The sequence below is a fragment of the Anastrepha ludens genome, chromosome 4 (assembly GCF_028408465.1).
Source record: "Anastrepha ludens isolate Willacy chromosome 4, idAnaLude1.1, whole genome shotgun sequence".
Lineage (NCBI taxonomy): Eukaryota > Metazoa > Arthropoda > Insecta > Diptera > Tephritidae > Anastrepha > Anastrepha ludens.
Genome location: NC_071500.1, coordinates 16,062,136 through 16,132,961, shown reverse-complemented (window position 1 = coordinate 16,132,961; position 70,826 = coordinate 16,062,136). Strand labels below are relative to the sequence as shown.

The 70,826-nt window shown below is 36.5% G+C and overlaps 8 protein-coding genes across 12 annotated transcripts; 5 read left to right on the top strand and 3 right to left on the bottom strand.

Moving 5' to 3' along the window:
* Positions 1-18,572: 18,572 nt before the first annotated feature.
* Positions 18,573-20,885, top strand: LOC128862356 (uncharacterized). Its single transcript, XM_054100928.1, has one exon. The coding sequence runs from the start codon at positions 18,665-18,667 to the stop codon at positions 19,409-19,411; it is 747 nt and encodes a 248-aa protein (XP_053956903.1). The 5' UTR covers positions 18,573-18,664; the 3' UTR covers positions 19,412-20,885.
* A 1,842-nt stretch (positions 20,886-22,727) lies between these two features.
* LOC128862355 (vacuolar protein sorting-associated protein VTA1 homolog) lies at positions 22,728-24,023 on the top strand. The gene is made up of 3 exons (XM_054100927.1): positions 22,728-22,978; positions 23,061-23,211; positions 23,272-24,023. The coding sequence occupies exons 1-3, from the start codon at positions 22,807-22,809 to the stop codon at positions 23,885-23,887; spliced, it is 939 nt and encodes a 312-aa protein (XP_053956902.1). The 5' UTR covers positions 22,728-22,806; the 3' UTR covers positions 23,888-24,023.
* Positions 24,024-26,666: 2,643 nt separating this feature from the next.
* Positions 26,667-46,685, bottom strand: LOC128862358 (novel acetylcholine receptor chaperone). 2 transcript variants are annotated; one of them, XM_054100933.1, is made up of 5 exons: positions 46,374-46,685; positions 46,027-46,250; positions 31,624-31,762; positions 31,403-31,554; positions 26,667-27,345 (listed from the first exon to the last, which is right to left on the bottom strand). In XM_054100933.1, the coding sequence occupies exons 2-5, from the start codon at positions 46,144-46,146 to the stop codon at positions 27,277-27,279; spliced, it is 480 nt and encodes a 159-aa protein (XP_053956908.1). In that variant the 5' UTR covers positions 46,147-46,250; positions 46,374-46,685; the 3' UTR covers positions 26,667-27,276. The 2 variants fall into 2 exon arrangements, with proteins under 2 accessions (XP_053956908.1, XP_053956907.1); XM_054100932.1 differs by having other exon boundaries at positions 46,027-46,685.
* Positions 46,686-49,454: 2,769 nt separating this feature from the next.
* On the top strand, positions 49,455-50,989 carry LOC128862354 (uncharacterized). The gene has a single exon (XM_054100926.1). It carries the CDS (start codon positions 49,599-49,601, stop codon positions 50,916-50,918), a length of 1,320 nt encoding a protein of 439 aa, XP_053956901.1. The 5' UTR covers positions 49,455-49,598; the 3' UTR covers positions 50,919-50,989.
* Positions 50,986-51,551, bottom strand: LOC128862360 (transmembrane protein 60). Its single transcript, XM_054100934.1, has one exon. The coding sequence runs from the start codon at positions 51,415-51,417 to the stop codon at positions 51,025-51,027; it is 393 nt and encodes a 130-aa protein (XP_053956909.1). The 5' UTR covers positions 51,418-51,551; the 3' UTR covers positions 50,986-51,024.
* Positions 51,552-52,949: 1,398 nt separating this feature from the next.
* On the top strand, positions 52,950-57,367 carry LOC128862352 (coatomer subunit alpha). Of its 2 annotated transcripts, none has more exons than XM_054100923.1 (4): positions 52,950-53,063; positions 53,125-54,251; positions 54,314-55,419; positions 55,486-57,367. In XM_054100923.1, exons 2-4 carry the CDS (start codon positions 53,306-53,308, stop codon positions 57,136-57,138), a joined length of 3,705 nt encoding a protein of 1,234 aa, XP_053956898.1. In that variant the 5' UTR covers positions 52,950-53,063; positions 53,125-53,305; the 3' UTR covers positions 57,139-57,367. The 2 variants fall into 2 exon arrangements, with proteins under 2 accessions (XP_053956898.1, XP_053956897.1); XM_054100922.1 differs by having other exon boundaries at positions 53,122-54,251.
* A 1,201-nt stretch (positions 57,368-58,568) lies between these two features.
* LOC128862357 (protein big brother) lies at positions 58,569-67,814 on the bottom strand. Of its 3 annotated transcripts, none has more exons than XM_054100930.1 (2): positions 67,575-67,814; positions 58,569-59,468 (listed from the first exon to the last, which is right to left on the bottom strand). In XM_054100930.1, the coding sequence occupies exons 1-2, from the start codon at positions 67,601-67,603 to the stop codon at positions 58,892-58,894; spliced, it is 606 nt and encodes a 201-aa protein (XP_053956905.1). In that variant the 5' UTR covers positions 67,604-67,814; the 3' UTR covers positions 58,569-58,891. The 3 variants fall into 3 exon arrangements, with proteins under 3 accessions (XP_053956905.1, XP_053956906.1, XP_053956904.1); XM_054100931.1 differs by having other exon boundaries at positions 67,571-67,810; XM_054100929.1 differs by lacking the exon at positions 67,575-67,814 and adding an exon at positions 59,528-59,807.
* Positions 60,465-64,440, top strand: LOC128862353 (uncharacterized protein F23B12.7). Its single transcript, XM_054100924.1, has 6 exons — positions 60,465-60,871; positions 60,983-61,097; positions 61,169-61,522; positions 61,587-62,903; positions 62,958-63,788; positions 63,856-64,440. Exons 1-6 carry the CDS (start codon positions 60,581-60,583, stop codon positions 64,077-64,079), a joined length of 3,132 nt encoding a protein of 1,043 aa, XP_053956899.1. The 5' UTR covers positions 60,465-60,580; the 3' UTR covers positions 64,080-64,440.
* Positions 67,815-70,826: the final 3,012 nt, after the last annotated feature.

Below are 70,826 nucleotides of genomic sequence, written 5' to 3'. Positions count from 1 at the left end.
TTTAAGTCTTTATATATTTTTGCAAGCACGCTTTTCCTTTCATTATTTTGGACAACTTCATCTTTGTACTTATTTATATTTATTTTGTGCTAGCCAAATGCCAAATGCCATAGATTTCACATTATGATAATTTCATTTCTGCACGTTTCATTTGAGAAAAATCTCCTTCAAAATTGTAGCAACATCTATGAATTAGCTGAAGATGAAATCAGCTGCATAACGACCGCCAAATCATTTGTCATTGCTTTGAACGCAAGTTATATTGACGGATGAAGTTGGTAGATAGTATGTAGACATACATACACATATACATACATACACATATACATACATATACCTACGTTCATTCATATATAACTAGTGCAAAATAAAGAAATGAAGCAAAGCAAAATCAGATAATATTTTTAAATTTTGTACGATTTGGTTGATTTTCTATATTAAACATTTAAATTATGCAACACATGGGCTGAAAAGTCCAGGGCCCAACAAAAAAAAAAACACTTTTTGTTTTGTTCAAAATTAGTTTTATTCCTCAACGTAACTCCCATCAAGAACAACGCAATCATTCCTGCGCTGCTCTAACATTTCAATACCACTTTTGTGGAACGATTTATCTTTTGCCTCAAAATAGGCCACGATTTCAGCGATAACCTCTTCATTTGAGCGAAAGTATTTCATACTGATAAGAATTTTTTTTAGATCTGCGAACACCCCGTAGTCGCTGAGAGAAAAATCTGGCGAATACGGTAGATGTGGGAGCAATTCGAAGTTCAAATCATATAGTTGTGCCTTTGTTTTGATTGACTTGTGACTGACTTATATTTGACCAACAGTGAGCAAACGCAGCACCCACTTTGAACAGAGCTTTCTCATAGTCAAATGCTTGGCCATATAAAGCCACCACTTCTTTTGATATCATTACGTTGTCAGCTAACTCACGCAATCTCGCGTTTCGGTCACTCAAAACGATTTTATAGATTTATTTGATGCTTTCTAGTGTTACGGCCTCATTTGGACGTCCATTGCGTTGTGTATCATCGTCGTCTTTTCGACCACGTTTGAAGTCAGCAAACCACCGTTGTATTGTTATTTCTGTTGGAGCGCAATCCCCATAACAATTTTCAAGGCATTGCCTCGTTTGAACGTTATATTTCCCCATCAAGAAGCAGTGTAAAACAGTGAAGCACGAAATTCTTTTTAATCCTTTGCTTTGAAAATAACAAACGTAGCTTCACTTTTAGCACAACTACTCACGAACTAATAAATGGAATACCATGACATTTTAACAGTTTTGCTTTTAAGGTCAATCAATTTAGAGACTTGTATGTAGGTACTTTTATATGGAAATGTTGGAGAAGATATGTTAGAATAGAGGTCAACAGGTAGTGCTCTATTTCCTTATACGCTCCAAATAAAAAGATGCACTGCATAAGTTGCAATTGCTGCTAGGATAGGACACATGATGAAGTAGCAAAACTTTTCACTGATCGGATTCACTCATTCATGGTGAACTTGAATTCCTTGGGTTTCATTTAGAAAATGTGTGCATATATTTTTCCAGAACGAAACAGTAACAAAAATGTATTACTGATACAAAATAGAGTCATAACGTGCGTGATCGTATTGTCTATGACGTAAACGTAAAAGTAAAGTTTCCAAATTGTAATATGAGTGAACGTATGCTTCACATCATAGCTCGGTGTGGTCACATTGGTGAACGATTAACAAGTGATGTCATTCGCACTTAACCTATCGAACGAGCACCAACGAATTCAAATACATAAATAAAATAATATGTGAGAAAATTTTCTTTAATATTAGGGTAATTTCACACTAGTTATGACTCAAACGGATGCAAAGAGGTAGTAGAAAATAAATTGAACAAATTCATAATTATATTCCCAAAATCTAAAAATTAGTCTAGCATATCTGAATACTCTAAGGCTTCAATAAATTCCGACCGACCACTCCTTCTATTTTTATATGGAGCCGGAGCTCTGTGCGTCGTAGCCGACCATTACTGTGACCAGCCGTTACCATTCGTGCCAAATACACAGGTTCGAAATCCCGGGCCCGAAACACCAATTGATAGAAAAAATATATATCTGCCAAAAGCTTCTCATAACAAATCATCTGGCGTAAAAATATACCTCCCTCCGTTTGTGGAAAATATCCAGACGCACACAATAAATAGGGAGTGGAGCTCGGCCAAATGCCCTAAAAGAGTGTAAGCTCCAATTATAAAGTGTACAGGTATACATGCAATTTTTCTAAGGAATATGCGGAAGATTTTCGGACCTTCATGAATAAAGTTCCAGCGACATCGTTGGCTGGGACATGTCGTTCGAAAAACGCCTCCTCTGCGTTTTAAAGATCAGGTGAAAAAGGACTTGGTCTCACCTAGAGTTCCCAATTGGCGCCGGTTAGCACGAGAAAAAAACGACTGGCGCGAATTGTTAAACTCGACCAAAATCGCTCAATCAGTTATCACGCCAATCGAGAAGTAGAAGAATTGTACCATATAATTTAGAGTATTTTAAAATTTCAAGTTAGCTACAAAATTTTTTTATACGAAAACCTAAACGAAGATGCAATGAAAAATGTATGCGGTTCAAATGCACAAAATCTAACGAGACTATTAAGAGCGCGACTTTTATGACAACACTTTCCGAATTGCTAACTTAAGTTCAAGCAATGACGCTCAAAACAAAATGCACAAGTTGGTTCAGTAGTTCCAACCTTGCTTTTTCTGTTTATATAAGATTTATAGCACTTTTTTGAAATCGCTGTGAAATAAAAAGTAGTTCTTCTAAGAGGTCATTCGAGGGGATCAAGAAGCTATCAACGCTTCAGTTTTGCATTAGGGTTTCAACATTCAAGATAGCTAAGTCGCGATATGCAGTGACACAGAAGAATATCCAAAATACCCTTAGAATTCGTTAAATGCCGTCACGCTATGTTTTTCACATTAGGTGATGTATAGAACTCACCCGTTGGTATCGCAACTCCTAATCTTAAATACCACTTTAAGAGCGCTGGAAATCTATTGGCGCTTGTTAAGTTGTCTGAGCGAGATATGATTTTGAGAGTTCCGTAACTAGTGGAGCATCCTGAAAAAGATTTGGATATGTGCTCCGTTGACCTTTGATAGGCTTGCACCGCGGTCAGCACATCGGCCCTCGAGTTGCTTATTTCCGTCTATTCCTTTGTGTTCAGGCAACCATTAAATAGTGACGCATCTTTTAGCGTGTACCAACAACAGCTTGAACAGCCATTTGTGAAGAAGTTGAAGTCATGGTAATGAAACCAAAGTGTCAATGGAAATCTCACATGCTTTCTTGGACGTTTCACTGTAAGCGAATAAAAAATTTTCTTAATAAAGGGTTTTCCAATAACAGGTGTTAGGTGTCAAACAGGAGAGATGATTAACGATTTTTAAAGCCGGAATTGGATGGTATTTATCTAAACACCGTTTATTTTCAACAAGACGGCTTTACGTGCCACGAAACCAGTGATCTTTTACGGGAAAAGTTTCCGGACCGTGTTATCTCTTGAAGAGATGATCACAATTCGACACCGAGATCTCGTGATTTAACTTTTGTGACTTTTTTTTGGAGCAACGTAAAAGAGAAGGTCTACGCCAACAGCCCAGGGTCGATTCAAAACCTCAAGATGTAATTCGTGAAGCTATCGAGGACATAGGGCAGCCACTTTTCAAATCGGTTATGGAAAATTTCATGAAAAGGATATTGTCCTTAAAAAATACCATTTTTCTGTGAATATCAAAATAACACCTCTTATTGGGAAACCTTTTACTTTTCTCCTCATTGAACTCTTACTGTCTATAATAATGATTAATATTTTTGTTTTGTGATACTTTTAAGGTGAGCCCGGTATTCCCAACATTCGGAAGAAACCAATCCAATATAGTGCATATTTATGTAGGGTACAAGGTACTCGTGTTTGGATTCACATTCAGTTCCACTTTTTTGCCTAGTTGAAGATTTCATTTAGTGTATCTCGAGTATTTCGCTCATCAATTTTAGACATCCTCCTGAAATGGTGACGATCTGATCGCCCGCAAAGGCAATTTATTAGGGCAAAATATTATTGATCACTTCAACAATGTAAGGAAACACCTCCTTGAGAGGTGTACCCCTATTTACCTACCTTATGATGTGCGTCGTAGGCACTCCCGTCCGCACAATCAAAAATTTTTATATATAGCCAATCCAGTTTGGTATGGCAGAGCTTATGTCGATTGAATTAGTAATATTTTCTGTGTCAGCTAAATCACTATTATGCGTAGTAGTAGTTTAGTATTTAAGTCAAATTGTGTGATCCAATCCAAAAACAGTGAATTTGAGAGTGTGATGCTGAGTGAATGAAAATGAGGTTTGCACTTCGATATCACGGTCTCTTGTGTTCTCTACTCATCACAGTACCTCATCCGAGCGATGACGCTGCAGACACGTTTTTTAGTTGTGGCAGATGGCTCGCAGAAAGAGATGCTCTGAGGAAGCAGATTGGCGACATCACGCCGAGCAACATAATCAGCAAAATGATCGAACGCAAGGACAGCTGGAACGCGGTAAAGAAGTGCATAGAGGACGTACTACGAAAAAAAAGATAGACCTCGACGCAGTATAACAAAGCGTAGCTGCACAGATAAAGACACAAGAAGACGAGCCTATTGCATGAAAGCTGGCTACAAATATGGTGGGCACAGACGTGATTGAATAGAATTGGTCCTTATGGATGTCGTTCTTGGCCCTCCGGAAGTAAGACAAAAAGTAGTTCCGTGAAGGGAGTATCCCCAGAAGGAAAGGGATTGTTTTAGTGACCTCACCACTCGATGCTGTAGACGACGACGGTCGCTGTAAGTGCGAAGGCATTTAGAACCCTACCTCACCCACCAAAAAAACAGCAACCCAAAAAAAAAACAACAACACCTCATCCAAATCCAGCTCTCTTAATAAACCTAAGATTGAAATGGCAAAAAAAATATATCGAATGGGTTTACTCATTTCTTGATTTGCACAAATTTTGAACCGAAAAAGGTGCGTAAAATAATTAAAATATTAATTTAATTACATGCACATGTGGAGGCAACACTAATATCCATTACGAAAAGCATCAAAGTGCGATAATTACCACGTTAGATATGCCAACTCTTGTGACAATAACTTAATTTCAATAATTACTCATAAATAAGCCGACAAACGTAATGTAAAACAAAATCGAAAACGAAAAATTAGATGTTCATTGAAGCATAATTCTGTAATTATATGTGTAGATTATCTCACTCACACCACTATAAGCTTAAAATTAAGATTAGAAGACGCCGTTTATTTGATTACTTCATTTTGTAAATGTGCGTATGGATGTTTTGTGATTAGTAAATGCATACCCTGCTGAGAAAACTCCAAATAGTGAAACAAATTTCTGTCTCCGCCCTCAAATGCTTTTGCGGTAATCAGTCAGCTACTCTTGTCCTGAATGACGACATCTCTCTTCAGAGTGTAACGGTGTCAAAGCCTTGCGAATATTTGCCAACACCTTTTTTCTAAAGACCACCATGAAAGTGATTAGCTAATAAAAAAAGTGTAAAACAAATTGAAGGCGCTTATTGAAAACATTAATAACACATGGACTGAAAAGTCCCGGCCTTAGCAACGAAAACATTTTTGTTTTGGTTCAAAATTATCAATCAACGTAATTTCCATCAACAACGTCGGAATAATCCCAGCGCTGCTCTAACATTTCAATAACACTTTTGTGGAACGATTTATCTTTTGCCTCAAAACAATTCCTCAGTTTCAGCGATAACCTCTTCATTCGAGCGAAAGCATTTCATACTGATGAGCATTTTTTTTAGGTCTGCGCACAGCCAGTAGTCGCTGGGAGCTAAATCTGGCAAATACGGCGGATGTGGAGAAATTCGAAGTTCCATTAATTTATTGGGTTGTTCGGAAAGTAATTTCGTTTTTTTGTAAATATATCGAGCTTCGAGGTTAAGCTAAGGCTTTTCAGGTGGTCATAAACAGTTGAATTCGATAAATTTAACCGCTCACCGATCTCACATGCTGTTATTCACTGGTTTGCATCAACTAATGCCTTTATCGCGTCTTTATCAGCTTCCACCGGCCTTCCAGAACGTGCTGCATCTTCGACATCAAAGTTGTTGGATCGAAATTTTGCAAGCCAGTTCTGGCACTGGCGTATTGTCAACACCAACTTGAACAGCATTTTTACTTTTTCTATAGTAAAAAAGTAAAATATGACGGAAAATCTACTTATTGCTCTCCATATTTAAAAGGATACCGACCAAAAACTACTGTGTAAAATCAATTGAACTTATTCACACACAAACCTTGCTATTTCAGCGGTCAAAATATATAATGACAATGCGACTTAAGTGTAAAGCTAGCTGTGATAAAATACAATTAAATCCTCTGTCGGGAAAAAACGAAACAACCCAATAGTTTTGCCGTTGTTTTGATTGATTTATGAACGCATCGTTGTCTTCCTGAAACACATTTTTTCTTTGCCATATGCGAACATTTCTTTACAATCTCGGCCTTCAAATGCTTCAGAATACCGTGACCATAACCTTTCCAGCCGATTGTTGTGCTTTCGACCGCTTTGGGCGAGGTTCACCAGTTGCTGTCCACTCGGATGACAATAATTTTGTGAAGTGATGTGATGGATGTTTCATGTTTCATCCATTGTCACATATCGACGCAAAAATTTCGTTTTATTACGTTTAAACATGGCCAAATACTGATCAAAATCATCAACACGTTCTTGTTTTTGGTCAACAGTGAGCAAACGCGGCAGCCACTTTGAATAGAGCTTTCACATAGTCAAATGATCGTGCAATATAAAGCCGCCACTTCTTTTGGTATCTTTACAATGTCGGCTAACTCACGCAACTTCTCTTTTTAATCATTCAAAAAGATTTTGTGGATTTGTTTGGTGGGTTCTAGTGTTACCGACTCATTTATACGTCCACTGGGGTGTGCATCATCGGTGTCTCTTCGACCAAGTTTGAAGTCAGCAAACCATCGTTTTATTGTTGGTTCTAATGGATCGGAGTTTTTACTTAGCTTGAACGGTACTTTCCCATCAAGAAGCAGTGTAAAATTAAAACGAAACTTTTTTTGATTCATTGTTTCGAAAATAAAAAAAGTAGCGTTACTCTTAGCACAACAACAAAGAAATGCAACAAAACTAGTGCCATATAGGTACGTGTTAGTGTTTCAGCCCATACGCTAGAATAGATAGAAAATATTGATAAAATAATTGTGGGTTCCAATTATTTGCGGAGAATTGAGCCCAAGAAGGTCTTTTGTGCTTATCACATTTTGTCTCTTGATCACAACATACATAACCTGAGAATTTATAATTATTTATCATTAATTTATTAAAAAATGTTGAGAAACATTTTTTCAATGATTTTGCAACATGAAAATGAAGCTCAATAAAAAAAACTCATTTGTAAAATCACATAAAACCAAAATTGCATTGAAAAACTAATTTTTTTTCTTGGCGATTTTGCGAATTTGTGCCAAAATATAGACTGTTCTAATTTTTTATTAAAACAAGTAAAGAATTCATGCAAACAAAATCTCAAAACTCAAGGCAATGGGCATAGCTAAAAGTTCTCTAAAGATTCCGATTAAAGGTTGAAAATTTGATGATAATTTTTTGAAATTTACAAAATTTCGCGGTAAAAAAAATGTAGTTCAAACGAGGAAGTCAAGCCGAAACAAAGGCGTATTTTGGAGAGTTTGAGAAATTCATGGTAAATGCGAAATATTATCGGGAAAGTATTCTGGAGATTGCTTTGAAGCCGTGGGCAGACAAACATTTCAGTGGCAGACCATGGACGTTCCAACAGGACTCGGCACCATCTCACAAAGCTCAAGTCAACCAAAAATGGCTAAAAAATAACGTTCCGAACTTTATAACGTCCACACAATGGCTCTCAAATTCACCAGACGCAAATCCGATAGATAATTCTCTTTGGACCATTTTAAAAAGCGACGTCCGAACTAAAAGATTCACCAGCCTGGACGTGCTGAAAAAAGTCATTGTCTGCGAGTGAGCCCAAATACCTGCAAGTCACATTCGAGCAACTTGCGACTCATTTCTGGACCGTCTCAAGGGCAAGGTCAGGGCAAAAGGTGGTCATATCGAGCAAAAGTAAATTTATTCTTAGTTTTGTATTATTTTCACACCTTTTTTACTTTGAACTTAATAAAAGTAATTTTCAAAACTCCTTTTTAATTGGTTACACTTCAAGTGCCGGACCCTGTATATCATTTCAGCTGTGGCGTGAGTTCTCTGTATGTTTTTTGAATTCCAATGAAATGAGTGGACTTTTTTATTTCATATTTAGAAATGAAATAAAACAAAATAAATATAATATCTGCATACTCTATTTTTCCATTTCCGCAAAATATTATGAAATATACAACACTTTACAAAAAAATCGTATCTGTATGAAATAGGGAGTGAGTGACTGTATTTATACATATGTAGCCAGATACATATCTATCATAGATGATCGAAATAAAAGGAAGTCTGAAATGCAGAATTTCCATGACCTTTAAAGTATGGAGTTCAATGCCCAGAAATTGCAAAGAGGGTCATTCACATCAGCTCATGACTTTGCTTTCTCTTCTTTTCAGCATTCTATCCTTTATCCCACTCTTGCTAGAACCATATTTAGTTCGATCTTGGTGGCTAATAAAATGTGTACCGAAAACTACTGAACATTCTATTTGAATTTAAATCAAATAAAAATTTACATAGTAACTTGTTTCAAGCCTATTTATACAAAAGTTGAAAGCGAGTGTATTATTTTACTTAGCACTTTGATGGAACAGGTAGACTAAATAAAACAAAACATTAGAAACTATTTCAAATGCCGAAAAGATGGTCAACCTATACTGCTGTGAGTGGGATTCAAGTTTTAGTAATTTATTTTAGGTCACACTGTGGTTTACCCTGATATCCATGTTTGAGTAAGTGCGGCTATACAAATATATACAAAAATACAGTATATCTTCTTATGTGGCACTTAAGAAGCTTCTAGATTATGGGATTTAACAAAAGATTAGCAATACCCATGTAGCGTGTGTGTACGAGTACAATAATAAATATTATATGTTTGTGTATCAGGTTTGTCAAAATATTTCCAATACCCAAAAACAAGCCATCGAATTCAGAAATATAGACAGGTTGAGTAAACAAGATGGACCATGCCGTTCATCTGAATGTCACTAAAACCTTAAATATACAGTTTGTCAAGAATGTATTTTGACATAGAAAATAAATCAGATTTTTCCATTTCATTAGCAAAAAAAAAGCACTCTTTTTTAATCTTTGCCTTTGTACTGATTCATATTTAGGCACAGCATTGAAGGGAATTGATAAAAAAAAATTTAAATTATTTTGTATGTCACAACTCATTCTTGACAAACTGTAGCTCGTTTAAACAAAGCTAAAATTTCAAAGAATACATTAGTTTGGTGAAAAATTAATGCGTTATATTTGTGTAAAATTGTTTAGCAAATGATTCAAAACTGTTTTATGGTTGATCTTTAGCTCCTCGGCGATGTTACGACTACTAGTCCGGGAGCCAGGGGTCGATTTGGGACTGCGTTTTTATACCGTTAAATTCTTGACTATACTTGTAACTGGCGCACCCGCGGTGGGTGTGAAACATGTCGAAAAAAAACTTCTACCAACTCATTTTATACCGGCTGAAATTTTTTTCATGTATTGTTGACATTTAGTATAATAAAAAAATAGTCAGCTGCGCCGTAGAGGGGGATAAATACGTCAGGTGACCGCAGTGATACATTCTTGCTTCGGCTGACGGTCTTCCCACCGCTATAAACGCAGCTGACCATCGTTAGTATATTTTCATATGTGTTCAAAATTATGTAAAAAAATTTCAATCGGCATAAGTAGTTTTACTTTTTAATTTATTTTACAAGTTCGCCTGTTCAGCTGACGTATTTTCCCCCCTCTACAGCGCAGATGTCTTTAGTAAGCACAATCTCACAATGAATCCGATATTACAATACAGCGGTTCAAAGAATGCAAGGCACTTCAAAAAAAGTTGTTGGACAGTTTTGTGTTTGGTGCACCCAGTTGTATGTATGTTACTACATCCTAAGATGCGTAACCAGCAGAGGACGTAAATTCATGAATTCAATGACAGTCAGTCAAACTCATACCACTGGTGCCTGCCACAAAAGAGGAAGAAGAAGAGTGTTTTTACTTGTAATATATTTTTGTACTGGTTACAGAGAATTTGGAGCTTTTTGAATTCATGAATTTAGAATTCAAAAAGCTCCAAATCGTTTTATGTTCGGAATTAATTTATTCCGCCAATTCATACACACGTAGCAAATGTTCCGAAGGGCTGCTTCGGCAGCTTTTTGGCCTCGATGAAAAGCAAAGAAGAGCAGGTGTCGAAAATGTTGATTTTTGCTTCCTGGGTATTCCATTTCTAAGTCTCACAACTAATAAAAAATTAAATAATTCAAAAATACAATGAACATAGTTTTGTAGAGCAGAAAGAGTTCTATCGAATTAATGTTTATCCTTTGCCAAATAGCAAAAAAAACGTTGAAAAATAAAAGAAAAAATATAAAAACGCTATGAATTTATTCTCCAACCCAATAGTAAAAAAACATCGATAAAAATTTCCGAGATACAAAATTTTTCTTCTTTAAACAATTGTCATTTTTGCTGGACTTGCCGTACGGCAAAAGTAGAAAGTTGCCAGTTTTTGTGCATTTCAGTATGAAATACGGTAGATATGTGGCGCCTTCGTCTCAAATACACATAATCTATTTTGCTATCTGTCAAATTTGTTGCCCTAATGAACTCAACGGATCCATTTGAATTAGGGACCATTTCTTTCCAAGCTCGAAATCGCTCAAGCAAAAATTTCTAGAAGATTGATCCTAACTGGATCGGGCCGAAACTTGACGGTTACAAATAATATGAATGCGCATATTCTTGATAGTATTTTACCCGACCTAAAACGAAGAGTGGGTGAACTATTTATCGCCACTATAGTACACATGTAGTGTCCGTTACTCTCCCCATGGTTGACTAAGTTATACCTATCAGAAACCATATTTAGAACGATATTTGCAATTTTCTGTGACTGACGAATTTTTATTAATTATGAAATGATGATCAGCATTGAAAATGCTAAAATGCTACATTGATTGTCAGCATTGAAAATGCTCAAATTAAGCTGTTAGTTTCAAAGCAACGTTTTTTAGGGCCAATACTTTATCGCACAAATAGCGCCAAATTCGAACCTTGCGCGAATTTTAGGGTTTCTTTTGTGCTACAAAAAAACTTCTCATCTTAAAATAGCCATATGCGATAGAGCGTATGAAGAAGCTCAGTAAAGGCGTGAAGCGCCACACTACATTATTAATATTGAAATACGAAAATTTATGTACATACATACACTCGTATAATTTGAACCGTGCCATTAATCAAAGTCATCTTAAGTTTTTAATTGTCTGATGTTCAATGCGGACTTTGACAAATATCTAATACGCTGCGTAAATATTGGATATATTGGATAGAACAGGTGTAGAGAACATAAATTTCATAATCCGCTTAAGTACTAAAAAAGGTGTGTTTTGCGAACAGATTACGCTTAATAAATGTCTGACAAGCATGCCACCCGCAACTGCGGATCAACGCACACAATGGGCTATCGACAGTGCGGTAGGCAGCCTTGTGAGACGTGACAGCGATGATACGCGTTAGGAGCAAAACAAGATCATCCATCAGCTGCAAACTCGATAGTTTAGTATGCAATACATGGCAAAAATTCAAAATCCGTCACAGTTGCGCTATTTTTGTTTCCAATATTTCTAAGTTGTAAATATTTACGAGTTGAAATGAAGCGCAATATTTGAAGTGAATTGTTCCAACTGTGCGAGTAGACTTTAGTATGCAATTGATTAGCTTCCGATTAAGTTGTTCGTATCAACATCTGCTTATACATATATAAATATAGATAGAGACATAAAAATGTGAGATAGAGACATAAAAATGTGTGAAGAAAGGCCTCGATTTAGCCTTTCCATCCACCCGATAATCCGCCCAAAAATCAATATACATATGCCTTTCAATCAAATTTGGTACACATATAGTAACTCCTCATCCGAGTTGATTGGTTGGTTGCTTCAACTGGTGATTCATCCAGAATCCAACTAGCACTTCCGCAGACCTTTTTTTTAACAAAAAACAATAAGTTAAACAATTACATATATATTCGCCGTTCCTGTTTACAACCTCTTCCCACCACTCGAGCAATTTGTTGATGCCGTTCCGCCTAAAATCGCCTGGTTTGACACCAGACCAGAAGTTTTTGAGCCAGGAGGAAGACCTCTTTGTAATCGAAGGTAACGCCATTCATATGGGTTGATAGGGGGCGGAAAATATGGTAATGGGTCGGTGCAAGCCCCCATTCGAACTCTTGGAGTGCGGCTTTGACGACTTGTGCAACATGTGGTCTGGCATTGTCATGAAGGAGTTTGGCTTTCAGCTGAATACCCTCATTCACGCAGTGTAGCTGGGCAATGTAGACCTCCTTGTTGACCGCGACATTCTTTTCGAGCATTTCCTAGTGCATAATGCCCTCCTAGTCCCACCAAGCACAAGAAATGATCTTCTTTGGAGGAAGATTCGGCTTGACGGTCGGCTTTGACGTGTCTCCTGGAGCCACCCACTCTTTTCTTTACTTCATATTGATGTAGAGGCACCATTTCTTATCTCCCGTGACGATTCGATACAAAAAGCGCTGTTTATAACCGCGCCTTGTTCGATGACGGGCGAGATACTGAGAAGGAATTTGAAGGCGACTTCCTTTTTTGTTTTCTTCGCTGAGCTCGTGAGGCACCTAGGCTCCCAATTTTTCGGTAAATCCCTTTAAATGAAGGTGATTTAGAATCGTTTTATGATCGCAGCTCATTTTTTCCGCCAATTAACGACTGGTTTGGCGACCGTTCTCCTTCAAATATGATTTGAAATGTTCTTTATCAAATTCAGAAGGCCTTCCGCTGCGAGACGTGTCATCGACGTCGAAGTTGCCATTTTTGAACTTTGCAAACCATTTCCGTGCCTATGAAACCTTCTCCATACACGTCGCTAATATCCCGGGCAGCTTCGGCATCTTTTTAACCTCGATGGAACGCAAAGAAGAGCAGATGCCTCAAGAAATAGAATACTTCAAAAATACAATTAACATAGTTTTGTAGAGCAGAAAGAGTTCTATCGAATGAATACTTACCCTTTTCCAAACACCAAAAAAATCATTGTAAAATAAATGAAAATATAAAAACGCTATGAACTTATCCACCAATTTGTTATTCCTTTCAAGAGTTTTCCACCAAACTATCGATCCGTACGATAAAATTGGTCGATTTACCGCCTTATAAAGCGATAAAGTATGCTTAGGTCGAAGACCCCATCTTCTACCAAGCATACGTTTTGCTTTCCTTACCCGTTCTTCAATACTCAGTTTCCAACTATATTTGGAGTCAAAGATTAGTCCTAAGTACTTTGCGCTGGATGAAATTGGGAGAGGTTCTTCGTTAATTAGTGGTAGGGTAAATTTGGGAATTATTACAGGCTAAACTATCGTACCAAGTGGGAAATCCTGAAACTTGCTATTTTCTATGTTTTTTGGCCTGATGCCATTTTCTATGTTATTTGACCTGATCTTAGGTGTTACACTTTTTGAAGATTCAATTACAATGAAGCGATTTACTTACACAACTGCGTATGCTGATACATTTCATCGGCAGTTTGAAAATACCCAGTAATGACAAATTTGTGAAAGTACGTCTGTTACGTGGCAGACAGAAACAGGAATGGTCGTCTACGCGTGGTTCGAACCAGTGCAGTAATAAAAGCCGTTCGAGAAATAATTCGCAGAAGTCCCCTTAGAAAGCAGAAAATCATGTCCCGGGGAATTAAAGTATCGACCAGATCCATGTGAAGACTAAATAGACATGATCTCCACATAAAAGCCGTCCCCCGCTCAACTGGTCAACGCGCTTGGAGAAAACTAGAGTCGACAGATGCAGGCAGCTTCTACGGTGGCACGCGGTCAACGGCCGTAAAAATATTATTTTCACAGATGAGACAAATTTCACTGTTGAAGAAGTTTTTAATAAGTAAAACGACAAAATCTATGAAGACGCAAAAAATGTTGTCCCAAGGGCTCAGCGTGGCCACCATGCAGCCTCCGTAATGGTTTGGTGTGGAGTGTCTTGTAAAGGCATTACATCTCTTTAATTCTGCGAAAAGGAGTTTAAGAGCGGGGCAAGAGCGTACCAGGAGGATGTTTTAGAAGGTTTGATAAAGAAGGTGAGCAGCACTTTCTTCAATGGACAGTGTTGGATCTATCAGTAAGATTCCGCTCCAACCCATAAGGCAAATACCATCCATCAGTGGCTAAAAAATAATATTCCAGGATTCATAGCCGCAGAAGATTGGGGGTCTGGAAGTCGAAATCTGAACTCATTGGACTACAGTTTGGGATCAGAATTGGAGAGCAAAGCCTGTCGAAGACCTCACAGAAGTTTGGAGAGTCTGAAACAATGTTTGGTTCGAGCAGCGACGTCAATATCCATGGAAGCCGTGCGTGCTGCAACAGCTGAATGGCCCAAGCGTTTGAAGGCTTGTATAAAAGCAAATGGTGACCATTTCGAATGAAAATTAAATTTTTTTTTAATATAATAACGGACTTAACTTGTAACAAAACTTATAGCAGGACTAAATATTTATTTATAATAAATAAATAAATAAATAAAAACCAAAAAGAAATGTGTTGCCCTAAAACTCGAAAATTCTTGAAGAAAAGGTTAAAATATAAGGTGAAACCAAAACAGAAATGCATGTAAAATTCCGTTAGTTGAAGTTGTAAAATGTGAATCAGATTTACTCTAGACACAAACCACCTGCGCGGTGAGCTTTGATTAAATTGATACAACAATGGCGGAATTCTCGTTCGATTCAAACTATATATAACTACATATTTGTATATTACGACCATGGGTGAACATAGGCTGATAGCAGCTGGAACAAAATCGTACTCTGAGCGATAAGGAACCAACTACTGAAAGAATGATAAACGTTATAGTTAACTTTTTAGGTAAATAGATTTAATTTTTTCAATAAATTTTTATTTTTCTTCTCAATGTTTTAGCCAGCACTGTTTGAAACATAGCAGCAAAAGCTATATATATATTGCTTAAGGCTCGTCTACATAGAACTTTCGTTTTGCGTGGGAGATCAATTTGCTTTGATGCAACGCAAGAAATGTGAGTCCTTACTAGATTGAAAGTTTGGCAGCAAAAGCTTTAAGCTGAAAAATTAGTCAATTATGCCTAATAAAGGTAGTAACTTTATTACTGACAGTAACAACTGTTTTTACAAAATGTATACTTGTTTAAGTTTACTCGAGTTCAAAATTTTTGGAATACATTTATTTATGTTGAAGTCTTCATATATAGTGGCTCAAACGCGTAATCGTGCATACTTACTGACTAACCCTAAAACAGAATTTCTGGACCGTAAATAAATTAATTTTCGAAAAAAAAGAATTATATATGTCATTTATTTAGAGTCATTTATTCACATAAATAAATTATATTTGCATTCAATATTTTTATACTGGGAAATAAATATAAACAAAACTTCTTAAAATATTAGTTTGGGGAAAAAGAAATACATTTTTTTCTCGGTAGATGGCTTAGTGATCCATATGTCGTACACATAGGTGGGCACTTTGCAGTAACAGTAAGAATGCAGTAAATATAATATTTTACTGATATTGCAATTTAATTTTCATTACCAGTAAACTTTTACTGATTACTGAAAAAAATTTGCATTACCAGTACACTTTTACTGATTACTGAAAAAAATTGCAGTAAAAATATTTTTTTACTGATTACTGAAAAAAAATTGCAGTAAAAATATTTTTTTACTGATTACTGAAAAAAATTTCAGTAAAAATATTTTTTTACTGATTACTGAAAAAAAATTGCAGTAAAAATATTTTTTTACTGATTACTGAAAAAAATTGCAGTAAAAATATTTTTTTACTGATTACTGAAAAAATGCAGTAAAAATACTGTTGATTTGCTATTAGCTATTAGCCTTTCTTAACACAAGCATTTCAAAATTTGCATCGCTGAGTTTTTGCCTTCTAGACTGATTTACAATTCCAGCGAATGAAAACAACCGTTCTACAGGTGCAGATGACGGTAACGGGGTATTATATTTTAAAAATACGTTTTTAATAGCCTGATATTTATTTAGGCAACTTGTTGTTTCTTCTCGTTCGGCCAGGTATAAGAGCGTTTCTTGAAGATAATTTTCCGAGTCAGTGGAACCACATTGTATGCTTATATCTATTTAAGTAAATATATGCATAAAACAAATATTTAATTGAAAACCAAGTGTAAAAAGTTTACCATTACTTTCATCCCCGAAGTCAAAAAATGTTTTTTGAGGGGGTTGAGGTAGAATACGAGTTTTGGCACAGGCTACTTTTCCATACTTGACCACATACATGTTGAACATTTTTTTAACTTCCTCTTCTGTTTGCGTTTTAGCTGTTTCTAAAAGAGCTTTCACAAATCGCAACTTAATATCAGGGACAGAAATAGCGGCATCCCAAGCGTCAGGCTGAATCAGGAAGTAATTTTCAAATCTTTTAAGCAAAGCTTCATGAATTTTTTTGCTACTTTCGGTTAAATACTTAAAACTTTTATGCTCCAAACGACGCATTTTTATTCTTAAGGACACTATAGTGGGTATGAAATAACCAAAATACATGGTCTTTTCACCCTGAAGGAAGTCGATTGCTTCTGCAATAGGTCTCATAAGCTTTACGTATTCCTCTAAGTACTCAAGCTCACCACTGAGAATGGTAGGAATTTTTAAACGGAAACACAATTCCGCTAAATTGGTTTTGTGCTCCAATAACTTATTTACGGAATCATAAAGCGAGTTCCACCTTGTTATGCATGGAGTTATTAAATTCGCATTCATCACTCCATTAACTATTTCTGCAGATTTCGGTCTATTGCATTTATTCCAAAGTTGTGTGCATCTGTGCAGTAAGAAAATATGTAAATATAAAAAATTTCAATTAAATTGAAGGATTTTTTGCCTTTGGAAAGATCTTTTGTGAATATCTTTTATATCCTGACTTGAAGAATTCATAATTTTGTTGAAATCGGTTGAAGCCAAAAGATTTAGAGTGTGGCTCGCACAAGGAAAATGTTTCGACAGACGTGGAGTTACAGATCGAAATTGAGGACCTGAAACAATTGTCGAGTCATCTGAATCGGAGTCAGTGTAAGTTTCCTCATCACTGTCATGTTCATTTATAGATCCTAAATCATTGTAAATCATTAATTCAATATATTGACTGGGAATAAATACGTGTATCTGATATATATATTTTACATAAATGATTGAATTTCGTGATGAGAGTGTATTACATTTTGACTTCCCATAAACAGTAAATATTATACTGATAATGCAAATCAAATTATATTAATATATCAGTATTTTTACTGCAATTTTTTCAGTAATCAGTAAAAAAATATTTTTACTGCAATTTTTTTCAGTAATCAGTAAAAAAATATTTTTACTGTAATTTTTTTCAGTAATCAGTAAAAAAATATTTTTACTGCAATTTTTTTCAGTAATGAGTAAAAAAATATTTTTACTGCAATTTTTTTTCAGTAATCAGTAAAAAAATATTTTTACTGCAATTTTTTTTCAGTAATCAGTAAAAAAATATTTTTACTGCAATTTTTTTCAGTAATCAGTAAAAGTGTACTGGTAATGCAAATTTTTTTCAGTAATCAATAAAAGTTTACTGCTTACTGCTATTTGTAATGCAGTAAATTTATAATGCAGTGTGCCCACCTATGGTCGTACAGTATCGATACATTAAAGTTTATGCTCGTTGTCCAGGTGACATATCTTTGCGGTTTTTTGTTTATTCCATTCAGTTGTGACAGGGTGTTAACAATCGAAGTCAACAAAAAGAAAATTCGGTACATTTTCCAATTCTTTGATAAAGACAAAATGCAAGCCAGGCGGCTGAAATTGTGATGGGGTTTATGATGCCGGCACTGTATTAGCTAATTACGTGCAATTTTGGTTTCATCGATTCCGTTCAGGTATTTTTGATGTTAAAGATGCCCCTCGCACTGGTAGGTCCCTCGTCGAAAATGTTGATAAAATCAAAGAAATAATCGAAGTTGACCGGCATGTTAATAGTCATAGCATCATCCAGAGCTAAAGAGAACGGATATTTAAAAACCAGATATCAAGGGATATGCGAATATAGTTGTATTAGCACTTTTAAAGGCCTGATTTTAATTCATGAATATTAATTCAATGTAAATGAAATATTGAGTTGTGCAAAAACTCTTTCAAACGAGATGGCATCACCGTCACGAATGCAACCATACAAACGCGGTGTGACAGGTGTCAGTGTATAGCAACAATCCACCACTCCCAATAAAAAAATACCAACAGTGCTTGTACCAAAACAATTCTCTCGTTCGCAATCAAAAGTATGCAAAAATCCTCACATATAGTGCGCCAGGATTCGGAAGAAAGATTGCCAACTACTCATTACAAAGTAATTGTTCCAACAATGAAGCGACGTACATTGGCTGGGACCTTTGGTGTTGGTGTGTTTGTGATCGCGTTCGCTGCAATTGTCATCTCGTTCGCCACACCCAATTGGTTGGCAAGTGATGACCGTATAACGGGTGCAAAATTGGAACGTCTGGGGCTGTGGGTGCACTGTTTTCGGTCTTTACCTGATGTAAATGACGATAGCCAACGTCGGTTCTTCGTGGGATGTCGATGGGTTTATGATCCCTTCACAACGGGCTATGACGAGATTCGAGGCTTTCTACTGCCCGCATTCATGATTGCAACACAATTCTTCTATACACTCGCATTTATTGGAGCGCTAGTATCGTGCGTAGGAGTTTTGGTCTTCTTCCTCTGCGCTGGACCGGACCAGAAATACTTTGTAACACTTATCAAATTAATAGGGTATGTAATGTTGGGTACAGGGGTGTGCGCCGCTATAGCAGTCATCGTTTTTGCATGCTTTGGTAACCGTAACGGCTGGATGCCGGAGCATGCCAACAATTGGTTCAGTTGGTCATTCGTACTAGCTTGCGTTGGAGCGATATTCTCTTTGGTTACAGCAATACTCTTTTTGACCGAGCAGAATGTACAAGCGAAAAAACGCATGCAATTTAAGGAATCCCAAACGCGTTTTGAGTTGATGCAAGGTAAAGCCTAGTTATGGCGTGACCTTTCGACGGAAGAGCTCACACTGCTGGAACGTAAATATAATCGCAAGAGAAAATATTTGGGGTTAGAAGCGCAGCGGTGCAAAAGTGGCGCTGCCCTATAAATAGCAAGTGTGTTCAAGCATAAAGCGTAAATAGACATAGAATTAAAAAGAACTACTTTTCGTTTAGTTTGCCTATTCGAAGTTAAAGTAAACGACCAGTTTTAGAGTTAAATCGGGAAAAATAGTCTTAAGTTTATGCAATTTCGTAAAAGGGTTAAATCACATGCATATACATTGTACATACATAATGAATTCACATAATTCAGCACAAAAAATGCCAAGAAACGCAGTTGGTACTTATGACATGCATTTACATATTTATATACATACAGCATTTTTGTAGTCATTTAAGACTGTCTTAAAGCAAAACCATTGCATTTGTGTCCAACAACGAATTTTCATTAGAATCTCAAGCTTTACGCATATATTAGATACTTGAGCACGTATTTTTGAAAAGTAATACTAAGCGTAAAAACTGCAAAAAATTAATTACAAATATTGCTGCTATTTTGGTATTTTCTAAGCATCACACAGCTGCTTGTGTTGGTTTGTGAATCGTTAGCACTATGTGCACTTTGAAAGGTTACTTCTTAAATTGATGTATGCATAAATTATTTAAAGAATCTCAAACTACTTAGTTTACACCACTTTGTCTCTAAAGCTAACTCCGTCCATTTAATCTTTTGTGAAAAATATTCAATTAAAATGTGCCTTAAGTAAAATCGTTAGCTATAGTATATATGCATAAGTAAACCTCGAACTAAAGGCATTTAATTATGAACTACACGCAAATTGAATGCATATTTTCTGCTACAAAAATTGCATAAACTTTCGCTTTGTATTCACACCACCTATTCATAAGTAAATACAAACATACATATGTATAAGGAAATAATACTAAAACAAAACAGTTGAATGAGCACAAGATTTGCATGTTTATTGTAAAAAAGATTTACAACACAAAGATTGTTGAAACATTGAAGACGCACATTAACGGTACATTATATAATTGTTAAATATTTTTTTTTATTACCTTGTGCATCTAAGTAGTAGTGCCTTAGGAAGACAATATTGTACAAATCTACAAAAATATTCAAAGCATTAGTATGTAAACAATACAACAATGTTAAACGATTTACATTTAATATAATAATAATTAACATTCCATTAGATATTTTCAAAAATACAAACACATGTTTTGCAAAGTATTATTCAAATATATATCCGTCCATTTACACAAATTACAATTGCTGCTAAAATTTACCTTGTGTCGTCTCGTAATCACACGAAATTTTACCATTATATTTTATACATAGTTATATGAGCTCATACAAATACGAGTATATACGCATACGATATCTTTACACCGTTGTTTGTATATTTCACTATCATTCGAAAATTAATAAAAATCTCAACACAACTTTTTTTTATTTCTAATAGAACCGTAACATATTCAAATTTCCCACACTAAAAATAAGTGCTTCTGAGTTTTGGGAGTTATTTCTCAAGCTTTATGCCAGCTGTGTTAGTTGTTTGTGGGAATTTTTCAAACTGCTTGGGATAATAACGGCTTTATAGAAAATTATTCTCATTGCGCGCATATGGTATGTACATACATACGGGGGAAATCGTATGAATATTTATATAAATACAAACAGTCATTTGGCTACTTGGGGGACTATCGAATTACTTTACACGGCCAAACAAATTATCATCTAAACACAGGGAATGATGTTAAGCATGGAGTTTGATGAATCCAGCCGTTAATCATCCGGAGAGCCTATGTATGCATTCCTACGACAGTCGGTTCTACGTAACCGGAACGACCCGGATTTATATCCGGCCAATGACTCACTTCAGCAACATTCCCAGTATATGTATGGGGATAGTTTATGCTGCTACAGCAACAACAACTATGTATCTACTCGTTCCCACGACAGTCGGTTCTACGTAACCGGAACGACCCGGATTTATATCCGGCTAAGGACTGTCACTTCAGCAGTATTCCTCGTATATGCACGGGGAATGTTTATGCTGCTACAACAACAACAACATGTATCTACTATCTCCTCTAGCTATAAGCAGCAAACACCAAGCTATCTGGAGGAAATGAACAATACATCTTCCAAAGCGATTTCGCCCCCCATCAACAACCCCGCTATTTATATGCGACTACCATTCAGGAGTGTGTAGGTTCAAATCTCCATGCATGAACATCAAATAACAGAAAAAGTTGTTTTCTAACAGCGGTCGCCCCTCGGCAGGCAATGGCAAACCTGAGAGTGTGTTTCTATTATGAAAAAACTCCTCATAAAAACCATTTTCCGCTCGGAGTCGGCTTAAAACTGTGGGTCCCTCCATTTGTGGAACAAGATGAAGACGCACACCACAAATAAGAAGAGGAGCTCGACTAAGCACCTAACAGAAGTGTTTGCGCCAATATTTATATATACATATGTATATTGGGACCGATGTAATAAGACTGGCATGACATACCCTAGCCAAATTCTAATCATGATTAGATTCTTACTCTAGTCACATAACACCTCTCTTCTTTACCCGAGCTACGATATTAGGACGAGAATCGCATGCAACATGATTTGCATACAATAGCGTAAATGTAGACCATTCATCGCAGTCCTCATGCAATAAATCGTAGAGTTTATACGATAAATCTCAGACTTTATCGCATGCAATTAAACGCAACTTTAATGTTTAGGCAGCTATATTGCCATTTATACGTAATCTTTGTAGTGACAAGATTATAAAATCTAAAGAGAAATTTAAATACGAAGTTTTGACAGTTTTAGCGCTTAAACGCTGTAACAGATTGATATACCGTCATGCTTTAATATTTCGTTTAATACACTTTTGCATGTGCTCAAAAATACAGTGAGTGTTTTATAGATTCCTTTTTTTAAATATAAGTTATGGCATGGAATGTCCACATAAAAAATATATCTAGAATAATTGTTTCGTATGCCATGAAATTGATAGTTCGCATGAGATAGCTCATTGTACGAGTAAATGAAGATGATTAGATATTCGACTTAATTAAGCACGTGTTGATTCAAACTTGGGCTAGAGAAAATACCTTTAAGTTGACATAATTGTAACTCTATGTATTGTATATTTACGCTTCTTTTATTCAAAAGACTATTTAGCTCCTTTTTGAAAAGTTGAAATTTATAATAAAACAACTTAAATAGTTACTTCCAATGGCCTTTCAAAACTACGGCAACACTGCTCCACAAGTCACTTTGACGTTTCTGTCTGATTTCATCGCTACTTCGTTTGTTTTGCCCAATTTGGTACATTGTTTTATTAGAAACGGCAAGACTATGGAATTTCCTCCTTGTCCACCAACATTAAAGCTTATCCAGCATTTCTTGAAGATTGCACAAGAACATGATTCTCGTGATATTGTTGTTGCGTATTGGGCGCGGCTGTATGCGCTTCAAATCGGATTAAAAATCTCAAAGCAGGAACCAGATGAAACCAAACTACTATTGGGTACGTGAAAAACGCAAAGCGGTGAAGTGTGAGGTAAAAAAGGAATGTCGTAAAACATGACTCATTTTTGTTTTGATTGCAGCAATTATGGATTGGTTGGAGTCAACGAAGAAGGCGCAATTAGAAAATGAATCTATTACTAATGAGGTGGCGGCACAAGCACATTTGGAAAATTATGCCTTAAAGCTCTTTCTATATGCAGATAAGCAGGACCGTGAATCAAATTTTGGAAAGTTAGTATTGCTAGTAAAAATGGTACAAAGCACAATCTTTAATTTTACTTTACTCCACAGAAATGTTGTGAAAGCATTTTACTCCAGTGGTGTTATTTACGATATACTACAGACGTTTGGCGAACTCTCTGAAGAGTCTATAAACAATCGCAAATATGCCAAATGGAAGGCAGCATACATACACAATTGCCTTAAAAACGGCGAAACTCCGATGCCGGGTCCTTTGCCGGATGAAAGCGAAGGGCATGATGACGAAGGTGGTGACGAAGCTACTGGTACAGCTGATGGCGAAGGTGATCCGGAAATCACCGCCATACCACAAGATCCTCCAGCTGATGAAGATGCTGGCCCAACATCAATTCCAGATCCGTCACCACCGCACAGCCCTCCACCTACTGCAGATGAGGTCCTCAACAATCCCAGCAAATTGCCAAGCCCACCAGTAGATGAAGAAAAACCTGGTGGCTTCGAGCCATATGTACCGCAAGCGCAACCTAATCGAATATATGTGCCTCCAACACCAGTTGCCGATTTACAACTCACACCTGAACAAATAATGAAGGCGCAGAAATACACGAAATTCGCGGGCACAGCTCTCAATTTTGACGACGTTAAAACGGCTATAGATAATCTCCAAAAAGCATTGAAGCTTTTAACTACGGGCGAAGATAGTTAAATGGTGAAGTGAATGTACTATCGGAAAGCTATTAACTCTCATAAAATTATTAACAATTTAAATTTATACTAATATTAGATTCAATAAGAAATATAATATGTAAACTGAAATATATTGCAAAGCTTTTAAACGTTAATTATTGACTTGTATGTATGAAACAAGCAAATGCGCATAAATGATTTAATTACCGTACTTTCTTAGATAATCCAGCTCGGTATTACGCGGTATTATTTGTTGGAAATAATAATATTGTCGTAGCTGCGCTTTACATCACATCGTTGTTGTTAATTTGTCGACAATTGGCTATTGGAACTGGTTTTAATGAGATGTTTACAAAAGGTCGGTCTTTTAAAAATCGTTATTTATTTTTTTTTTTTTTTGTTTTTTTTTTTGTTTTTTTTTTTTAATTTCACTAATCATTTTTTCAATCTTCTTTAATTTCAATGTTAATCTAATAGTTTACTATTAAACTAATATATCAGCGCAATATAATCATATTTGGCGATTTCAAAAGCGACTTTTTTTTATTGATGATAGCTTTTCACTTTCAAGGCAAAATTTTGGATTATTCACGCACGTTACGCATACTAGCAGCACTCTCCTGGACATATTTTTTCCACGACAGTCGGTTCTAAGTTACCGGAACGACCCAGATTTATATCCGGCCAAGGACTGTCACTTCGGCAGCATTCCCCATACATGTATGTATGTATACTGCTATAACAACAACAATAACATATTTTTCGTGAAGTTGAAATCAAAAGTCTTGCTTTATGATCAACTCAGTTTACCAAGATTTTCCAAATATGACTTAATGAACCTAACATATGACTACTTTAGATTTAAATACCGTCGAAGGCTTCTTACTGCTAATTTATGCACATAAATTATGATGAACTGGATTGTGAAATGACCAAATTAACTTTCTCCAAGAAAACATCCCACTCACACCATGTGGGATTAGTTAGTAAACCTATCAGCCGCCCTTGGTTCCAATGTATACTCTGAGTATAAGAAACTTAGGAAGTTAGTCAAGAATGAAGACAGGGTTCTTAAAATGAGATACTTTGTGATGTGTGCTTTCGTAACATTTAGTTAAGCAGTTGGGTCTAAGCATACCTGGCAACATGTCCGTGAAATAGGTATCAGTAGCTAAAACAATCCAGCAACCGATTCTGTTGATGCAAACGTGCTTAACGCAAATTTGTTGGACCTCCATAAAAACAGCACTTATAGCAGATATGATGCATGTTCAGAGAATTTATTCCAAAACTTTAGTTTTGCACGCGTGGACAACTGCAACGTTATTGAGTCAATGGCGAGTATATGGCGCTGGTGCTGCTGCCGAAAAGAAAGAAGAAGCCAAAAAGGAGGAATCGGAATCCGAAGAAGACGACGACATGGGTTTCGGTCTCTTCGACTAAAGGGCTCAACAGTAACAATTGTTATATTGTATCAATATATACATACATATACCCGAAATCTCTGATTTTCCCCTATTTCACGCACTCGCTGAATATCATCCTTGTCACATCAACTTTACCAACCGGTTGCAAAGAAGCTAAGATTATTCCTATACTAAAACCGAAAGGCGGTCATAATAACCAATCGCTATCCTGTCTATTCTGTCTAAGGTGCTGGAACTTTTAATGCATCGGCAAATCAACTCTTTTTCGATGGACCAAATGCCAATCTGGCTTCGAATCCAACGGAAATTGTATCACTGCACTCTTAAAAGTAACTGATGATATTAGGCTTAAGATGGTGACATGTGACTTTTCTGACCCTTCTAGACCATACTAAAGCATTTGGCACTGTTGGTGGTGCTGCAAGATTTGCATTTCTGAGAATTCTACTTGTACTGCAAAAGTAGTTTGTGCTTCTTATAGAAGTAAAAAAACAAAATTGCCGATAAATCTTGAAAAAAAGTTGTTTCGGGTGAACAAAAAAATAGATGTCTCATTGTTTTAACCAGAGAGCAACATATTTGAGTTACATCGAAATCGAAGAACAGGTCCCGAATAGCCAGGTTGAATTGAAATGGAAAGCATCAATTATAACAATTCCATTTGCGTAAAATGTCGATTGCGTACAATGAATTACAAGAAGCTCTGCTAAAATCAATAAATTAGGCTCAAAACTTGAGGTGTCCTTCGTAAGAATCAGGTTAATACATAAATATAAATTTAGAATGGAATGCGCAACAAAATGCTACACCATTACCGTTAATTTGAACCCATCACTCTTCGCATGACAACAATGCTTCATAAAGCGCGTATTTGCTCAGACGTCAACGCATTTAAACCTTAACGGGTAATCTGCGTCGACGAAAACTGTTGCTCTTTTTTCTTTCTCTTCATTCTCTTGTCATATTGGTCTCTCTTTTCTTTCTTGCTGTGGTTTATTAACATTAAAAGTAGTATGCATACGTTTTCTGGTATGCAAACTTGCATTTTTCATTAGAAAACAGATTATCATTAAAATATAAGAAATTATCCTTTAACGTTTAAGGCAACATAAGTGTTGCCAGATATACAATTTTTTTAGTTATGATCCATTTATTCGCTTTTATTTACCAACGATGTTAACTATTGATGGAAAGAACCATTATTTGTCAAATAATTATTAACTTAAAAACATAAATATGCGAAGATAATTACCTTGAAGATGTCAGCATACAATTTTTTTTCTTTCATCCACTGCAGGTGAGTGGAAAAACTCTCCTCTCTCGCATACTTACTTTAGAATAGATTTCATATTTTCAATAAAATACTTGTTTTTAATTTGAATGTTTTATTAAAATTGCGTGCGAATTGTATTAAAAAAAGAAACCAATATTTTTCTGGTGGTACATATATAAAAATCCAAAAACTAATTTACATTTAAGGGGTTTCATTTTTATGTCGTACTCGTTAGAAACGAGCGATTAAAATCTTTTCATAATTATCCGGGGGTATAATGTTAATTATTTCTTTACAGGATTTGCATTGAGCACTATTTAAGGAAAACCGATTATTTTGGATTTACAGTTGTTTTTGTTAAAATTAAACAAAAGCAAATTATAATTTGGCACCGAAGATAAATATTGTTTTGCTGCTTGAGCGCTGAGTTTCAATTTGGAGAGAGATTACTTTATGGCTTTAATGATATGAACGACGAAATATGTGCATACTCGTATGTACATACATACATATGTATTCACATATATACACCCCTCTAGGTATGAAATTGTGCTGATTGCATTTATGCAAATGCTAGACTGCGTCGTAATCTTATGTAGTAATACGCAAGAAAATTCTTTTTATCGTAATTATTCTCACACACATGATTAAAATTGATTGATTGTGGATTTCTTTATTGATTTTCGTTATATTTTATTGGTTTTTGACTCAATCCTGCTTCACTCCATTTGTTTGCGGTTGTGCGGTAGCAGCTAATTCAGCGTCCTTTCGACTTGTCTGTAATTAAATACAGTGTTAAATTACTTTTTATATTAATTGGTCACGTGAAAATAAAGGTAAAGTAAAAAGTTCTGAATGTTTTCCGCCGTTTATAGACCGAGAAGAAGCAGAACAACTGAAAATGTGGCGCGACCACTTTGAAAGGACATACAATATCAACGATATTAATATAAACAACAAGCCAGATTCCCGCAAAACCGTTCCTGCATTGAAATCATTAACACAAGCTAATTGAGCAATGTATTGAATATATGTAATAACACCCTATATATGGCATTCGTTGATTACGAAAAGGTATTTGACTCTGTCAAAATAGAATACATATGGGAAGCCTTAAACAGGTTGGGTATACCGAGGAAAATCATAAATCTTATTAGAAATAGTTACAATGGTGCGCATTGTAGAGTTCTTCGCAATGGAAAGCTCAGTGAAGCTTTCAACTACACTACTGGAGTGCCACAAGGTGTGTCTTGTCCCCTTTGTTTTTTATCGTTGTAGCGGACTGAATTTTGCAAATATTAGACTCGGTAAACCGTGGAATTACCTGGAAAATGAACACCAGTCTCGAAGATCGGGAATATGCAGATGTCGCTGTTTTACTCTAGCATTCGCATCAACACATGCAGATGAAATTAAAATTGTTTCAGCAGGAGTCCGCAAAAGCAGGACTCAAAATTAATATTAAAAAGACGGAATCTATGCGCATCAAAGCTATCAACGCTGCGTTGTTTACAATTGGTGATGAAATCATTACAGACGTTGACAGTTTTTGGTATTTGGTAAGTATGATCTCCATAGACGTTGGTGCAAAAAGTGACATTTTCAACCGAATAACTAAGGCACGTTACGCATTCGCTAGGCTTCGAAATTTATGGCACTCCAACAACATCATAACTTGCACAAAGGTTAAAATTTTTAACGCTTGCGTTAAGTCCGTGCTGCCGTACGTGTCCGAAACTTGGTTGGTAACTTCGACAACGAACGCAAAGATGCAAGCGTTTATAAACAGGTGTATGCGTAATACACTTAAGATATGGTGGCCAATAGTTATAACAAACGAGAAGCTCTGGAGTATTACACACTAAAATAGCATCAAGAGTAAAATAAAGAAAAGAAAATATGGATGGGCAGCGCATACTATACGAAAGCCTTATGAGGAAATACCGCATGCCTCCTTGATTTGGAACCCGCAAGAATCGAGAAGAAGAGGCAGACCATTGATGACTTGGCAAAGGATTATCCGCAATGAAATTGGAAAATCGTTTAATGAACTGAGATTTATATCTAGAAATAGAATGTTTGGAAAACTTGTGTATGGAGTATGGAAATAATAATAGACCCAATACAGTATTAACTTCAACAGCAAAGCGGTGGCTGCCCCGATTCCGCTCTGGTAAATGAATATCGAAGATGAAACACGCTGTGGTAGGTCAATCGTCGAAAATGTCGATAAAATCATGTACACCATATAAGGTATATAGCCAGAGACTATTTTACAACCATCTTATGTACATATGAATTTGGATCAAATTGCGCCTTATATAAAGAAGCTTATCGTAACCTAAATCTTTGTCAGTGTTTTTCTTATGGTTTCTTCATCATTTCACGCTATATAACTTACCGTCTGTTTTATATCTAACATCGAAGCGTGATCGCCATAGCTTAGAAACTATTTGACCAATCCGGTTCTGGCAAACTTTGAAACAAAATTTCGTTCTTCTGCAGAATATTATTTTCGTCTTAAAAAAAAATGAAATGGCAAATTTTATCAATCATATGCTTTCCAAAACCCAAGTCTAAAATCCAAATAAGCATTAATGAGATATTCAATTCAAAGTATCTATATAAAGGCTTTTCCAATAACAGGTGTGTATCGTAAGGGGTATTTCAAAAGACGCACCTAGATATTGTTCTAAAATAAAGCTTGTAAAAATTTAGATTCCTTCAGGTTTCACTATTTTTATTCAAAGTAGGCTCTGAACAATTATATTTGAAAAACGGCATAATTTAAATGTCACCATGAGCACGTCTACAGGTAAAAGCCACCAAACAGTCAATTCAGGCCAACGTAATTGAGAGCGTCAAGATTTTGATGTTGAAGCTTGTTCAGCAACAATTTGCGCTACAGCAGAAATGTTCTCAACAGAACGTCCAGTTTTTGGTCTGTCAATCCTTTGTCTATCCTCGACATAACCAGTTTCTTGGCATTTTTTCACCAACCCGTGAATTGTCGGCCACCAAAAAATTACGAGATTTGCGTTCTTTAAGATCGACAATTTTCATAATAAGTTTCAATAAGTACCTATATATATTATAATTCAATAAAGGATAACGAAAGCTGTATTCGCCAACCTCACATATAACTAGATTATCTACTTTTTCGAACTTAACTCCCAATCCCTAATTAAAAAGCAGCATTACCCACACAAACTTCCTTTCCCGAAAAGAGAAATTGTAAAATAATCTTGGATTACATATATACTTTTCCCCGTACAACCCTGTGTTTTCTGTGTTATCGATAGTTTTTATTACAAATGTGAGGAGAAACGTAAAAGTAAAAACTAAATAAAATGGATCCCGGTAAAGAAAAGATGTTTTTAGTCATGATTCTAAAAAAAAATGTGTTACGTACATATGTCCTTAGCGCTTTAGCGTGTTATTAATTATTACCAAATGTAATATCGAATTTCGGATGCGCGTTGCTGCCATAATTTTTTGCAACCTCTCCAACTGTCTATTACTAGCAACAAATTGCGGAATTAAATTAATTATTGATTTCCTTTGCCTTTTCGTCATATCGTTAATAATTCTTCTTCTTCTTAATTGGCGCAATAACCGCTTGCGATATTTTGGCTGAGTTTAACAAAGCGCGCCAGTCTTTTTTTTCCCGTGCTAACCGGTGCCAGTTGGACACACCAAGCAAAGCCAAGTCCTTCTCCACCTGATCTTTCCAACGCAGAGGAGGTCTTCTTCTAATAATTAAACAAATCAAAAACACTAAAAAATTCCTCCAAACCAATTTCTATTAAGAAAAACCTCTCAAAACAGACTTGACACCTGATTGTCAATTTTGCAGGTAATCTGCCATATGTGAACGGATAGATTAATTTTTGTGGATTTATTGCTAATGGCTGCATATGTGAATGTACTTTTACTTGATTTGAAATCGTACAAATATTTTCTTAAACTAAACATCCGTCTAAGCTAACATCGAAAACTTTGCTAAATTAAAAACTTTCTTGGTATTAACACAATTCACATTAATACAGGAGTGATTAGTTTTGTAAACACTTCGTTGAATTACACTATGTTAGGTGTTGACACATACAGCGTAAGAGAACTTTGATAGATTAACTAAACTTGGTTTCTGCTAAGCGAGTGCAAACTGTACAGAAACCTTGTTGATACACACACATACATATGAAGCTCTCGAAGTTCAAGTATAAGTATTTTAATAATATAGATTGGACAAGTTGTTTGGTCCCCTTATACAATTTTTCAAATAGGTTAACCTTGTTCTTTTTACCTATGTTTTTTCTCAGTGTGCGTCAGAAAACAACAACCAAAGAAGTTCGATGATGGGCAGGAAGATTTTGCTGTGTGTTTGCTGAAATTGGAAAATAGTCATCAACTATGAGCTACTGCCGTCAGGCCGCACTCTCATTACGGGTTCTACTGGAACAAACTGATCAGATTGAAGCACCACAGACGCCATTTTATGGCATTCTCCGTTTAATCTAGGCCCATACCAAGCGATTATCATCTTTTCAAGCCTTTGTACTGCCTTCTTGGTGGTATAAAATGGACCTCAAGGGAGATCTCCTCAAAATGTGCTTACGCAATTTTTCAGCAATAGGGACCAGACATCCTCAATTACGGAAATATTAAACTTCCTTCTAACTGGACAAAAGTTAACAAACAAAACGGTGCGCACTTGTTCCATATCGGGTAATCCTAACTATGTAAATTTAAAGGTTGAAATAAAGCAAAACTAGGCTCAGAACTTTTTACCTGATCAATATATATATATGTATCATACATGCAATATTCATACCTGATACCACACCACCAAACGTCCACCCAGCATAAATGTGAATACAAGCGCAGGTCCAGATCGCTCAAACGGATCATTAACCATCCAGTGTTGATAGACACCCAAAATCATCAACAGCAGCAGTGTAATATTGGCAGCATTTTTTACTTTATCTTTAGTAGAATAATAATTATTTTTATTTTTTTTTTGGTTTTGTACAATTTTTTTTTTCAAAAACTTACGATATGGAATGAGTGCCATAGCTAGTCCGCAGGTTATCTCCAGTATGCCAACAGTTCGTCGATACCACTTAGAGGGTACTTTGAGACCAAATATTGTGGCCAGAGGAAAAACTTTTGCATATTTCACGTATTCCGTTCGCTAGAAAGATAAAAGAAAATCATTGATTTTCAACAAATTCTACGGATAGTGGCTGATTAAAACAGTTTGCCGCCATAAGCAGCTGTAAAACTGTCTACTTCCCCCTTTTACGCATCCAGTTGATGGAATGTTTTTTACAGGGCATATGCATTTTTATAATTTATTTATAAAATATTAGAGATTATGTGGTATTAATAAGGCCTGAATTGAAGGAGATAGATATTACATTTATTTTTATTTGCGTTAATTTGCGTAAATAATTTACAATATAATTTAAGAATATTTTGTCAAAGTTTCAAGTCGACGGAGCAAAACTTACAAAGTTATGAGTATTTAAGCGCCCGTTGTCCCAGACTGCATAGGCCTGTATGTATATTGTATTGTTATTATTATTGGGTATGGGAATAAGTTTCCGCCCTCGCAAAAGAGGTGTCGCTGCTGATACTATTTTTGTGTTCGATCTAGTAATGGGTATATTCAGAAACGCATTATAATGCGCAACGTACTTTTGCAGTGTTGGCAATGCGTTCAGAAATGCAAATATGGCAGTACTGCAAATGCATCGCGTTCCAAAACGCCATTTTTGTATCAAACGTCACGCATTATTTGCAGGAAAAATTTTAATACTGCCGCTGATTACGCTAATATGATGTCTGATGAAAAGTTAGTATAAAACTAATTTTTTTAGCTTTTAATGCAAAGATATATTAAATATACGTTATTAAAACCAAATTTTTTTACATTTTTCTTGATTTTAGCGATTATCTAAGTACATCGGAAGTAAAGTTGCTTCTCAGAGTCCGACTGAGCATGGAAAGTGAATTTGCTTCAGGGAGGAGAAAAAAGAGTGTTTTGTGGAATAAGGTGGCGGAAGAAATAAAAAAAGTGAATAAAGATTTGAAAATAGACGGGCAAATCGCGCAGCGAAAATTTTCTAATTGTTTCAAAAAAAGATTTTGTTTTTTTTTTTTGTTTTTTTTTGAAAATTAGAAAAGTAATGAATTACAATCACAATAAATTAATTAGCGACTAGGAAAAAAAGATTTATTTTTGAGAATTTTTCGTTTTAATGAACATCTTACTATATGTGATCTTCTTTTTAGCTTTACACGTCTTTTTTTCTTAAATTTAGCAAAAAACTATCACTTTTTACTTCAAATATATCGTCAACAACTAAACTCAATAATACTTCCATTTTAGTGTAAAACGCGTTCATAAATGCAACAAATCTTTTTGCAAAGCGTCAACAAATCTATCAATTGCATCACTTGTCACATTGGCAGTGTTGCTAGCGCTGCAATTACTGCGCATTTATAATGCGTTTCTGAATATACCCAATATAATATGTATAATGATGATTTGAAGGTGTATATGTGAGGTCTCAAGGCTTCGTTTGAAGCGTAAAGATCCTTTTTTATCTGATGTCAAAAATGTCTACGTTCGTCCCGAAAAAAACATCATTTGCGGGAAGTCATACTCCATTATTACCTTTTAAAGAAAAGTGCAGCTGAAACGTGTCGTAAGTATATTGATCAAGGTCTACGATAATCACGCTCCATCAAATACAAATACTAAAGAGTGGTTTCGACGCTTCCGAAAAGGAAATTCCGACGTAAGTGATAAAGATCGAACGAGCGCAGGGGCACCTAAAAAATTCGAAGATACTCCACTACAACAATTATTGGATGATGACGCATGTCGATGGCATGTCAAGAGAGTTGGATGTTGACAGATCAACCGTTGGTAACCGTTTACACGCGATGGGAATGGTCCAGACAGCAGGTAACTGGATCCCACTTCAATTGAAGAAGAGGGATATCGAGAGATGTTTGGTGACGTGTGAGATGCTTCTTGAACGGCAGAAAAGAAAAGATTTTCTGCATGGTATTGACACTGCCGATGAAAAATGGATCCCACAGCGAAAAAAAATATTCATGCTTCAAAGGTTATCATCTGGTGGTTCATGTGCATATGGTGGAATCAGAAGGGTGTCATCTATTTTGGACCCTTAAACTAACACAAACGATCACTGGCGATCGTTACCGACTGCAGCTAATGCGTTTGAACCGAGCTCTCAAGGAAAAGCGGCCGGAACGGGACGGTAGACATGACAAACTGATTTTTCTGCATGAAAACGGCAGACCACACGTTGCTAAATCGGTCCAGAAATATTTAGAGGTACTGAATTGGGAAATCTTGCCCCATCCGCCGTATTCCCCAGGCATTGCACCTCCGCATTACCATCTGTTCCGATAAATGTAGGCAGCCGTTATTGGAGAGCGGTTCACTTTTACGAGAGCTATCGAAAGATGGAGTAAAGTTGCAGCTTCCAATGGCCGATTTTTTTTCCTCTCGGGAGCATAGGGCCTCGACAAGACTCTTCCATCCTGTACGGTTCAGGACTGTTGTTTTTGCACCGACCTGTGAGATGTCGGCATCTGCTAGTTTGCGCAGCATCGACCTTCTCCAAGTGTTTTTTGGTCGACCGAGACCTCTGCTCCCTTGCGGGTTCCAGTCCAGTGCCATTCTCGTGATGCTATCTGGTGATTTACTCAATAGGTTACACATCGCCACTTTCTGCGTTGGATTTGCCTAAGGATGGGTTCCTCGTTCGTTAATCTCCACAGGGCATCGATACTGATGGTGTGTGGCCAGAATATTCTGCGGATGATGCGGAGGCGTTTGTTGATGAAGTATTGTAGCCTCTGTGTGATGGTGTTAGAAACCAGCGATGTTTCGCTTCCGTACAACAATACAGACTTCATGCATGAGCCGAATATTCGTAGGTTAGTGCGCCTGGATATTTGCGAACTCCCCCATACTGTATGCATTCGCCCGATAGCCCATACTACATTAATTTTTTAAATAATTCGTAACTTTGGCTAAAAAAGGACGGAAACTTATTCTCCTACCAATATTATTTGCTATCACGCTTATTAGAGGCGCAAAGTGTCGATTCAAATAAATTCCATGGGATCGATTTGCAACTTTTAACTTTATCTGCGGCCAAATGAGCGAATCGTCAGATGTCGCGAATTCGTCATACAGGCTTCGTCTTCAGGTTTCTTTCGGCCGTCCTCTTCGACGAGAACCTTCGAGTTCCAGTCTAGAGGTATTCAGCTGATCTCAGGCGCAGTTTTACGGATTGTATGGCCTATCTATTTCCACTTTCGTATATTTTATATTGAAAGTAAAATCGGTTCAATGAAACGTCAAAAAACGTCAAATCAGTTCAAAACGCCTTTCAAAGTTCTGCTGAAAGTGAAGGCAACTTCGCAGGACATCATGGCATGAAAATAGAAAGCATTTCGCAGGGATAGAGTGATAACCAATATCACCTCTTGGGTGGATAGTTTCGCACTAGATCTAAACTAGTTTCAGTTGCTGCAGGGTATATCTGAACATATGTTTAGGTATGTATGATTGTACTTATGGATGTGTTTTGATGACCACGAGTATATGTATGTACTCGTATATTTATTTCATACTAAAATTTATTAATGTTTGCTTCGAGAGAACTGATGGCATTGCGAAAGACCACCAAAATTCAAGTTCAAAACAAAATTCTATTTCTATTAAAGACACACAAACAATTTTACAAATGATTGCATTTTTGATATTATAAATAAATACATGTGCTTTATGTACATACATATGTATATGTATATGTAAATATATTTGGAATGTGAAAATAAAATGTAAACACTTAGATATGTACATATATTTATGCATGTATGCTAGTGCATATGTACGTATGTATGTATGTATGTATGAGTAATTATACGAATATCTATCATTTTTCACATATTTTAAGATCAATTTGAGAGTCTGTTTTCTTGTCAATAAATGCTTTTGTTTGTTACAGAATTTTCGGAAGATTTTTTTAATTATAATATATGGACGTGTGGTATCTTGCGAAGCAGGGAAGACAAAGTCTCGCCAATGACCCCGCTTTTGCAATAACGCGGCAATTTTTAAATAACATGCAAAAGTGAAAAGCAAATTGAAAAAATGAAAAAATGAAAATTTATCACACTTAAGAATCAAAAACTTTTAGATCTCAATGTGAAAACACAAAACACTTTTAATACGAATTACGCGTAGACACATACTATGAAATGTTTTAAGAAAAAATCACATTTTTTCTACTGTTTAATGACAAAATTTTCCGATATTCATACATATACCTATATATGTACATATGTATGTATATGCACTTCATTTCATATTTATGTATATACATATATGTATATACTAGGTTGTTCAATAAGTTTTGTGGCTCGATAGGAGAGAGCTTTGCTACTGGCCTAAATCTGTTTGTCATATTCTTACCCTCTTCATATGCAAGTATGTAATTCTTCCTTTCAATCTGTCAATTCATTCTTTGTTTACAAGCCATTTAGTAGCGACGTGTCACAGTATTTTCTACAATGGTAAAATCGAGTGTCGTGCACTGATTGAATTTTTATTTTTGGAAGGCTTAAAAGCAAAGGAAATTTATGAATGAATGCAGAAAGTGTATAAGGACTCGCCATCAATTAGTACAGTAAAAAAATTTAAACGTGGTCATACAAGCCTTGAAACCGATCCAAGCCAAGGATGTCCAAAAACAGCAAGAACCCCAGAAATCGTACAAAAAATACAGGATATCGTATTGGAAAATCATTGAGTGACTGAAAGAGATTGAGCAGAACCCCTAGGCATCTCGTTGGGCAGTGTAAACAATTTTTTACTGAAGTATTGGGTTTCAGCAAGCTCTGTCCACAATGGGTGCCGCATTCGCTAAGAATGCGACTTTCTCAGCAACATTTAGAGCATCTTCGAAAGGATAAAGTGGATTTTGTGCCTCAATTCATCACTATGGATAAGATTTTGGTCTATCACCATTATCCTCAATCCTAACGTGAGGCTAAAGAGTGGTGTGAACCTGGCTCTTCGGCTCCAAAACCAATTCGTGTCCGGGAATCGGAATATTATTGTAACCTTTAGACCAGCTGCAGCAAAAAATTTGTGCGACACGATCCAGTTTGCAAAAGAAAAAATATATTTTTCATCAGGACACCGTGTCACAAAGCATTTTTTGACAATGGCTAAAATCCATGAATTAAAACTCGAATGGTTGGAACAAATATCGTATTCACCAGATTTACTACCTAGTAACTTCTATCTGTTTCCAGACCTTGCGTTTTTCATCAAATGCGTTTTTGCAGCTCTTCCAGATTCTCACTTCAGGCATCGAATTAATAAATTGACATCTCGTTGAAAAAACTGTATTGATATTTTGTGAGACTATACTGGTGGCCGCCGTAGCCGAATGGGTTGATACCATTCGGAATTCAGAGAGAACGTAGGTTAAAATCTCGGTGAAACACCAAAATGAAGAAAAAGTGTTTTTTAATAGCGGTCGCCCCTCGGCAGGCAATGGCAAACTTCCGAGTGTATTTCTGCCATGAAAAAGCTCCTCAAAAAAAATATCTGTCGTTCGGATTCGGCTTGAAACTGTAGGTCCCTCCATTTGCGGAACAAGATGCACGCCACAAATAGGAGGAGGAGCTCGGCCAACCACCCAAAAAGGGTGTACGCGCCAATTACTATACTATGTATAGTATGTATCTCGTGTAAAGTATATTTCAAACCATAAATTTGTGTTTTTTTTCATCGAACCGCAAAACTTATTGAACAACCAAGTATTTCACTTAAATGCGGAATGAAAAAGCGTCACAAAACCTGTGCGTCCGTGGCTAAGGCAGCTGCCAAAATCAGAAAATGTTGATCTTTTTTGCTTCCATATAGTTTTTAGAACCATTAGAACCATACATGCAAATGTACTTAAATGTGTGTATGTGTATGTGAGTGACCAAACATACAGTGTTTTATTAGTAGGTGTACAACTTTCATTACGTCATTTTTGCCACAAGATTTTAGGTGGTGTTATAAAAAAGTGTAATTCTAATTAAATCGTGGAGTTGGAATGAAAAGTTTGTGGAATTTATTTCGTTTTTCTCTAAAATTTGGCGCTTGGTTAGTTTGCTAGTTTTTACTAGTTTTAGTATTTATTAGGCAATGAAACAAATGATTGTCAAAAAGAGCAACGTTTGGAGCGTACAGCAGGTGAGGCACCTCCCATTGTCCCCTTAGCACCATGACGCCGATTCATGCAAAAGGTAACTTTGTGGTGATTCTGTAGTCGTTCTTTCTTCAGTGCTCACTTCAAACACATTAATTGCTTTCGGTACCTGTCCTGTACCTGTGATGGTTACACTCGGTTTATAATATACTGAAAAGTTAATAATGTAGCGAAACGTATACCACATACAACACCTTATTTCACTAAAAACGGCACATTATTTCGTAACAATAAATTTATTAAGAAACGCAAATTCACTAAAGTAGTTTTGTGGTTTGGTGGCTGTATCCGTAGAATGCCAAGCTTACTGTAAACTACAGTATGACCTCGCTCAACGCAACCCTCGATGAACGCAACTCGTCGATTATTGCTTTACAACACACCAATATGATCCATTGTTGGCTCAGTAAACGCCACGTAAGAAAGTAAATACTTGCGACCTGTATATTTTTAAAACAGACGGAACAACTGTTGGAAACACTCCGTGTGTGTCGAAAATTATGGCTCATGCTGTTCTTGGAGCATTCGGCACTTGCAGTCAATGGGCATAAGATAATTTAACTGGCAAGAAAGTTGCAGTTAAGTAGATAGAAAAGTTGCACTAGAAATCACAACTTCCCGACCTTTCCAGGCATCGTGAAGTGTTCCTAAAGGCAATATTCAAGGCCCAGTTCGGCTCTTTATAGTTTTTATTATCAATATTAGTTTATTAATATTATTAAATGCCTGAACGTAAGCGAAGAAACCAAAATTGCACGTAATTAGCTGCTACAGTACCGGCACCATAAAAACCATTCAAATTTTCAGCGGCTTGGCTTGCATTTTTGCCTTTATCAAAGAAAAACTGTAAAAGTGGACGAATTTTATCTTTGTTCACTTCCATTGTTAACACCCTACAACTCAGAACTGAATGGAATAAACAAAAAACACCAAAGTTTTTTTTTTTTGTGTGAAATGTCACCTTGACAACGAGCATAAACTTTAAATTGTTTGATCGATATCGATCATTGCAGCCATCTACCGAGAAAATAATGGATTTATTTTCTCCCAAATTAATATAAGTACATACATTTATGTTTTCACTTTTCGAAATTTCTCCTCTACTCTGATAATCTTATAATTTCTCTGGCCATATTGCATATTGAAGATTGAGTTCCATTACGATCTGACCTAGACAGAACTTATTTTTGGTGCGAAAAAAATTCTTGACATATATGTGAATACGGACAAATACTTTCAAGTAGTTTTTTTTAAGAAAAGTAAATGCCATACTATATTATTATATGGTAGGTATAGATAATAATTCGGGATCTAAACTGAGAACTATGGACCAAATTAAAGACCTAGAGGTATTCGTCAACTCGCAGTCATGCTGATGGCCGGGAAGTTTCTCTCGACTATCAGCTTGCTCAAGCAATGAGCGTTGAAGGAACTCTCCAAGTGGGTTAATCCAGTCAAGACCAAACTAGTTCTGTTCACTAGAAGATATAAGATGCCGTGGTTTCAGTTACTACTATAGATGGAGTAACACTAACCCTATCGAAAGAAGGCAAGTGCATTGGCATAATTCTAAACTCAAAGCTTACTTGGAAAAGGAATACCGAGATAAAGATGAAGAAGAGGGCATTTGGAAAAAATGGGGCCTAAAGCCGTATATCAACCACTGTGAGTACAATAAGATCATCAGACCCATTTTGCTTTGGTGTAGGGGGAGGCGGTGCAAACACTGACTTAAAAAATCTCATAAAAACCCAACGATTAGCTTGTATAGGAATGACAGGTGCGCTCCGACCAACGCCTCGGGCGGCGCTGGAAGTGATCCTACATATTGCACCCATTAATATATATGCTAAAGAGATAACGGCCAAATCTGAATCGGGAACAATTATCCTTAAATTGCTAAAACTTAAACTTACCATTTTTGTTGGTAGTCAAGCAACGATCAAGGCACTGGCCTCAACGTGGAGGGAAAATAAATTGCGGATGGGTGTGCAAGGATAGGCTCTGAGTTGGACCTTCAGCGAGTGTTAGAAGACATAAGCATTACTCTAAACGAGATATAACTGCAGGTACTCCAAAGCGCTCTGGTCAAAACTGAATCTTTAAAAGACAAAATGTCTTTGGTTGATTGGATTGGAGTTAGTGTAAAATGCCCAGCGCTGAATCAGTTATTGCAACTGCCCGAATTCTATTACATAGTTACGTTTAGAGACGTCATAGTGTGTGTCTATCGACTAGCACAGTATTAAAAGCCATACATCGAAAAACAGCGGAAGCAAAGTTGTACTTCTAATATTCTTATTCAAATAGGGTGAGCATACATATTTTCGACAAATTATTATTATTAAAAACATTCGATTATCCAACAGATCCACAGAATTACAAATAAAATCCAACCAGACTTTGAAAACAATCGTTATTGTGCGGCAGTATTCTTAGACGTAGCTAAAGCGTTTGACAAAGTGTGGCACAAAGGCTTACTCCACAAAATAAAAATAATGATTCCTTTTGACTACTATCTTATCATAAAAAGCTACCTAACTAACCGAAGTTTCTATATTAAATATGACAATCAATGTTCAGATATTCATCAAATAACTGCTGGAGTTCCGCAAGGAAGCGTTCTTGGACCTCTACTATATGTTTTATTCACCGCAGACATACCACCTCCTGACGAAACTAATTCATCAATTGCTACGTTCGCAGACGATATAATACTACTGGCATCGGATAAAAGCTTAACTATCGCTACTGAAAAACTGCAGCGATACACAAACGCAGTTAAGGAATGGTTCGATAATTGGTGCCTAAAAATAAATGAAGACAAAACCGTACAGGTTATATTTACTACCAAAACAAAATTTACTGCAGTTCCAATAAAAATAAATGGCAAAGCAATTACAATTAAACCAACTACTAAATACCTTGGAATACATTTGGACTCGAAACTAAATTGGAATCACCACATAAAGCAAAAGGTCAAACAAATAAAAAGAAAAGCTTCGACAACTTCATTGGTTAGTCAGCACAAAATCCAGACTTACTGTACAGAACAAGCTATTATTGTACAAAGCCATGATTAAACCAATTTGGCTATATGGACTACAGGTGTGGGGAACGGCTAAAAAGTCTCACCTAGTAAAAATTCAACGACAGCAATCGAAGATTCTTCGAATTTTGACCATGTCTGACAGGTACACGAAAAATGATGACATCCACAGGACTTTTAATATAGCAACAGTAGACGAAGAGACCAAAAAAATAGCAAGAAGCCACTTTGAAAAAATACAGGAACACAATAATGCAGAAATCAACAAACTTCTGGAAAGGGAAAAAAACACTGAAAGACGCTTAAAGAGAACTCGACCAAGCGACTTAATGAATGCTAGAAAATAATAAATGTGCAAAGGGGTTAAATTGCTGTTAAATTGTTGTAAAATTGTAATTATGTAGAGTAAAACTTGTATTGAATATTATTTAATTGTATATAGTATTATTTCGTTGATTTTAATTTTTATCGCTTTGGCACTGGTCATTAAGCGATGTATGTAAATCCTGGCCAAATTGTTAAACAATGTACTTGATGTCAATGGACAGATGTATAAAATAAAGGGGACAAAAAAAAAAAAAAAAAAAAATTATTATTATTATTATTTATAGGGGATATATACCATATAACTCTAACTTAAATGGTGGTCGCCGTAGTTTCAGAGAGAACGTAAATGACGAAAATGTTTTTTCTAATAGCTGTCGCCCCTCATGGCATAAAAATATCTGCCGTTCGAAGTCGGCTTGAAACTGTAGGTCCCTCCATTTGTGGAACAACATCAAGACGCACGCCGCAAATAGGAGGAGGAGCTCGGCCAAACACCCAGAAAGGATGTATGCGTCAATTATGCATGTATATATATATATAATTAGCAAAAAACAAAAAATATATAAATAAATAAATATATTTTATGAAATTTATATTCACATTAGGAAACAAAAACCTGTATAAGCGAATAGAAAAAAATTATAAATAAATGTATGTATGTATATATTTGCATGAATGTGTCATACGTACATGCATACTCGTATGTATGTAACTAAGGCAGCAGTACACATTTCGTTTTTCACCTTCACTGCAAATTATCTTTCGCGCACACGTATTTGCCCTCCCAATATTTTTTTGTTTTCTATTTTCTGAAAATTTCTCAATGCGAAATGTTTGTTTGTTTGTGAAGCTTCATGCCGCTACGTCGAAGTGTTTCAATAAAAATTTGTTTACATACAATTAATAGTACAACAATGATGAGCACTTCATGAGCTTAATAACATAAATTACTTTCAATATACAAGTAAAAGGATTACTGAAATGTTTTAAGAAGTGTTGAAGTGTCTTCTGCCAAATAAATAAATAATAAAACATGTAGATATATTCTCAGCTAGAAATTGATAAAATTTAAAATATGTACACTACACGTTAATACGGAAAATGCAAGTTTTTTAAATTAATAATAGCAGATATTCAATTATATTTGGGTTTTATTTCTTAGATTAATGGAACAAATATAAATATTAATTCAACGATCTTTTAAAACTTAAACTAGTGGCAATAGGAACAAACGGGAAATATTCATGTGGTCACTAAAATAGGTACACAATAGAAATAGATACGATACTAAAATAACTTTTTATTTTATTAAAAGGGATATTTAAATTATCGAAGTTTAATCAAAGACACTGCGTCCTGCATGATTGTCAATGACTTTTTGTATTCGATTTCACATAGAATTTATTGCGCTACGTTTCTGTGGGAGTCTAATGCCATGGTTCTTTGATTTTTTGCGATAAAACCTTCTTATTTTTTACTGTTTCCTTCCCGAATCGCTTTTTGAAATCTCCCCAAAGATTTTCAATATGGTTTAAATCGGGTGGCTGGCTTGGCCAATCCACAAGTTTGGCATTATTTTGTAAACCCCATTCACGTACTAGCATTGAGGAATGTTTTGGGTCATTGTCTTGCATAAAAAGCCACCGAAGGGGCATATTCTCCTCACTTCTTGAAGTACGACCTTGTAGATAAATTTGTCCATTTTATCGGTTATGTGGTGAATAGTTCCTACTCCTTACCAAGAGAAGCCTCCCCAAATTATGTTGCCGCCACAGTGCTTCACTGTGTTTTTTGTTTTTTTTTTTTTTTTGTCCTTGACTGATTTGCCTCTTGTCCTTGACTGATTTGCCTCTTACTTAAATTTGCTTGTCTCAAAAGAGGAACTTTAGGAGCTATTACCTGGTAGGTTTATGTTGTACATTCGACGCCCTACAGTTCTCGCTGATACTAAGTTGTTGATTTCAGCTGCAATGGCTTTTGATGACTTAAAGGGCTCCATCTTGGCAAGAGTCACAATTAAATTCTCAGTAGTGTAAGTCGCTTTCTTTTTGTTGTTCTACATTCTTCATCTGAACGTATAAGAAGTTTAATTTCAAGCTATCAATTCATTCTTTATTTACAAGCCATTTAGTATCGACGTGTCACAGTATTTTCTACAATGGAAAAAATCCAGTATCGTGCAGTGATTGAATTTTTATTTTTGGAAGGTTTAAATGCAAAGGAAATTTATGAATGAATGCTGAAAATGTATAAGGACTCGCCATCACTTAGTACCGTAGAAAAATTTAATTGTGGTCGTACGAGCCTTGAAGACGATCCACGTCAAGGACGTCCACATACCGCAACTACACCAGAAATCGGACAAAAAATACAAGAAATCGCATTGGAAATCGTCGAGTGACTGTTAGGTAGTGTAAGCAGTATTTTTACCAAAGTATTGGGTTTCAGAAAGCTGAGTGCACAATGGCATTTGCTAACAATGGTACAAAAACACATTCGAATGCGACTTTCTCATCAACATTTAGAGCGTTTTCGAAAGGATAAAGTGGGTTTGCGCATCGATTCATAACTATGGATGAGTCTAGGGTCTATCACCATGATACTAAATCAAAACAAGAGGCTAGAGTGGTGTGAACCTGGTTCTTCGGCTCCGAATCGAGTTCGTGTCCCGAAACCGGCGAAGCAGCTGTTAGCATTCGTTTTTTGACATGCGGAAGGAATTGTGTTTGTGGATTACTTGCAAACTGCTAAAACAATAAAGTCTGCATATTATTGTAGCCTTTTAGACCAGCTGCAGAAAAGAAATACTCGTTTTCATCAGGACAATGCACCGTGTCGCAAGAGCATTTTGACAATGCCTAAAACCCCTTGTTTAAAGTTTGAATTGTTGGACCAGATTTGGCTTTTAGCGACTTCCATCTGTTTTCAGAAATAAAAAATGCATGCCTGGAAAGCGTTTTTCAACAAATGATGAGGTCATAACAGCTGTGGAAGCGCCCTTCCGGATTCTCACTTGTTATTGTTTTAAAAAAAAATCAACATTATCAAACGTGTTTTCCTTCTCAAGGGGTTAGGGGTAGTCAGAATTTTCAAAAAATTGGATTTATTTAAATTTTTTTAAGTTATAATATCTTAAAAATAGTGTGTGAAAATTTGAAGTGAACCCGCAAATACTTTTCGAGTTATTCAACAATTAACAAAGGGCGCTCGGGCGCTCCGGAGCAGATAGAAAAACTTTAAATGCCTTTTTCTCTAAAGTATGTTTTTTGAACTGGTGATCACTGTACTTAAAAACCGCTTGGTAGATTTCAATAAAATTAATACTGCTTTTGAAAACTATAAAAAACTCGTGCCTGATCGAAGGATTTTTTTCACAAATTTCTATTTCTTTTGAACAATTAGTTGACGGTTTTTTTCTCGAAAATCTGAAAAATATTTCCTGAGGCCGCTATATTGTTAATTTTGAAAAAAAATCTTCGATCAGGCCCAAGAGTATCTATTAATAAACGAATTTCTCTTATCCGATTGATTTTAGATGAGTTTCCAAGGACTTGTGATGATCTTCTGGAGAAACGGGCTCCACACAAACAGCGATAACTTTTACAATATATCCATTTTCTTTTGTTTTGAAAATTTGCTAACGCCAAGTCTAATATGATGTATTAATGCTATGCTTTTATTTTTGTAAAATAAAGCAATAATTATTGAAAATCCTCATTTTTTCCTGCCTCTGACTACCTCTTAACTGCTGTTTGTTTCTTATTCAAATTCAAAACTGGTGTTGATCATTAGAGCCCGCAGACAGGGTAAAAAGAGCGAAGCACGTCCAGAGTTAAAAATTAAAGACATTACCTTTCGTACCAAGTAAGGAAGTCTTAAATTCGATCTGAACTGGTCTTTATATACCCTCGCACATTTTAGTAAAATTTAGTTTAAGCTGGCATTAATTTTTGCTATCAAAGCAACTCATGGGAAACTCCCATTTCCTATGGGCTTGTGTCATCAGGCGAATCGACACGAATTTAGTCGTAACATAATTTATATCCAGCCAAAAGCGGTCACTTCAACAGCATTCCACGTACATATATTTATGGGGAATGTTTATGCTGCTACAACAACAGCAACTATAATTCATCTCATTAATGTCTCACCTGAACCGAAGGTGTTTAAAAACAAAAAAACGTTTCATGGCAAAATTACATTTCGTCGCTTCCGTACATAAGGAAAAATTAAATATTTCTATTTTTAATATAATATTTTCGGCTCTTTGCGCCTTAAAGGATTAATAATTGCTTTCACCAGCAAAATGTTTCTATTATCGCATAAAACCGTGGCGTATATGTGCATATACATAAGTATATATACATACATATACTATTTGACAGCCACTGTGTGCTGCAACAGAAGTAGCACATTAGCTTTTAAGCGACGAAAAAATTGGGTCGCCGTGTATATGAGTATTTTCTGAAATGTGCACCCATACATGCATACATATCCTTTTTTGGAGTTAATAAGTCCAATATGCATACATGCATATGCTGCATATGCTTCGTACATATACTTATGTATATACTTATGTACATGCAGATTTAGATATTTATGTTAACAGGCGAATATATCCAGAATTATTGATTTTCCTTGAGGAAAAGGGGGTGGCTCGAAGCGCATATATACTTATATGTCTATGTGTAGGCACAAATGTACATATGTATGTATGTGTGCAAATACTAGTTAATGCAATCCTTTTTAATTATTGCTTACCAAATCCTTAAATAGATCCTTGCTGATGGCTGGTGTCAACTTAAGTAAACCGACAAAAATGAAGAATAATCCAAGCAGTATGGAAAGGCTTTTTAAAACTATTGTATTCGATGCAGGCATTTTGAGAAGTTAGTTTTTGTAATTGTTTTTAGGAAACTTCACATAGATTCTGTAGCAACGTGTTTGTTTAGCCACTTTAATATTTCAAGTTTAGCACAATTTCACTATTTAATACGAGTGTCATAGCATTTATTATTCTGTGTATATATACATACATATACATATACATATATATACGAGTATATATTTTTTGTATAATGATATGAGCACTTAATGCCTATATGTACATAAGTATGTATGAATGTTGTTGCTATCCACACAAACGCCGCACTGCAAATCCCTTAGACACGTAATAAATATACAGCCGTTTGGTCTATTTTTAGTGTTGATCGTTGAACAAATTTTGTTCAAAAAAATTCATATGTTCTTTTTATTTTGTATTTTAAGTACATATTTCATTAATTTTTTCTGATTATTCAGACAACAACCGGACCGGTGCGTTTATTTTTAATGAAACCAACGGCGCTCATGTTCGAAAATGACTGAAACGGTCGGTCGGTCGGTAGCTCGTCAAAGTGGCAAATTGCTGGTAACGAAACAAAGTGAATTTTTGGCACTGATGAAGGGCTGTGGATAGTAATGCTAGCGATGTTGATAGTCGCAGTGGTGGTGGTTTAATTTTTGTTTTGTTTTTGTTTTTTTTCTGATTTAACGAAGTCATATAGATTTTCGAAGTTCAGCATCCTGAAAATCGATGTCAAAAATGAGTAACCGACTTTTATTAGTGAACACAGGAAAGCTTTTAAATGAGTAAGGAAATTCAAATAAATTGTGAAGGTAATGAAAAAACAAACCAATATCCCATGAAGCGTCGCTTGGAGGGTTTGAGAGAAAGATTCTGCGGAAGATTTTTGAACCTTTGCGCGTTGGCGACAGCGAGTATCGCAGGCGATGGAAAGATGAGCTGTATGAGCTTTACAACGACATAGACATAGCACAGCGAATAAAGATCCAGCGGCTTCGCTGACTGGTGTGTCCAACTGGTGCCAATTAGTATGCGAAAGAAACGACTGGGGCGCTTTTTTAAACCCGGCCAAAATCGCGTAAGCGGTTATCGCGCCAATTAAGAAGAATAATGAAAAAAAAATTAATTAAAGAAACGAGGGTCACAAGCTAAGCTAACTAAACTAACTAAACTTAAAGCTAACTACAAAATTTAATGAAAGAATTATTAAAAATGGATACCTTAAGGTCTTTTGTGCCTACTACTCTTCACAATACGCCATCCAAGCCCAGTACCCCAATAAACGTAGGATAAAGCTGGGTTGGGCTAAACTTATGTTTACTACTTCTTCTCGCTGTAACGTCGCATTCGAGAAGAAGGTATAATAGTTTTTTTGGAGACCGATCGCAGAATCACAGGAGCCGTTTGAATATAACCCGAGACTATGCAGACTATGCAGGCGGCCGCCGTAGCCGAATGGGTTGGTGCGTGATTACCATTCGGAATTCACCGAGAGGTCGTTAGTTCGAATCTCGGTGAAGGCAAAATTAATAAAAACATTTTTCTAATAGCGGTCGCCCCTCGGCAGGCAATGGCAAACCTCCGAGTGTATTTCTGCCATGAAAAAGCTCCTCATAAAAATATCTGCCGTTCGGAGTCGGCTTGAAACTGTAGGTCCCTCCATTTGTGGAACAACATCAAGACGCACACCACAAATAGGAGGAGGAGCTCGGCCAAACACCTAACAGAAGTGTACGCGCCAATTATTTATTTATTTATGCAGATGGCGGTCGCCGTAACCGAATGGGTCACGGCGTGACTACCACCGGAAGAGAGTAGGTTCGAATGAACCGTGCATGAACCAGCAAATTAAGAGAAATGACAAACCTCCATTTAGAGTCGGCTTAAAACTGATTTTCTTCCATTTGTAGAACAACATTAAGAGGCACATCACAAATAGGAGAAGAAGCTCGGCTAAGCAACAAAACATATATATACCTATATATATATTTATATACAATATATATGCAGATGGTTGCGCGGTATGCAATGACCAGAGAAAATGCCAGTAAGCATACTCTCTTTGTCTTTAAGTTGGTTTTTGAATATACCTTTCCGGTAAGAACTTAGCCTTAGCGTAACCATAGCTCGTCCCACGTTCAGAAAGGGCTCAGGTCATCCAGACCGCAGCCTCAACCAACTCATTAAAAACCACTTCTCCTTTGATGCGGTTCCGTCGAAACAACTCGTTCTTAAGCCTATAATCGGTAATAACAACTGGTGGACTAATCCGCATAGTTTGATAAGCCGATACAACAACAATGAAGTTAATTGCCCATTCGCGCTCAGACCAATTCCAACAACTGTGGAGAAATTTTAAAAAGACTGAAAACAAGTTTTATAGTTTATCTTTCGAATAGTCTTCAAAGTACTGCGGTATGTATGTATTTTAGCTTTTGATCTGGATAAACTTTCTTCTGACGAACCCTAAACAAAGTTTTTATACCTCCCTAGGGAGCTTTGTTTTGTAGACTTTATATAGAAAATTGGAGCTTAAAATCTTTGTTGGCTGTTTGGCCGGACTCCTTCTCATATTTATGGAAGCACCTACAGTTTTATGCAGATGAATTTTGAAGGGCAGTTTTGCTTGGCAGAAATACGCTCAGAGGTTTGCCATTACCTGCCGTGAGGCGATCGCTATTAGAAAAAACTTGTTCTATCATTTGGTATTTCATGCACGTGGTTTCGAATCCGGGTAACCCAGCAACGCAATCGGCATTAGTCACTCTTTTATCTACGTAAACGTGTATTCTATCATTCTTTTGTACAACCAGCCAGCGGAGGCGTTAGATGTTTATGTAGTAAATATGTATTTATTTCAAGAAATTTAATATCCCCATCAGCTTCGGTATTCGCCGTCGCAAATGTACAAAGTTCTTAAATTTTATGGAAAACTTTTTTTCTAATGCAAAAATTAAAGAATATTAGATGGGCAAGAATGATAGATTAAAAGATTGCGCGGATGGAAAGCAAAATTCTTAAATTACGTCATCGAAAGTTTTGACACGATTCGCTGCCTTATTTTCAATGTTGGTTCTACACATTTTTATCATTTTTTTTTTTTTTCCTTGTTCTCTCCTCCCGGGAACATAGGGCCTCGAAAAGACTCAGTCTTGCGTTAGTTTCTTTCTAAAATGAGTATTTTTCACTTTTCCCAAGCAATTACTTAGCCTTTAAAATATTAAACATTTTTGATCAATGTGCCATTGTGTTTTTAAATCATATTTTTTACTCCAGAAAAGTAGTGAACGTATGGTGAAAACCCTTCTTAATTTTATTTTACCAACATTTTCCTTACCTAAATTTAGCAAACGTATTCATAAAATGCAAGCCTGCCTAAATGAAAAAGAACCAGCTGTGGCTATTTGTAGCGTTGTAAACGGCTTATTTATCTTTATAACTTTACAAATTTTTCAACAACTTACATTTGCTTAGTATTGTCTAAAAAATGTCTTTAGTTTCCTATGCTGCCAGTAGTGATGACGACTCCGACGACACCAATGAAGAAGATTTCGATTCAAGTACAAAAATCAAGGAGAAAGCTGCTCCGGTGACTACTACACTCAGCTCTAAAATAACCAACGACACAATAAGTGACGATGAGGACGACTATGCGCCCACAGAATTTACGGAAATACCTAATCCAATTAAAGATTCAGGGATTATTAAATTGCTAACGCATAGTCTTTCTCTACCTAAACCGAAAAATACGACTGATTTAAAAACCCCAGACGAAAAATTGGAAGTGAGGCCTAAATTCTCCAAACTACCATTACCTAAACACAAAGTAGAACTAAATGTAGTTATTGAAGAGGACGACGAATTTCTGTATAAAAAAGCTATCTTACCCGTCGAAGAGGTGAAGCCGACGAAACCTTTATTTGTACCGCCCAGTAAAGGACCTGTTAAGATAACTGTACCATCATTAAAAGAATTTAGTGACGTAGATAAGGATATAGCAGCCAAAGTAAAGAAGCCTCTACTTGATGAGCAAAAAAAATCTGGTTTGCTGGCAATGTTGCCGCGTGCAAAATCAGAGCAAAACTTTAGTAAAGCTATTGCTACAGAGAGGCCGAAACCTACAACAGTTAGTCGTCTTATTCCAGACACAGTGAAAAACCAACGTCCTGCTCATAATACAGAGGGCGTTGATGGTATGAAAAAAGTAATTAAGAAAACGAACAAGACAATGGGTAAATCCAAACCATCATTGGTCGATTGTAGCGATAGTGAAGAAAGTGGTGATGAAGCCGATGATTTCTTTTCTCTTAATTCCGAGGATAAGCTGCCTGAGGTTAGCATGAATGAAATCAATACTATGGTAGCGGAACGCGCTGCTAAAATGGCTAATGCAGCTACTCCGTTCTTAAGCAAAGTTGCTGAACATGAACCAACTGATGTCGAAATACAGAACGAACGACTCTTGGCAGAAAATCAACAAGTTGTATTAGACCAGACGGCGTTGCAAGCGCTGGCTGGAAGTAAAGCAAAACGAAGAAGAAAAGAGGAAAACATTGAAGTGGTGGACATTTCTAGTGCCGAAGTACTCCCAAGTAGAGAGGAATGGATGCGTACAGCTTTGGCTTCCTCCACTGCTTATCAACCGACTGGTGTTCTGGTTGATGAAGAACCGGTAGCTGGCACTCGGCGAAAGCATCAAATAACTTACCTGGCTCATAAAGCGAAAGCCAACGAAGCTGAACTGCAAGCAATGTGGTCCGCAAATCGTCAAACCAGGCGGGCAACCCAGAGCAAATATGGTTTTTAAGATTTCATTGAATTGTTTATATTCACCATAGTGCATATTTTTACTTAAATATAAACTACGAAAAACATAAATGAGTGCCTTATAAATTGTTATATTTGTACACACATCACCAAGACTCAATTTTGTTCAATCTACCAAATACGTATATAATGGACGCTGAAAGAAGAATCCATATCGGTACCATAGTGACAAATATTGAGATCTCCCACTGCGGGTATTCCAAGCGCAAACAGATCATTAACTGTGATGCTATCTTTAGTAGTACACCACAAATATACCATTGGTAATAGATCAGCAGCTCCTTTAGACGTTTTAAATTTCGCCATTTGCGTATAATTTTAATTACTACATAAATAATTAATATACCGTCGAATACCCAAAGCGGTATGAATGTGACAAACCAACTCCAGTGCGTTCGCGGATCCAAGCGTAGGCATAATAAAATTAGGAAGACCAGCACGATGAACCAGGTGAAAAGTGCACGGTGTGCCAACGTCATGGCGTAAAAATATTACAAACAACCTACAAACATAATTGTTTATTTTATTTTTTCGGTGCAAATAATTTGTTTATTGACTTAAACAAATACTTGTGACTATTAGCGGCGATTGGGCGAAATCGGCCGGACCAAGGCGAATACGTACAAGGTGACTTCAATAAACCAACAAGAAAGTTTGCTGAGCTTATAATTAGCTGTTTCACAAACGGCTTGTTAAAGTCAGGCGTGAAGTTTAATTTTAATATATCAAAAAGTGAAGGAAAAAAGTAAATAACCCATTTCGCAAATACCAGAAGCCCGACAAAATTAAACATATGAGGAGTAGAGTCTTATTTTCAATTTTTTGGCCCAGAATGTGAATTTTTGCTTTCTCGTTCTAAACTGTAGTTATATACAGGTATGATAAAAAATTACTATAAAACCATATGTGCGACCAAACTAAAAGTAATAATATACAAACTAGCAAACCACCAAAGTAACGAAATTGGTGAGAGTACCCTATTGCGGCTCGAATATGACCCTTTAGAATTTTAGTAGATGACCGCAGTGAAATTAAAGAAATAAAGCGCCGAAAACACTACTCAAGGAGCATATCAAACCTTCTGATTTCCTTTATCCTTACACTACACAAGTCTGACTTCTTCAAACACAATATTTTTACTTTCAGAGATCAAAACAAAAAACAAGCAACGATTTTTTAAAAATCCAGTATTTTTTGTTAATGAAAAATAAAAAAAAGGTTCATAAATTTAAACTCATAACCTATACGTTCGTAAAAATAACAAAACTTACGTACATGTAATATTTATTTAATACACATAGTTGAATAATTTTTTGTTGTAATATTAAAATAAAAGCTTTACCTTGATAGTGGCCCAATCAATTGGTATGAAATTGACTTGCAGTGTGAACAAATACTCACTAGCCACACTCAATGAAGGAGCAGTATTAAAAAATGCTGTTATACAAAAACTAAAAGTTGTAAAAACAGTTTTTGAAAAAAAAATTGTAAGAAATATTTGGCTAAAGACAGATAATTATACTGTCTTTCTTTACTTTTCTATTTCAGAGTAGTTGTTTTGAATCTTTTAACTTCCGCTACTTAGTTTTTAAAATTGTTACATGTAATTAGTTGTAAGTTACTTTGTGCATTGTGTCGTAGTTGTCGTAGTAGTTTCTTAAGTTAAATATATAAATTTCGCACGTTTTATTAATAAAGCGTAGAAAAGAGCGAAAATAAAGAAATACAATTTGTATCAAAGAGTGATATAAGCAAGGGACAATACAAAAAACGTTTTTTTTTTTTTTTTTATGATTTTGGGCAATAAATGAAATGAAATGAAAAATACAAAAAACGATTTTAAAAAATATGTTCGTATGAGCACGACCATATTTGTCATATTGTTAAAAGTGCACTTAAAACAATAAAAAAATACTCATATTGATCAACTTTAACATAGCGGTCGGAAAATCCAAAATTTTTAATTTTTCTTCAAACGAGTGTCAATAGTTTGTCCAACGCGAAAACACCGCCATACACTACTGAAATTTGTTTGACAAACCGAAATTTTCGCCTGGTTTGACAAATAGCTTGACTAGTGTATTTCCCACTTAACTTGACGTGTCACTTTTGCAGAATACAGGAGGTATATTTTCTTATCGGAAACATTTTCCAATTTCGTAATTTATTTTATTATAATTTAGCAGTTGAAATCGAGTAATAAGCTCCCGAAATATTATATGGAACAAAAACTTTCAAAGCTAGAGGCCTATTAACAAAACAAAAAGGAAAAACTGAAATTAGCAATCCTCGCGACGTTGGATGTGGGTGCGGTACAAAAAGTTTTTTAGCAGTGAGTTCAAGTAAAGGCACCGAATATATTCTAAAATGTTGACCAATTTTGAGTCGAAATCGGCGCGTGTCAAGGGTTTATCTTTTCATCCGAAACGACCATGGATTCTCGCCAGTTTACACACTGGGGTAATCCAGTTATGGGACTACCGTATGCATACACTGCTTGAAAAATTCGACGAGCATGATGGCCCAGTTCGTAGTGTCGCTTTCCATCAACAAATGCCACTCTTCGTATCAGGAGGCGATGATTACAAGATTAAAGTATGGAATTACAAACTACGTCGCTGCATCTTTACTCTTTTAGCTCATTTGGATTACGTACGCACAGTTGCATTTCATCATGAATATCCATGGATTTTGAGTTCCTCAGATGATCAAACTATTCGAATTTGGAACTGGCAGTCACGAAATTGCATTTGTGTGCTTACCGGCCACAATCATTATGTGATGAGTGCTCAGTTCCATCCAACAGAAGATCAAATAGTGTCGGCTTCATTGGACCAAACTGTGAGAGTGTGGGACATTTCAGGGCTACGTAAAAAGAATGTCGCACCTGGACCTGGTGGATTAGAAGATCATTTGAAGGGACATCCCGGCACTACAGATCTTTTCGGTCAAGCTGATGCTGTGGTTAAGCATGTGTTAGAGGGTCACGACCGTGGTGTTAACTGGGCCAGTTTTCACCCTACTTTACCACTTATCGTATCAGGTGCTGATGATCGCCTTGTTAAATTGTGGCGTATGAACGAGTACAAAGCTTGGGAAGTGGACACATGCCGAGGTCACTACAACAATGTCTCTTGTGTACTTTTCCATCCTAGGCAAGACTTAATTCTTTCCAATGGCGAAGATCGTAGTATACGCGTTTGGGATATGACTAAGCGTCAATGTTTGTACACTTTCCGACGTGACGGTGAGCGTTTTTGGATACTTGCTGCGCATCCGACATTGAACTTATTTGCCGCTGGACATGACGGCGGTAAGAAATTATACACACAATTTGATTTTACTTATCCTAATTCAACTATTTTTCGTTATCAGGTATGGTTGTATTTAAATTAGAACGCGAACGTCCAGCTTACGCTGTACATGGCAATTTGCTGTATTATGTAAAGGATCGTTTTCTGCGTAAACTTGACTTCACAACCACTAAAGATACAGTAGTAATGCAATTGCGTGGAGGTGGTAAATCCCCAGTACACAGCATGTCTTATAATCCGGCGTTGAATGCAGTGCTCATTTGTACACGCACAAACAATCTTGAGAATAGTACCTATGACTTATACCAAATTCCCAAGGATTCTGAATCTCAAAGTGAATCGGAATCAAAACGTTCATCGGGTATTACCGCCATCTGGGTGGCTCGCAATCGCTTTGCTGTTCTTGATCGAAATCAGCAGTTGGTCATTAAAAACTTCAAAAATGAGGTCACCAAAAAAATTCCAACTTTCTGTGAAGAGATCTTTTATGCTGGCACAGGAATGCTGTTGATACGAGACCCCGAGTATGTTACACTTTATGAAGTGCAGCGATTAGTATCTGTTGGCTGTATCAAATTGGCTAAATGTCGTTATGTAGTTTGGTCTGCCGATATGTCTTTGGTAGCTTTACTCTGCAAACACTCGGTGACCATTTGCGACCGTCGTTTGCAGTATTTGTGCACAATCCAGGAGAATTGCCGTGTCAAGTCTGGCGCATGGGATGATTCGGGTGTCTTTATTTACACTACTAGCAATCACATTAAATACGCTATTACCAATGGTGATCACGGCATTATACGCACTCTTGACTTACCCATTTACTTGACACGAGTTAAAGGAAATCAAGTGTTTTGTCTGGATCGCGAGTGTCGTACTCGCGTACTTCATATTGATTCGACAGAATATAAATTCAAATTGGCTCTAATTAACCGCAAATACGATGAAGTGTTGCATATGGTGCGAAATGCACGCCTTGTGGGTCAGAGCATCATTGCATATCTACAACAGAAAGGATATCCTGAAGTGGCTCTTCATTTTGTCAAGGATGAGAAAACACGTTTTGGTTTGGCTCTAGAATGTGGCAATATCGAAATCGCATTGGAAGCTGCTAAGGCGCTCGATGATAAGGACTGTTGGGATCGATTAGGGCAAGCTGCATTGCTGCAGGTAAGCACCGGAACTATATTGTTTTCTTATATTACCTTGTTTAATATAAATTCGTCGTTTTGATAGGGTAATCATCAAGTTGTCGAGATGTGCTACCAACGCACAAAGAACTTTGACAAGCTCAGTTTCCTCTATTTAATAACTGGAAATCTGGAAAAGCTTAAGAAAATGAACAAGATTGCTGAAATTCGCAAGGATGTGTCAGCTCAGTATCAGGGTGCACTTCTCTTGGGTGATGTCAAGGAACGCGTGAACATCCTTAAAAACTGTGGACAGCTTTCGCTGGCCTATCTCACTGCTGCAACTCATGGTTTCGAAGAACAAGCAGAACAGTTGGAAAATTTAATCACACAGGAAGGCAATGACTTGCCTGTGGTCAATCCCAATGCAACATTGCTTCAGCCTCCTGTTCCTATTCAACAAGTAGAAAGCAACTGGCCTTTGTTAACAGTATCGAAGGGCTTCTTTGAGGGGGCCATGATTACACGTGCTGGCACTAGCGCCACGGCCAGGCAAGCACTGAACGCCAATGCCGATGCGGCTGTCTTGGATGATGTCGGTGCAGGTGATGGCTGGGGTGCAGATGCTGATTTAGGTATTGAGGAAGATGGTGACGACGAAATGCATGATGCTTTAGATAGCGAACCTGGCGCAGAAGGAGTAGGAGAGGATGGAGCTGGTTGGGACGTAGGTGATGATGATTTAGTAGTTCCAGAAGAACTCGCCTCGAAAATTAAAGCATCAGCTTTGGATAATGGTTTTTATGCTGCTCCTAGTAAAGGAACCTCTGCTCCTCAACACTGGGCCAACCATTCACCACTTGTATTAGATCACGTTAAATCAGGATCATTTGAATCAGCATTCCGGCTTCTCAATAGCCAATTGGGTGTGGTTAATTTTAAGCCTTTCAAAACGTTATTTTTGCAGAACTATACATGTGCGCGGACGAGTTTTACAGCAATGCCCAATTTGCAACCACTTTCTGCATATCCCCTACGTAATAGCGGCGAGACTAATCCGAAGAATCAACGACCAGCATTGGGCGTAAAACTAAATGATTTAGTGCAACGCCTGCAAGCTGGTTACCAACTTACCACAGCTGGTAAATTTACAGAAGCTATCGAGAAATTCCATTCCATATTACTACACATACCACTGTTGGTGGTGGAAACGAAGCAGGATATAGCAGAAACCCAACAGTTATTGAAGATTTGTTCTGAATATATACTTGGATTGAAGATGGAAACCGAACGCAAGGGCATGCCAAAGTCTACATTGGACGAGCAAAAGCGACTTTGTGAGATGGCTGCTTATTTCACACATTGCAAACTACAGCCTGTTCACCAAATCCTAACCCTACGCACAGCCTTGAATATGTTTTTTAAACTAAAGAACTATAAGACAGCTGCATCATTTGCGCGACGCCTACTTGAGTTGGGACCACGTCCGGAAGTGGCGCAACAAGTACGCAAGATTCTGCAGGCGTGTGAAGTTAACCCCATTGACGAGCACCAATTGCAGTACGAAGAATTCAATCCATTTAATATTTGCGGCATAAGCTATAAACCCATATACCGCGGGAAGCCAGAGATAACTTGTCCGTTCTGTGGTGCCTCTTTTGATCCACAATTTAAGGGCAACATTTGCACCGTCTGTGAAGTGAGCCAAATCGGAAAGGATAGTATTGGTCTGCGTATATCGAGTTTGCAATTTCGCTAAAAGCTTATCAATGGTCACATAGAGTGTTTATCGTTAGCTTGCCAAAAGTGGCTTTAAATGGAATAAAATTGTAGACGAACTGTATTATTTTAGTTCATTATTTTAAAAATATACTACAAGCTATAGGCGAATATGTGTTTGCCGATTATATAATTACGTGAATCTTATGCTATTCTTGATATTCCATTAAAATGGGTATAATCAAACAAATAAATAATACAATAAAACACTTGTTTTCTTTCCATTAGCTACTCATTTTTAGTTGAATTTGCAGTACGAAAAAGCCACAAACAGCTGTGCTACTTAGATTATGAAGATTCTATGATCACTAGAGCAGATAGATAGATATAGGAGTGAGGTTTGCACTTCGATCTCATGGTCTTTTTTGCCCTCTACTCATCACAGTACTTCATCCAAGCCCAGTTCTCTTATTAAACTCGGGATAGAGCTGAGTTGAATTGAGCGTGTGTGCCTTTGCTTACTAAACCAAGTTTTATTATAAAAACTTATGCATGAACTTAAATGTTTTGGTGATAGAGTCCTGATATAACTGTAACTATGTACTCTATGATTTCGGATATAAAATCTCCCAATTTTTTCATAGTATACCTTCAAGTTAACCGCTGGGGCAGTTATTCCACCAAACTAGTACATGCAAATTCAGGTATATTTAACTGCAATTAAGGAAGTTTAATAAAAAAAAAAAATAATTGGCGCGTACGCTTCTGTTAGGTGTTTGGCCGAGCTCCTCCTCCTATTTGTGGTGTGCGTCTTGATGTTGTTCCACTATTGGAGGGACCTACAGTTTCAAGCCGACTCCGAACGGCAGATATTTTTATGAGGAGCTTTTTCATGGCAGAAATACACTCGGAGGTTTGCCATTGCCTGCCGAGGGGCGACCGCTATTAGAAAAATGTTTTTATTAATTTTGCTTTCACCGAGATTCGAACCAACGACCTCTCTGTGAATTCCGAATGGTAATCACGCACCAACTCATTCGGCTACGGCGGCCAAATTTAATAATACGGCAGGAAATTTAATACTTCATAATATTTTAATATTAGGTATTTAATAATAGGCGCAGATCAGACTTCTGAGAAAAATATTTCTGCTGTGGCATTCATTGCAGTTAGCCTTATTGAACTTTGGAAAAAAAATTGTGGAAAAACGTTTCTAAACTACATCAGCCGATATTTTTGCTTATGACAGCAAAGTCCTTAGCAGTTATTAGCATACAGTTTTAAATTTGTTACTGGAGCAAGCGATAAGGCGAATTTCGCTTTATATATGAAAAATGGGAGGGGAGCTGACCAAACAAGAAGCAGCGTTTGTAAAAGAAGATCGAATCTCGAATGTACAACGTAGAAGTACAAAGAAAAAGTTGCATGCAAACAACGACTCAAAAACTATCTATACTTAAACAACATAGGTATGAAAACTGTTACTCACAAAGACATTTAATTCCCATAAAACATACGACATAATGGATGCATATTTTACACTTCGTAATACTAGATTTTAAATGTAAGCAGTAATAATTTATGTTCATAATATAATATCGTAAAAAATAAAGACAAAACAGAACTTCTTAATGCATTTTTATCCTTAAAAAATTGATCAAAGCATTGGCATAGATATTTTAGTATTTTGTTTGTTTTATATTTAGGTTATTTTTCATAAGTCTTAACTATTGTCCAATATATGGCTGCACAATAATTCTACTGCTCTTTTCGTAAACGTGACAAAGCACTTTTTAGCGCCGCCACATACTTGCACCTACACCAATGCCACCTGATGGCACACCACGCCGAACAGCTTCCATATCAACCTCTGGACGGCTATCGCGATATGCACGTTTTGAGTCTTCGAACTCGCGTAATCGCAAATTGTACCGCTCGATCTGTTCACGTAATATTTGATCTTCATGCATGGCTCGCCGTTCATCGAACTCTAGGCAGCCCGAACCATCTAAGCGCTCCAAATCTAGCCAACCTCGAAAGCGTACACATACACCATTCATTATGAAGTATGACTTTATGTACACTTTACCATGTTCCTTATCAAAGTCGCATTCTTTATCGTGTAAGTACGGATTCTGGGTTGCATTAAAAACCAGCTGCAGATTGGTTCCCGATGCTACGAACGAGATCTCGGTATGACCCTCCCGGCAACCATTGTGGAATCGCATTTGGCGTTCCTCTAAAGCACGCTCACGGTAGCCGGTATAGCGTATCTCGCTTTCGCGGCTTAATCTACGAAATAATTCGTCACTCTCAAATTTTGCCTTTTGATCGGGCACCACGCGCGGCATTTTGAAAATAAAACGTGGCCTGTAAATAAAAATTAATAATTTACATACAAATTTTTCAGCTACTGCAGATTTATGTACCTGGGCTGTTCATAGATGCCTATAGGGTCGTTATAAATCATACTAGCCAATGCTGCTTCATTCATTTTATTAAAAATTAAATCCACCCCCGGGATTTTAAATATTCGAAAACAGTTCAGAGATCTTCTCCTATTGACTTCAATGACCAAACAAAGATTTTTTTATAGTACCTTTAATGGATTCTCCCTATCCAAATTTTAATTAACAAAACACCTCAAAACGACGAAAATATAAACGCAGCTAACTTTTTCCGCTTTTGTGTTGTTATACTAACATTTTTGTGGTTTTGCAGGGGTACACTTTTATGGACTAAAAATACTACCTTTATTATTCAGGACATCAAAGCGAATTTATTCTTCGAAGAAATATTCAAGTCTATGAAAGGCGAATTCATTTAAAAAAACTTCGCTAAATCCACCTTGCTTCGCTACAAGCCGAATTGTGTGCCTTAGGTGGCGCCATTAAAACACAGTTACTTTATTTTTCGCGATTTTTTCAAGTCTGATGTCAGGCTTCTACCAATACAAAACAAACAAAAGTAGAAGAAATTACATGTTTGTGAAAATTCAGTGAATAGCTTGGTAATATTGTGATTTGTGAGTTTAAAACTAAACAAGCTAAAGCAAACGAAATGCCGCGCTTTAAATCGTTAAGGCACAAATTAATATAAAGCCGCTAAATGCAGTTTTTTGGGTTTTTATGCGGAAGACGCCGTGGCTAGAAAGTATTGTGTGTGCATATAATATCATGTGTTTGGTTGTCTCTATTGCTTTCACCTACGCTTTCTTTTCACAAACCAGTAAGTCTCATCCCTTATTTCTTTATTACTGAGCTCCTACAACACAGCGATTTTGGAAGACGCAATCTTGTAATCTATCATTCTTGTATTCTACTGCTCTCACCTTGCATGAATTCGCCTGTGAAAGTAATAGAACCGGTGACATTTGACATTTCACTCCATCGCACGTGTATTATGTTCTGTTTTGGATTATTGAGTTGAACGCTGTTTTTCGAATAGTTTTAATTTAAATTACTTACAATATTAATTTGAAAATGTCACTTTCGGCAACAACAGGTATTAGTTTCGCAACGAATTCCAAAAATAAAAAGATTGTTTTCGGAGACGATGGAGAGGTTTTGGATGAGACAGATGTAAAGGCTTTGGAAGTCACAAAAAAAGGAAAGAAGAAAAAAAATAAATCTGATCAATCAGAGGAAGACTTTAAATTTGAAGGTAACACAAAGGATGATGAGGATGACTACTTTACCAAACGAGAGAAAAAACGCCAGCAACAAATGGAGGAAAACGATGATGCGAATTCACATAAAAAGTGGTTCAATGTGGTAAGTACTTATAAAATGTCAAGAACATAGTCACGTTTTTTGATCAAATATTTTTCTGTATAAGCTGCTTATAACGGTAACGAATTAATATTCAATTCATTTTCAAAACAGTATCCTGAGTATCCATCATCAGAAGATGTGTTGGACATGAAAGAGTCGGAGCAAATGGAGTTATACAATATTTGCAAAAATTCATTTGAAGCCGAACTACCAAATTTCTCCAAACGTAAGTTCCATTCACTTCATTTTCCCTAATGTGTTACTAATAACTATATCTGAAAATGTAATATTCAACAGGTGATTCTTCGGATGCGCGCTGGTTGCAAACGGCTCTGCGTAAAGGTACTGCGAAGGATCGAGCTAATGCTGGTGCGCTTCTTGTTACCAGCAATCCACTGGGAAATTTGGAGCCATTGAGCACGTTAATTGGTTTTACTAAGATATCGAATAAATCGTCAAACGATGTCGTGACAATATTAGTGGATTTGTGGAAAAAAGTTTTGTTACCTCCACATCGAAAACTTCTGTCTTTGCAATTGCGTGGCGCTGACTGGAAGTCGGTCCGCAAGAATACAGCTTTAAACAAAGATAAACAGCGACGTATTTACGCGTACTGGTTCTTTGAGAATGAGTTGAAAGACCAGTATTTTGGTAAAGCGAAATATCCTCATCTTACAATTCAAAGTAATTTTATTGTATGTAAACATATTTGCAGAATTTTTAAGGAATCTTCAGCAGGCCATACAAACGGGACAGGAACATAATAAAAACACAGCAATTGTTGCGGCATCACAACTATTATCCTTTGCGCCCGAAAAAGAACAAATGATACTAACCTTGCTGGTCAATAAACTTGGTGATCCGACCGCAAAAGTCGCTTCAAAGGCATTACATCATCTTACTGAAGTCGCACATCGCCATCCAAATATGTGCGGGGTCATTGTTGCAGAATCGGAGAAGCTACTTTTTCGTAATAACATCTCTGAACGAGCGCAACATTTTGCACTTTGTTTTCTAGCCAGTATAGCACCTTCAGGTCGGCCAGAAGTTTGCACGAAATTAGTAAATATTTGTTTTGCCTTATTTAAAGTGCTTGTGCAAAAAGGTGCTGTCAATAATCGCACTATGCAAGCTATTTTACGTTGTTTGCAAAAGGCAATTATTGAGGCTAAGCCAGAGGAAGGTTCTTCAGAAATTCTTAGTAAGGATATGCAAGACACAATATACCGTCTGGTACATTTGGCTGATATACGCGTTTCAGTGCAAACGCTTGGCTTACTTTTGCAATTGATGACTGTGAAAACTGAGAAATCGGATCGTTTCTACAATGCTCTATATAAGAAAATGCACGACTTGGAAATCGTAAATATAGGTGTTAAAACAGCAGCACAACTACTTCATATTATCCACCGGGCCATTCATATAGACACGAATGTGCAACGTGGTCAGGCATTTATCAAGCGATTGCTGCAATGTGCGCTGTATATGTCTCCAAATATGGCCGCCGGTTGTCTAATAGTGATAAATAAATTGTTGCGCAGCCGCAAAGAGCTGGCAGGTGGTATATGCACTTATGGCAATGATGAAAGAGCAACCAACGAAACCTCAATAGCTCTTAAGGTACACCCAACTGATATGGAGCTGGCTAAATTTGATAGCGACGGAGAGGAGAAGTATGAAGATATACGGGATGAAGATGGAACCGGAAATGGGGATATTGAAGAGAATCCAAATGACTCGGAAGAATCTAAATTAAATGAAGAGAGAACCGGAGATGGGGATATTGAAGAAAATCCAAATGAATCGAAAGAATCTAAGTTAAACCCTTCAACGATATCTTCGTGGCACCACGTAAAGGTAAAGTCCGATGCATCCGAAGCGAAAGTACGCGATATGGCACCAAACAAATATGATCCTTATCACCGAGTGCCCTCGTTCGCTGGCGCTGAGTTCGCATTGCGAGACGAATTGTTGCTTTTACGCGAGCATTATCACCCTACAATTCAAGTATTCGCTGATAATATTTTGCAACGTAAGTATATAGTTTTATTGATGATATTTTAATTAATTGCTTACTTGCATACAGAAAAAAGAATCGACTATTTCGGTGATCCCTTACGCGATTTCGGTTTACCCCACTTTCTTGAACGGTTCGCTTTCAAAAATCCTAAAAAGTTGGATAACCAAAAGGAGGAGACACCAGTAATTGCGCACAAACGGTATATGGCCTTTGGTACACGTGGAAAACCGATTAAGTCTTTAACGAAAGCGAATTGTACTGAGGATGAAATGTATATTTTCACTTTCCTGGAGCAAAAACGGCAAAAAGTTGTGGCGAACAAAACTAAAAAGAAGGAAGAAATTAGCAATGAAGAAGATGAACAGCTAAAAGAAGGAGAAGTTGATGACGATGAATTTGAAGAATATCTTGGTAGCTACTTTGGTAAGAAGGCTAAAGCGGCAGCTGACGCTGAAGACGAAGAAGAGTTGGACTTCCTCAAAGAATTGGGAGGTGAATTAAAACCAGAGAGGAAGATAAAAAAGAAGAAAACATCGAACGATGATGACGAAGATGGCGTAGAAGACATTGATGCGGACTGGGGTGATGATGATGCAGAAGTAGGCGATTTCGCTGCTGATAGTGATGCATCGGATGATGAAGATGGCTCGATCGATGAAGATGGTTCGATTGATGAGAATTTCGATGACGATGAGGATGATGCTGGTTCACTAGATGCAGATGATGCTCCAGCTGGTCTAAAGGATGCAAGTCAAGACAGCTTTTCTGAAGATATGAGCGATGACGATGAAGATGGTGATAGTGACTTGGAAGCTTCGAGCTCTAAAGTATCGCGAAAACGAACTGTTTCTTCTTTGAATGAGAAAAGCTTTGCAAAGAAACTTAAGCATAGCGATGGTGAGTAGAGAAAATGATAAAATTATTTTATTAAATGGCTATACAACCGATTTAATGTCATTTGTAGATATGAGTTCGCTTTTTGCGGCTGCGGACGATTTCGCTGAATTGCTAGAAGAAACGGGTAAAACGAAGGGTCAGGGCACTACACATGCACTATTCAACAAGGACAAATCCTCTGCAAAGCAAATGAAATGGGAAGAGAAAAGGCACTCAAATGCAAAATCTTATACAAAGCGTTCCAGAAAAGGCAATGTGGGACACAAAAATATTAACAAAAAGCGAAAATAAAGTAGAGCATAATTTAATGTTGTTAATTTTATAAGAATTCAATAAAACAATATAGTTATAATTTTAATACAATAACTGAAGGTTGTCTCAACGTGAGAGTACTACCAGGGCAGTCGATAGAAAATTCGGACCGCGACGAGCAAATCATGTACCCTTATAAACAAATTCGGAATAAAATAAAAGTCTCGCATGTGCGGCTTCTTTAACGTATAGCCAGAATCAGTATATGTTTGTCAAAGAAACCTATAAAGAAACAGCAGTTTTTTGTGAAAATGTAGAGGAATTCTTCTTTCTTCAATCATTTAGTTATTTTTATATAACTGTTAATTATAAATACAGTCTGCATGTTTCATATCGTCGAGTCATACTTTGTTTTAATTTTTGTTCAAGTTGTGGAGCTAATTGCTCCAAAGCAGCCGAATTTGTCTTGATAAATGTTTGGCCATCCATATTTCTTTTCCTTTCATTTTTTGTTTCACTATTGTCCAAGCATTGTCGATAGGGTAGGCCACAGGTGACTATGAAGGTCAATTCAACATTTCAACTCCACTCTACATACCTCCGGTTCCATCCCATTCGATGTTTGGGATACGGGACACGGTACACTAGACAGGGCTAGTTTACTGGGGCGGCAGCCCTTGGTCGGAAAAAACCCGAGTCATTCCGGTAACGTAGAACCGGCTGCCATGGGAATGTTTGGGATCGTTGTCTCCATGTAAAATCCAAGGTTGGCTCTATCCGAACATCTTCGCAGCTGACGGTAATAATGTGTTTTGGTAAATTTCCTCAAAACTGCATTCCAATTGGTGGTAAACACAAGTAAACGGCCAATCCTCTTTCGGAGAAGCAGTCCCAAACATGAACCTGAACTGTTAAGCATCGAGGACAGTTCATTGAAGTTTTCGATTATCAGCATTGCACCAGCACCGATGTATGCAACTATTCGCACAAAAAGGAAGATTTTTACGTGAATATTATTTTTGCCCAATTCCGTTTTGAATTTGCCCTAGTCAATGCAAGTTTTTTTTCAATGTGTGATAATGATTGTAGGCCATGGAACAATGAGCTCTATGGCGAAATAGATACAGCGCTGCGAATAAAGATCCTGCGACTTCGTTCGCTGGGTCATGCCGTCCGAATGAATACAAACACTCTGGTTCTGAAGGGATTCGATGCGGTACCAGCTGATGATAGTAGAAGAGGAGGAAGGTTTGCTGTGCATTGGAAAGATCAGGTGGAGATGGACTTGGCTAGAACAAAGGTTATTAGAAGACGAACATGTATAGCACAAGTAGCTAGGAAAACAGTCGTTTTGAATTAACTGCAAATATTTAGAAGAAGCTCACTCGAATATCTGAGGTAAAAGATCGTCCGATAGTCTAGTCACAGTAGTCCTGCGCCGAATTGGCTTACCGGAAGAACTTGTCACATAATTTTTCGAATCGTATGCAAGACCTACAGAACATTTTCTGGGGCTATAATATTTCAATAAAATTTCAATGCATCCCTAAAGCATAGATTATGAAATCTTGGTGTTCATTGTCCAATTTTTGTTAATGTCCGAATTTTGTAGTTTTGAAAAAATTCAAATGAAATCATGTTGCTAATGTAATTATTGTGGAGACTACCTCTACTGTATTGATAAAACAAAACTGTTTTTTTTTTTATTTTTTCAAAATGTTTCGGGAATATATTAATATGGGTTTAATCAGCAAAACATCTTAATTTGTGCGAAATTTTATAGAAAAAAAGTTGCTAAAACTGGGTCTGTTTATTTTATAGCATTGCAACTATGAAATTAATTAAAATAGTACTGTGCTGAAATAAAATAAACAGACAAAGTTTTAGAAATGCCATTACTTTATCAATAAAACATTTCTATTTAAAAAAAAGTGCCTTATTTTAAATCTCAAATCACACGCTTTCGTTGCCATCTCTGGTGTGCATTATTTGTGCCTTTTATTAAAAACTTTCATGTCGTTTTAACCACGCCAAATTTCTGCTCTAGGCTGTTCATTTGAAAATCTTCCGCAGAACTACCTGCATCTGGAATATTTCGTTTTTATAACTAATTTAAACAATTTATTCGAGAGGAGTAACAGAAACAAATTGCCGTTTATTATCAGTAAATGTTTCCACATGACCTTCGTTAAAGTCCTAAATCCGATTCCATCTATTTATACCTTTTCTAATGCTCATCTTTCTGCAGCATATGAATTTTCTCCAGTATTTGGTGTTATTGCATTAAAATTAAAGCCGAAAAATGTGTCTGCTTTTTCACCTTTACATACTATTTTTTCACTTTGAGAGCGTTTCTTGCGCTTTTGAACTCCGGATTTGTATTTGAACATGATGAAATCAATATTTACTGTTATTATTCATTACCACCGTCTGCGATACTCGCCACCTGCTCGTTGGTGCAATGGTTCAAAAATCTTCCGCAGAATTTTACTCTCAAACACTCCAACATTCATCGGATGTTGTCCAAGCATCTGCGCCATACAATAGCACGGGAATGATGGGAGCCTTATAAAGTGTGAGCCAAAAAGTCAAAATCAAATTGTAAAAATTACGAACGAAAACACGAAGTAATCGTTATAAAATTTGTTGCCCCATTAAAAAGCCTTGGCAACATTAAGAAATCATTTCAAAGTGAAAATGCTGAAATGATTTTAAAACTCCTTGTGATATTGTGGATATTGAATTGCTTACCTCATAGGAGAGAGAGGGAAACTCTTGAACATCTTCTATGTTCTTGCCCTGCATTAGCTAGAACCCGAATGAAATGTTTAGGAGCTCTACAATATGAGAGGTTAGAATGTCTCTCGGGGTTAGAGCTTCAGAGCTTATTTAGATTCGCAAAAGACGCAGGCTTATTATAAGAAGTCTACCACAAAGTCGCCGTAGCCGAATGGGTTGGTGCGTGATTACCATTCGGAATTCACAGAGAGAACATAGGTTCGAATCTCGGTGAAACACCAAAATTAAGAAAACAATTTTCTAATAGTGGTCTCCCCTCGGCAGGCAATGGCAAACCTCCGAGAGTATGAAAAAGCTCCTCATAAAAATATCTGCCGTTCGGAGTCGGATTGGAACTGTAGGTCCCTCCATTTGTGGAACAACATCAAGACGCACACCACAAATAGGAGGAGGAGCTCGGCCAAACACCCTAAAAGGGTGTACGCGCCAATTATATATATATACATATACCACAAAGAAACGTAAAGGCAAGCTCCATCTGGTACCACTAAGAACCAATAGGTCTAAGTGATGGCTTTCAGCCAGTCAGGTCAACCTAACATAACCTAACCTAACCTACCTCATAAGCATCTCAACATATTCCGTTTATGTTTCCTGGAATATAAGGGCACACCAACTAAACCTCGACAAAATTGTATAGAAAATGCATTTTTTAGTTATTTTTTCTTCTCTGTAATTGTTGATCATACGAGTATATAGTAATATTTTTCGTCTACACGCATTGTACTTACTTACATATTTTTCTTAACAATTGCAATCTTCATCCATTGTATATATGTATTGTAATTTATGCTTAACCTTCCGTACTCTTAACTAATTTCCATATGTTATATTCAGCGTAATTGTTTGCTAGAAAAGTTTTAATATTATTTTGCACTACTTTTATAATTATTACTAAATAATTTATTTTTATATGTTCTTAATTGATTTATATGAAAAATAATCACGATAACTTAAGTATTTTATTGATGTATATAGTAATTCAATTCGGATTATACGCAGATGCACATACATACATACAAATACAGCAGTTTGAGTGTTCAAGCTCAATATTTCTCCTATTATTATAGTAATATTTATTAGCTCCTAACAGTATATTTTACACATTGGATTTTTTGTTGTTTATACATATGTACTTATTCAATTTATGGTATACGGATTTCTTTTAGTTTTTTGGGTAAAAATGTTATAATGAGTAATAAACCAGCAGAACCAGAAGTAAGATCTATGATTTTTTGACTTTTCTAAAGATCTTGTGAAGAGATAAATAAAAGAGTACTCTCTGTGACATTATCTCGGAGCAGGTTCGGAGAGATTTCTTTGGTTTTGTACTGCCAGTGTACCCGTTGTGAAACAAGAGGGGAGGAGATGAACGGTAGAGTATCCGTGCGGTTTAGAAAATTTCATTTCAAGTTCATTTTGCTTTGTGTGTTTTGCACTTAATTAAGATAGAATACAAGCTTGTGAACATAATTTATAAAAATAATGTAAATTTTCTTTAAAAAATTGGCATAAATGTATTGCGGATGATGCATTTAAAAGTAGAAATCGAGAAACGGCCGATTTTAAACTTTATAACTGTTTCTAGTTGTATAGTTGTTTACTCCTTCATTGCTCGTTAAGGAGGTTAAGTGATGTATTTTATTACTTTTTTATTTACTCCCTCATTACTCCTTTAAAACAGTGATTGAACAGCTGCAGTTGAACTAGCACGAGTCACAAAAATACGACTTAACTGCGCAGCGGCAATTTTCATAAGTCGAATACGAACTGCTGCGTAAATTTTTGTTTCGGAGAATTCATCAGTCACGATCTAGGTAAAAGCAAAAAACAAAAAACAAAAAAAAAAAAAACAACAATCGCTGAAAGACTGCGAAGTACTTCGGCAGTCAGCAGGCAGCATCCACAGCAAGGCGAATTTATTACAGGTGACAGCAAACACATATAAGTAAAACCCTACATGTATTTGTTGTTGCGTTTGGTGTAAGCATCATGTCAAAATCAGCAAGCAAATGTAAACATACGAATGTAAACATACCAATACATACAAACAAAGCATATCATTTTGACGTAAGCCATACCTACGGTGAAAAATTCAGCTGGGTGAATGCTGTCACCTTATTAAATCCACCTTGATCCACAGTTTGGTTACTGCTTTTGTTGCTGTAGGTAACATAGTGAAACCAATTAGAACAAGCAATGGAAATGCTGAATAGAAAGGAAAATGAATAACCATAAAACTATCAACAGCAATTGCAGTTACTTTATTTGCCGGAAGAAAAATTATGCTGCTGCTTTAACTTCAGAATTCGCCAAAAATTGCAGCCAGTTAAACGAAAAGCTGCCGAAGCTGCCGACTGCCGAAGTACTTCGCACTGCGAACTGATAAATTTTTAGAAGCATAAATTGCAGCTGCAGCACAAACGGTTAAAAACATTGCTAGTTTGTAAGGGGTTAGGGGTAGTCGGATTTTCAAAAAATTGGATTTTTCTGCATTTTCTTAAAGTAGAATATCTTTAAAATATTGTATGGAAATTTGAAGTGAGTCCGACAAATAGTTTTCGAGTTATTCAGCAATTAACAAAGGGCGCTCCGGAGCGTGCGTATGCTGGAAAAATAGATGCTGCTCGTATGAAAGTGACAGATAAGCGCGCTAACGATAATACTCGAGAAGGTAGACTGCTACGTAGGATATATTGGAAGCTGTTATGAATATGGCTGAATAACAATTATATGGCCCAGGAATAGATGACACAGTGTAAGTAATTAAATAATTCGTATAACTCTACATAAATCGATAGCAAAATTTTAAATGCATTTTTCTCAAAACTATGTTTTTTGAACTGGTGAACACTGTAACTCAAAAACCGCTTGGTAGATTTCAATAAAATTTATACTCCTTTTGAAAAATATAAAAAACTCGCGCCTGATCGAAGGCTTTTTTTTTAAATTTCAAATTTTTTTAAACAATTAATTATCGGTTTTTTTTTCGAAAATCCTGAAAAGATTTTCTTAGGTTATCATATTGTTAATTTTGAAAAAAAGCTGCGATCAGGCACAATATTATCTATTAATAAAACTAATTTCTTTTGTCTGATTGATTTTAGATGAATCTCCAAGGACTTGAGATTATTCCCGCAAGGGACTTCTGGAGAAACGGGCTCCACATAAACAGCGATAACTTTTACAATTATTAATTTTTTTTAATTTGTTAAAGTCAAGTCGAAACATCATGTATTAATGCTATGTTTTTGTTTTTGTAAAATAAGGCAATTGACTAGCAAAAAACAAATGATTGAAAATGATCATTTTTTGGGCCTCTGACTACCCCTAGCCCCTTAGACACTGGCTTAAAAGCTTAATCCGAGTGGTTCTAGTGCTACTGCGATATTAAATTTTGAGTACATAGTATGCGTAATGAGTTTCAAAGGAAAGCCATTTCTCACAAAGGTATTATTCTTCTCTGTTTAATTGGCGCGGTGACCACTTATGCGATTTTGGCCGAATTCAACAAAGCGCGCCAGTGGTTTCTCTCTCGCGTTAACCGGCGCCCACAAAGGTATTAGATGCATTGAAAAAATCAGCAATGGTTCAGTTTATTATTTGCATTAAGGGGTTACATGGGTTTCGTGGGTTCAAAAAATCGAATGTTTTGTTTTTGACTTATTAATTTCTACAACATCTCAAAAATATTATCCTAAATTTTCAAGTCGATACGAATAATAGTTTCGGAGATACAGTCTTTGGAAGGTGTGCGCTCGAAGCCACTTTTATTGTTACTCAAAACTTTAAACACGTTTTTCTTGGAACCGTCAAGCAAATTTGATTTTTTTTGGAAAAATGTCTGCCAAAATTCCAATTTTTACTTTTTTTGACTTATTAATTTCTACAACATCTCAAAAATATTATCCTAAATTTTCAAGTCGATCCAAATAATAGTTTCGGAGATACAGCCTTTGGAAGGTGTGCGCTCCAAGCCACTTTTAT

What these genes read in the sequence shown, in the direction of transcription:
- LOC128862356 (XM_054100928.1), top strand. Translation starts at nt 18,665, where the DNA reads ATGCAAAAATCCTCACATATAGTGCGCCAGGATTCGGAAGAAAGATTG.
- LOC128862355 (XM_054100927.1), top strand. Translation starts at nt 22,807, where the DNA reads ATGGAATTTCCTCCTTGTCCACCAACATTAAAGCTTATCCAGCATTTC. An exon ending in TGAAACCAAACTACTATTGG is followed by an intron (nt 22,979 to 23,060) that starts GTACGTGAAAAA and finishes TTTTGATTGCAG; the next exon opens with CAATTATGGATTGGTTGGAG. An exon ending in CGTGAATCAAATTTTGGAAA is followed by an intron (nt 23,212 to 23,271) that starts GTTAGTATTGCT and finishes TTTACTCCACAG; the next exon opens with AAATGTTGTGAAAGCATTTT.
- LOC128862358 (XM_054100932.1), bottom strand. Translation starts at nt 46,146, where the DNA reads ATGCCTGCATCGAATACAATAGTTTTAAAAAGCCTTTCCATACTGCTT. An exon ending in AGGATCTATTTAAGGATTTG is followed by an intron (nt 31,763 to 46,026) that starts GTAAGCAATAAT and finishes TTATCTTTCTAG; the next exon opens with CGAACGGAATACGTGAAATA. An exon ending in TATGGCACTCATTCCATATC is followed by an intron (nt 31,555 to 31,623) that starts GTAAGTTTTTGA and finishes ATTCTACTAAAG; the next exon opens with ATAAAGTAAAAAATGCTGCC.
- LOC128862354 (XM_054100926.1), top strand. Translation starts at nt 49,599, where the DNA reads ATGTCTTTAGTTTCCTATGCTGCCAGTAGTGATGACGACTCCGACGAC.
- LOC128862360 (XM_054100934.1), bottom strand. Translation starts at nt 51,417, where the DNA reads ATGACGTTGGCACACCGTGCACTTTTCACCTGGTTCATCGTGCTGGTC.
- LOC128862352 (XM_054100923.1), top strand. Translation starts at nt 53,306, where the DNA reads ATGTTGACCAATTTTGAGTCGAAATCGGCGCGTGTCAAGGGTTTATCT. An exon ending in TGCCGCTGGACATGACGGCG is followed by an intron (nt 54,252 to 54,313) that starts GTAAGAAATTAT and finishes TTTCGTTATCAG; the next exon opens with GTATGGTTGTATTTAAATTA. An exon ending in GGCAAGCTGCATTGCTGCAG is followed by an intron (nt 55,420 to 55,485) that starts GTAAGCACCGGA and finishes TCGTTTTGATAG; the next exon opens with GGTAATCATCAAGTTGTCGA.
- LOC128862357 (XM_054100929.1), bottom strand. Translation starts at nt 59,592, where the DNA reads ATGAATGAAGCAGCATTGGCTAGTATGATTTATAACGACCCTATAGGC. An exon ending in GGCATCTATGAACAGCCCAG is followed by an intron (nt 59,469 to 59,527) that starts GTACATAAATCT and finishes TTTTATTTACAG; the next exon opens with GCCACGTTTTATTTTCAAAA.
- LOC128862353 (XM_054100924.1), top strand. Translation starts at nt 60,581, where the DNA reads ATGTCACTTTCGGCAACAACAGGTATTAGTTTCGCAACGAATTCCAAA. An exon ending in ACTACCAAATTTCTCCAAAC is followed by an intron (nt 61,098 to 61,168) that starts GTAAGTTCCATT and finishes AATATTCAACAG; the next exon opens with GTGATTCTTCGGATGCGCGC. An exon ending in GTTGAAAGACCAGTATTTTG is followed by an intron (nt 61,523 to 61,586) that starts GTAAAGCGAAAT and finishes ACATATTTGCAG; the next exon opens with AATTTTTAAGGAATCTTCAG.